General features: G+C 40.2%; 1 protein-coding gene across 2 annotated transcripts; it reads right to left on the reverse strand.

Annotated features, from left to right (window-relative positions):
• Window positions 1–6,207: 6,207 nt before the first annotated feature.
• Window positions 6,208–44,929, reverse strand: prkd1 (protein kinase D1). 2 transcript variants are annotated; one of them, XM_078941128.1, is made up of 21 exons: window positions 44,424–44,929; window positions 32,622–32,760; window positions 26,819–26,950; window positions 26,576–26,745; window positions 26,464–26,487; window positions 26,147–26,354; window positions 23,671–23,748; window positions 23,336–23,534; window positions 23,153–23,276; window positions 22,994–23,071; window positions 21,839–22,006; window positions 20,663–20,774; window positions 19,949–20,001; window positions 16,112–16,184; window positions 15,820–15,926; window positions 14,540–14,701; window positions 12,808–12,906; window positions 11,523–11,683; window positions 11,303–11,409; window positions 9,433–9,518; window positions 6,208–8,040 (listed from the first exon to the last, which is right to left on the reverse strand). In XM_078941128.1, the coding sequence occupies exons 1-21, from the start codon at window positions 44,634–44,636 to the stop codon at window positions 7,837–7,839; spliced, it is 2,697 nt and encodes an 898-aa protein (XP_078797254.1). In that variant the 5' UTR covers window positions 44,637–44,929; the 3' UTR covers window positions 6,208–7,836. The 2 variants fall into 2 exon arrangements, with proteins under 2 accessions (XP_078797254.1, XP_011488440.3); XM_011490138.4 differs by having other exon boundaries at window positions 26,147–26,357.
• Between the last annotated feature and the right edge of the window lie 27,160 nt (window positions 44,930–72,089).

The raw sequence follows: 72,089 nt of genomic DNA on the forward strand, positions 1-72,089 counted from the left end.
AAACAAAATTAGCTTTTCTTTTTGCATAAATATAAATATTATTTATGCATAGTTAAATGGTACAGCAGGCAAATTTTGTCTTTATGTGAAATTGATCTAACTGTTTCATTTTTCAGAAGGAAAATAAATGCGAAAAATCCCCTTAATAATTGAAAACACGCACACACAAAACAATACCAAATAAAAACATAAACACTTTCAATCAAGTGATTGAATTGGCCCTGGAGTTAGAACCTAGATGTTCTGCTTCAGGAGCTTCTCCTGGTCGTTTGCGTCTGAGCGCGTCGCGCGCGTCAACGGCACCGGAAACGGACCGAAGTTTCAAACAACGAGGGCGAGCGGCCTGCAACCCTAAAGCTCCGAGAGGAGGAGGCGAAAGCAAACGTTTCTGCTGAACGGATATCTTTAGGGATCGGTAAATGCCAGGAGGCAGATCGATAGGATTTCACCAAAAAAATTGCGCTTAAAATCATGAATCTGTGGTTTGTTTTTGTTTTTTCCTGTGATTTTTTTGAGAACATCTTTTGCAGCACTAAATGAAGAAGGCGCGAGCAGAAACATATGTTTTCCGTGTATGTTTATTTTTTAAAGTTTCTCTGTAAGCAGAGATGTTGGTTAAAACGCGCTCTGCGTGAATATTGGCATTTTGAGCGCAGCAGGTCAGAGCGCAGATTCCAGATCACGTCAGGGACGCGCGCGTGCACTAGCGTGCAGGGTTTCACGTGTGGGGCTCCTGCAGCTGTTTTAGACTTGACAACTTATTTACACACGTGACAGTTTTCTGTGATCGTGTGTCCGCGCGCGTTTGTGTGGAAACTCGTAAATCGGGCCAGGTTCCTCTGAGGAGGAAAATTGATCAATGTAAGAATCCGCGGGTTTTTCTCGGAGTTTCACGGCGACCGTGGAGGATTTGAGGCAGTGAGCTCGCGTGCAATCAGCCACGGACTCGGTGAAATAATTGTGTTTTGTCTCGGAGCCGCCTCCGTCTCTCCCAGCGCGTCTCCCTCCGTCTCGGTGTTTTTTAATTGGCATATAGGGAGGCTTGTTTGTTTTTGTTGTCTGCTGTTTCTTAAATGTGTTTGTTCGTGCTCATGTGGCCCCCGGTGTCCCAACAAGCACTGCGGTAGGTGTTGGGAGGCAACAAACACACAACAACAACACAACCCAGAGTATGTACACACGGAGACACACGTGATGGCGCGCATGACAAAGAAACGCGCAGCGCACAAGCTTTTTGGAAAGCACAAAAACAGCCAAAGAAAAGCTGCACATACTTGCAGAATAAAAAAATAAATAAAAGCGCGCGCGCTCATCAGCCGTCAGGGAAGCGTGCGCGCTCTCCGGTTGCCTCGCATGTGGCTCCATCTAGTGTTGTAAGGAGGAAATAAATCCATCTTTTTAACAACTCTGGGAAAGTATTACTGTTTTTTCACGTTCTTTGCATTGCATACATTAAAGAAAATGCATATTATTTTTGTTAAAATTATTTAATTGAGCTGATATTTGCATATTTTGATCTGATCTGCAGGGATGGGATTATAGCCTATAAATTTACTTTTTCCCGCTCCTTTTCAAGAAGTCCAACTCTACTTAACTCAAATTAATTATTATATTTAATGTAGATAATATGATCTAATTGTTGTATGCATAATCGCCAAAGTCTCTATTCATTACATCATTATTTTCTTCTTACATTTACGTCAATTTATATGTTTTGTTTTTTTATTTCTTTTAAATTAATGCATTTGACTATTTCTGGAATAATGTTTGATAAATCTGAGGGAATTTTTGTTGTAGATTCTACAATTAATAGTTGAAATAAACCAATCAAATGAATTATATATATATTACAACATCAACGGGACTGTTAGAGCCTTTATAGGAAACTCGATGAAGCAGTGGAAAACCACCCCTGAAGCAAATGGGAAGCCAGTCGCACAAGTGTCCATCAAATGTGGGATATACCAAGGTGATGCTCTGTCCCCACTGCTGTTCTGCATAGGTCTGAACCCCCTCAGCCAAATAATCAACAAGACTGGCTATGAATACCGACTCAGAAATGGGGCCAACATCAGTCACCTCCTCTACATGGATGACATCAAGCTGTATGCTAAGAGCGAGCGTGACATTGACTCCCTGATCCACACCACCAGGATCTACAGTACTGACATTGGGATGTCATTCGGGCTCGAGAAATGCAGCCGGATGGTGACAAAGAGAGGCAAGGTAGTCCACACAGGAGGGGTCTCACTCCTAGAAAGAACAATGGCAGACATTGAGGACAGCTACAAGTACCTTGGATTTCCACAGGCAAATGGCAACCTGGAGCAGGCAACAAGGAAAGCTGCAACAGCTAAATTCCTCCAACGAGTAAGGCAAGTCCTGAGAAGCCAGCTCAATGGCAGAAATAAGACCCGGGCAATAAACAGCTACGCACTGCCAGTTATCAGATACCCTGCAGGAATTATAAGGTGGCAAAAGGAAGAGATACAGACCACGGATGTTAAAACACGAAAGATCCTCACCATGCATGGAGGGTTCCATCCCAAATCCAGCACCCTGAGACTGTATACTAGCCGCAAGGAAGGAGGCCGAGGACTAGTGAGCGTAGAAGCCACAATCCAGGATGAAACATCCAAGATGCATGAGTACATCAAGCTCAAGGCCCCAACTGACAGTGTGCTCAGTGAATGTCTCAGGCAATGGAGGGCAGAGGATACAGTGCTGGAGGACAGATCCTCATGGGAGGACAAACCCCTGCATGGGATGTACCACCGGACCATAACTGAAGTGGCTGATATCAAGAAGTCCTACCAATGGCTAGAAAGGGCTGGCCTACAGGACAGCACTGAAGCGCTCATCCTGGCAGCTCAGGAACAAGCCCTGAGCACCAGAGCAATAGAGGCTCAGATCTACCACACCAGACAAGACCCAAGGTGTAGATCTACCACACCAGACAAGACCCAAGGTGTAGATCTAGCACACCAGACAAGACTCAAGGTGTAGGCTGTGCAAAGAGGCGCCTGAAACAATCCAGCACACAACTGCAGGGTGTAAGATGCTGGCAGGGAAAGCATACATGGAGCGCCACAATCAAGTGGCTGGAATAATATACAGGAACATGTGTGCAGAATATGAACTGGAAACCCCAAGGTCAAAATGGGAAACACCTCCGAAGGTGGTAGAGAATGAGAGGGCAAAGATCCTGTGGGACTTCCAGATCCAGACTGATAGGATGGTAATGGCGAACCAACCAGACATTGTAGTGGTGGATAAAGAACAGAGGAAAGCCGTTGTGGTGGATATGGCAGTGCCAAGCGATGGGAACATCAGGAAGAAGGAACATGAGACACTGGAGAAATACCAGGGACTCAGAGAAGAACTGGAGAAAGCCTGGAAAGTGAAGGTGACAGTGGTGACTGTGGTAATTGGAGCACTCGGGGCAGTAACCCCCAAGCTGGAGGAGTGGCTACAACAGATAACTGGAAAGACCTCAGACCTCTCAATCCAGAAAAGCGCCATGCTAGGAACAGCTAAGATACTGCAGGGCCCTCAAACTCCCAGGCCTCTGGTAGAGGACCCGAGCCAAATAATGCTGAGTTGAATTCCTCAGGTATAGGAACGATCATTTCAAATTTCCTATTTTCAAAATATTCAAAGTATTTAATACAATACTGTCCTTGTTCTAATCCTCACATTTGCAAAAAGATTCCCAAAAATCAACAAATAACGACTTCTTACCAAAAAAAACTGACTTTAATATTAAATCTTAATGAAGCTTTGTATTAAATAAATTTAAAATAGTTAAAAATATTTGAACAGATTTTCAGAGCTGGGTTATAAAGTGTCTCTTTGCTCCATAGTTTTAAAAATCAACAGTTAAATGTTTTTTCCTCAACTATATTTCTGTGGAAACCCTGACGAGCAGCGGCATTTCTTTCCCAGATTTGGTCTGTAAGTGACGTTTTTCCATTAATAATATCCTTTTAGTTTCAATCAACAGCTCAGGTGTGGCTCCATGTTTTGTGTCAAAGCAGTGCAGGTCATCCTCCTCTGTCAGGCTGATAAATGAGATGTTATTAATGTGTCAGAGGATATCATCGTGTGCGATGCTGTAAACAAGGAACAGGGAAAAACCGGACCTATCAGACAGAAAGTAAAACATGTTCATGTGGGAACACATATGACAAAAATAAACTTGCTGTTGTGTCAGAAAATCACAGCGTTTTTATGTAATGATTTTGCTCGATGCTGCTTTCAGAGGGACCTTTTCTTCTCAGAAACTGTTTTCTTTTTATCTGTTGTTAGAATTCATGGTCTGAAATCAGAAATGAGAAACACGAAACTAACATAAAAGCTTCTAAATGTTAATTTGCCTGCAGCTTGTTCGATTTAAACTCTTTCTGTTTTTTGTTTTTTTTATTTACCCATCATAACTATTTCCTCTCCTGTGCATAACTAGTTCCTGTCTTATTTTGAAAGGCTTGTCCTTGTTCCCTGGTTTCCTGTTCACACCGGTTTCAGCTCTGATCTCTGCAGGTGTTTTTCATTGATCATCATCCTCCACAGGATAAATGCCGCTGTGTTGGCTGGCCGCTCTGTGTTGTTTCATTGGTGTCTGGTCTGAGTGATGGATGTTTGAAATGTCAGTGTTTTATTTACTTATTGTTCCTTCAGAAAAAAAAACACAAAAGTTCTGAAGGCAACAAAATGCTTATGATAGTTTATCAGTGTAATCTCAGCAGCTTTGGGGAAGAAACTGTTTCTTTACTGTGACAAACTGAATTCTCTGTTTCCAACTAAAAAAAAACAATCAATTGACTATGAAACCAATTAACTATGAAAATGTGCAAAACCGATTTGTGATAATAATTTGGCCAAATGGAAACACGACAATCTTTGAAAAAAACTCTCAATTATAGAATAAAAGTTTTTGTGCTTGGAGGAGGTGCTTTTTGAGGTGTATTGAAATTAACATATTTAGCAAAACTGCTTTTTTATAATGACAGGAGTCACATGACCAACAACCGGATGGCAATGCGCTTCTTGGTAGGAACTGGTGGCCTTGGTCGCTGCACAGCGGGCGCCACCAGAGGTCCCACAGCGTCCCACAGCTCAGCAAACCTAAGCATATCATGTGGCATTGTTGGATCCACAGCTCCTCTGTAAAATCACCCACCACCATTTCCCTAAATGGACTTATCCGTAGCCACTGCCACATGTAAGGAGCTCGCCGCTCCATGGCCTGAAGAAGACGCCGGCGTCTCCTTTGATAGATGACGATGAGTGCTAATGCCGTGGCCAAAATGTGATTGTATCTGCTGTCAAAGTATTGTTCACATCCATCACCACGTTCTTGAATGACTTACCACACGAGTGGGTTTGGGTTTATTCACATAATTATGATTTAATGTAGACTGTGTAATTGTGAAATTGTTTTTTTGTACATTTCTGGAATTTTGATAAAGTTTTGTGCATATGTGTGATGGAAACATCCAAATCAGCACGTTCATCCTGTCTGCCTTGACCGTCACGCAGGATGTTCTCCGCCTTCGCCCAACACGGGCTAGGATAGGCTCCAGCATTCCTTTAACCTTAAAAAGGGGTTAAGAAGTTTTAGAATATCTGTAATTTTTCTAGTGAGAACAAAACTTAACCAGAAACTTCTGGGGGGAAAAATAGATACAATTCTGTGATCATTTCTGCTTAATCATTTTTATTCTTGCAGTCCCAGAATCTCTGTTTTCTGTGTTCTACAAAGTGAAGTTCTCAGTGCATCTCAGTCACATCGATAGCTGACACTTTTCTGCAGAATTCTGATAAATCAAATAATTTCAGCAGATTTGTAAATATTTTAGCATCTTTACTTCTTTTATTCAATTGACCAAATTTCTTTCTTCAAGATTCAGGATTTTAAAACATTTTATTTTAGCAGAGGCTGAAAGATGCAGCAGCTTAGCCCCACATTGGCTGTTTTATGACACTTGTGATGACATATAAACCTTCAATGTCTGCTCTTTAAAAGGCTGTCGGAAAAGTTTATTTAAGAGGAGCACCGTTAAGCCAAACTTTACCAACTTTTTTTTTTTTTTTACTTTTTTGGTGATTTTTTCTCCATTTTGAGGTTTTATAAGTTATTTAAATGTTGCAAAAGTTTTTCTGAGTCTCTGTGAAACTAAAAGTTTAAATATTTGTTTTTGGTCCCACAAATAGTTGAATAACTCGCATAGAAAATAAACACCAAAATATGAAAAACAAATTCCAGGATTTTACTGAAAATTATGCAGCTCAATGTTTCATTGTGATCTTAAATGAAAACAGAGAATAAACAAAAAACAAAACCTTTGGCAGATATAGCACAGCAGTATTATTCCTTCAATGTCATTCAGAAAGTTCTTCAGTTCTGTTCCCCAAAAATGAAGGAAACTTGAATTTCATCCTTTTCCAGTTTACATGGGTTTAAATCTAGAACAACTGTTCTTGACTCTTCGTGCATCTTCTTTTCTTATGTTTTTGAATGAAACTGACTGAAAGTTTAAAGAGGGGCAGAATGAGGAAAAATGAACCTGCATGTTTGATAGTATATGCATTGATCTCTATGGAGGCTTGTAATAAATGAAAAAGAAAACAGGTTATAGATGTAAAAAAACAAACTGAAAACAGTTTACACATTGCAAATTTAAAAGAAATACAAAGAAAAATACATTTAAGGAAACACTAAGAGTAAAAAAAAAGAGGTGACATCACATTTGACCCATAACAGCGTCTGTTGTTGGCGCCGCTGTCGTCCCTCCTCTGAAGTGGCGAACAGAAGTGATAAAGCTCTCCTAAAGTTTGGAACATCAGTTAAAATCATAAATCATGTGTTTTTGGTGGACTCTCTCTATTTTGCTATCAAACCAGTCATTATTGTATTGAGATCAGCTTTATTTTTTCGTGATAGTATAGCTGAGCCCTGGAGCCGACGGCACAGTGAGATGAGGTTTGTCACAGGAGAAAAGGCTGTTTCTGCTGGAATACCTTTACCTGCCTCCCACAGATCCAGTTTACCGCAGCTCATCAGAAAACCTGCGACCCGTCATCATTTTAACCAACAAGCCTTTTAGATCCACCAGCAAAGATCAAATCTGGACCCACCAGATCCGGCTAGGAAACTTGAAGGATCAGGATTGGGCAGCTCTATTTTGGAGTAAATTCAGTCTAATACATGAAGTGTATGTATTATCTTTTTATAAAATATCTTTATAAATATTGAAATTTCATTAATTTCAATCATTTTTACCATTTTTTATGATCATAAAGGGCGGAGTCAGAGCATACCCCATTAGATACATTCTTTCAAACTTCTTTAGGTCTCCTAAGAAAAGGGTAAGTCATGCAAAAGACAAAAACTCACCTCCTACGCGGGGGGGAAAAAGTCCCCTCGGAGGAGCAAAGACTCTGATCTCATCTGCATCTTGGATCAGCCTCTGTTCTACCACCAAGGCTTTTTTCAGATTGTATCAACTCTTCCATTTGAAGCAGAAACTTTCTTCCAAGCCGGATGTTTTTTGCTGCAGCTTCTCCAGACCGAGCAGGAAGTCTCTTTGATGAAGCTTTGTTTAAAAAGAACCGGTGGTGATGGGTGGCCCTGCAGAAGTCCAACAGGCTCAGAACCTTTCTGTCAAAAATCCCAACAGGATTCTTTCTTTCTGGCTTCACATTCATGTAGTTTTTTTAGACATTAAAATAAAAAAATCAGCTTTCGATCATATAAGTGAAAGTTTGGAATTGACATCTTCTGGTTTGTTAGCGTTGTGCTTTTTCTGTCTCAGATCTCCTGATTGAGCTCCATCCTCAGAGTTCACTGACCCTCTCACTGAGAGTCTCCAGCTCCTCCTTCTCCTGGTAATGCTCCACCCCCCGACAGTCGGTCCCGGGGTAGTCGAGGCCGCTGAGCTGGGCGTGGTGAAGCCAGCGGAGGTCGTCGCTCTCGTGCGTTATGTAGCGCTCATTCACCCGAGACTCCAGGTTCCTCAGGTCCAACCACATCTGATAGTCCTGCAAGAGAAAATAAACAGGATCCTGAAGAACTGAGGTCACGTGAGCCCAAATGCAGCAAGCAGGGAGCTAACAGACTGCAGTCAGTTTGGTTCCTGTTGTCTGATGTTTCATTTGCTCATCACCACCACAAACACACTCACTAACCACTTCTAATCAACCAATCACATAGCAGCAAGTGAATGCATTTAAGCATGTAGATATTGTCAAGATGATGTGCTGCATTTTAAATCGAGCATCAAAATGGGGTAGAAAGGTGATTGAAGTGACTTTGAACGTGGCATGGTTGTAGGTGCCAGACGGATTGGTCTGAGGATTCCAGATCTACTGATCTACTGGGATTTTCACCCACAACCATGTCTAGGGTTTACAGAAAATGGTCAGAAAAAGAGAAAATATCCAGTGAGAGGCTGTTCTGTGGGCAGAAATGCCTTAATGATGCCAGCGGTCAAAGGAGAATGGCCAGACTAGTTCCAGCTGATAGAAAGGCAACAGTAACTATAAGAACCACTGGTTCCATCCGAGGTCTGCAGAAGAGCATCTCTGAATGCACAACACATCCAATTTTGAGGGAAATGGAGTACAGCAGTAGAAGACCACACCGGGCACCACTCCTGTCAGCTAAGAACAGGAAACTGAGGCAACAATTCACACAGACTCACAAAAACTGGACCATAGAAGATTGGGAAAAACTTTTTCTCTGATGAGTCTCCATTTCTGCTGCCACATTCGAAAGGTAGGGTCAGAATTTGGCGTCAACAACATGAAAGCATGGATCCAGCCATGTATCAATGGTTCAGGCCGGTGGTGGTAGTGTTATGGTGTGGGGAATATTTTCTTGGCACACTTTGGTTCACGTAGTACCACTTGAGTATGATTCCAACGCCACAGCCTACTTGAGTATTGCTGCTGACCATCCCTTTCTGACCATAGTGTACCGTCTTCTGATAGCTACTTCCAGCATGATAATGTGCCATGTCATAAAGCTGGAATCATCTCAGACTGGTTTCTTAATCATGACAATGAGTTCTCTGGAGTCAAATGGCCTCCACAGTCACCAGATCTCCACCCAACAGATCACCTTTGGGATGTGGTGGAACGGGAGATAGGCATCATGGATGTGCAGCCAACAAATCTGCAACAACTGTGTGATGCTGTCATGTCAGTATGGACCAAATCTCTAGGGAATGTATCCAGTACCTTGTTGAATTGATGCCACCAATGATTAAGGCAGTTCTTAAAAAGAGGGTCCAACCTGATACTAGCAAGGTGGACCTACTAAAGAGGACGGGGCGTAAATACTTATAGGACAGTAGAGTTGAAGCCTTGTTGGAGATTTGCATGTCAACAAACTTAATAAAAACAATCAAAGCTCCAAGATGAAAGTCTGACCTGTAACCAGGGGTGACTGAGGGTCTTGTCGACGCTGTACCTCTTCCTCATCTTCACTTGCAGAAGGTTGTTGATCAGATCAATTGCTGCATGAAAAATAAAAAAAACAAACTATGAAAATTATATGAAACCTGTTAATTTCTTACAGCTATTGCCTTCATCTCATTTGCATTTGGGTGCTCCCTTGAAGGGGCGCCACAGCGAATCATTCGCCTCCATCACCTTGCTTCGTCGTCGTGTATGTAAACCCCTAGTCACAACTGTCCTTACCGATGGATACGGTGCTGGAGCAAACCTGTTCGGGTTACGCAGGTGTCCCTTATGAAATATCAAATTCTTAAACGGATCAGTGAGCCCATAGAGAGAAGGCGACAGGTCGTTGCAAACACTAACACAACATGTAAGGCTAAATAAGGGTGAAGTAGGTGACACGCCAGCGTTAGACATTAGACAATCAGATTGTAGTTTATGTGGACATCCTACAGGCATCCTACGATCACTTGCATATCATGTGCACACCCTATGTGTTACTGACAGCTAGAATGTAGCATAAGAACACGACAGCACCACCTGTACATCAATCCCCTATCCTAACAAATACTTGTCGATACATACACTTGACTGTGGTACGTTCCATTTTCATGACGTTCTTTGAGGTGGCCGTACGAGCCTCAAGGAAACTGAAGACACACCTGCGCTTCCTTCAAGACGCAGATGCTCCTCTCTACTAACGTCCATGGACCTAGACAACCCAAAAACCGGCACTGCCCATACAGCTTAAATAAAGTAGGTACCATAACTCATCTGGGCGCCAATTCCTCAAGGGTCCCTCTGAATGCAAACGATCTCTTCCAGATTGAGGAGTAAACTACTGACTGATGCTTCTCCATCCTTTGTTGTGTTCATTTGACTTCAAAAGTATTTGACCTGAATACAGGACAAATCTCTGTACCACCAGTCAGGTTCCTTGCTTTCCAGCCTTCTCTGATTTGACCCAATGGCAAAGTTGGAACATATCAGAGGATCAAACATCTGGCTATCCTCATGGTACTTTGATCCGAACCTGGAGCTTCTTCTTCTTGCAAAGAATGTTGTTCAACCTCTCAAAGCTAGCATGGACTGCCTTCAGCAGTGGATCACAAAGAGGTACAGATCTGCCAGTTTATGAGTGATGAAGATGTTTTTTCAGGTTTTTGTGACTGGTTGTGGTTTTTGTAAACGTTCTGTCCTAATTCTCACATTTATAATCTCTTTTTATGCAGAGTACACATAAATCCAACAAAGTTGAGCATATTTGCTCAGTTGAAATATATTTTCTTCAGATAAAAAAAAAAGTTCTTCAACATGACATTACATAAAAGTCCTTTTTTCAAAACTTCAAGCTCTGCTTTTTATCTCCACTGACAAATTGGAATCATGTTGGCTTGTGGGCAGAGGACGCTCCTTTAAAAGCCGGATATTTGCAAATGGAGATCTCTCCACACGCTGAGGGTTTATTCTCTGGCATTTAGCTTCCCCGTGGCAAAGCGAGTCCTCGCATTTATTTTTTAAACAGCAGCTCAACTCACTTCAAGCAAATGAGGAGGTGGATGGAAAAGCGCTTTGGGGACGAGGCTGAGGACTGACTGAGTGAGTCAGGCTTATTATTAGTCAACGGGATGATTTTAGTCAACACACCTTGCAGACACATTTAGAGACATCAACATGAGTCACTCTGCTGCAGAGAATTGCTCTAAAGAAGCAAGGAGGGAATTCAATGGCATTTCCGGGGAACAAAAACAACCTAAAAAATGCTTAAAAAGGAACAAAAATCACAGGATTTCTTGTAGAGAAGGACTTCTCAAACCCGATTTGACACATCATTACATACCGTCCTGTGAGACTTTCTTCCAGGGATGAGGAGGATACATAAAAGCAGCATTCTGGATCTGATCATTGATGTCTTCATCCTCGTTGAAGGGGAACGTCCCACTCAGACTAACAACCAGAAATACAAACCACTTTAAAACAACCCTTATGATCAGGAAACATATCATCATGAGTGAGTTACGGAGAAACTTTTGCTGGCCCAAAGTTGTGGAATCTCTAACCTCACGTAGATGATGACTCCAACCGACCACATGTCCAGAGAACGGTTATAACCTTTGTTCCTCAGGACCTCTGGAGCCAGATACGCCGGCGTTCCGACCACAGAGCGTCTGAACGACTTCTCACCGATGATTCGAGCAAACCCGAAATCACAAAGCTTCACCTGCAGCAGAACCACAGAGAGACCACACCTCAGATGCCTTCCATCTCCAACTCTCCTAGTTTTTGGGATGAATTAATAAGTGCACTACAACTGTAAAGCAGTTTTAGACTTTCTTGCCTTGTTGCTAATGTTTTTGTCCATTTCTTGTTACTCCATTTCTCTCCCTTTCTCTAAAAGTCTTGCATTTTGCTGGGCACAGTGAAAAAATAAGAATACTGTTCTTAATCTGTCTTCCCTGGATAAATAAAGGCTCAAAAATAAAATAAAATAAAATGTTTAAACTTGGAAAACCCCAAAGCAATTTTCTTATACATTTAGACTTTTTGTTTGTTCATTTTGGGCAACAGCAATTAACTATAGCCCAAAAAACTTTTTAAAATAGAAAAACAAAATAAAGAAAGAAATTGAATAAAAATTTGAAAAAATTATAACAGCAGCCAACGCATTTAAAATTTGAAATAATATATATAGAGCAATAAAGAAATAAAATAATTATTAACAAAAAAAAATCAGCAGCCAAAAAATAGAAAAAATTAATATTAAAAATAGAAATTAATAGTATTCACAAAAAATAGCCACACCCAAAATATTTAAAAAAATCATAAAATAAAAAAAGAATATTAATAGATAAGTAATAAATATTTACAAAAAAGCAAAGCATCCATAAAACTAGAATTAACAAGATAGAAATAAAAATTCATAAATGAAAAAATAAATAAATAGCTGAGATATCGGCTAAACATGACCCAATGGCTTGTCCAGAGTTGAAATGTGGGGTTTTACACTGAAATGCAGTTTTTTACCTCCTTTACCTATCATGATCTTCAGCTTGTTCCTTCACCTGGCACACAGGTATTTAACCGATTAATTTCTCACTGAAGAACCTGTTATTACGTACATGTTTTCTAATCTGTCATTTCCATCTTAAGCCAAACTTCTGCTTAAAATGTTGCCTTTTACTTTCAAGGCAATAGTATTGAGTTCTAGTTTTATTTAATTTGTTTTGGTATTTTTCAGTTGAGCAACTTCCGACACAAATGGTCTTAAATGACGATAAATGATCCCCACCCAACACAACATCACACTCAGTTTGGCATTGACAGAAACACACAAAGACTTCACACCTGTGGGAAAGAGTCAGCTGAAGCCAGGAGGACGTTTTCAGGTTTCAGGTCACAGTGAACGATGTTCTTGAAGTGGAGATGACGCAGAGCCACCAGAATCTGACAGTGAAACAGAAAAATACACAAGCTGTGTCGATGTGCAAAAACACAACATCTCAACAAGTGTTTTGGTCAGGTTTCTAGTTTAAAGATCACGTTGGTATTGAATTGAGACTAAACTTACTTATTAGTAACTTTTTAAAAAGATGTAACGACTTCTTTTAGGACAATAAATCTTCAATATTTTAAGTCATTCCATTTTTAAAAATACTTTATTTAAAACGACAAGTTTTACGTTATTTTTAAGCAGAAGTTTTATTTCTGATGGTGACTGTCAGTCTTGATTTATGGAAACTGGAAAAGTATTTTTGACCCATAATTTACCAATAATTTTTAAAACCAATTTATCTTCAAATGTATAACTTTAATTATGTTTTTATCTTAAAACAATTGTGGTTTAAAAATAAGGCTAGTTAAATTGTTATAGCACTTAAAACAGAATATATCTGCAATTTGGGGGGGGGGGGGGGATTGTAAAAATATTCATATTTTAAAAAGACTCAAGCATTTTAAGGAATCCTTATTTAAGTTATAATATTTTCAATTGACAGAGCAATACATCCAAATGTTCATCATTGATATCAAGGTTTAGTTTGGCCCTAAAAGGCCAGAACATCACAGCTTATCCAAAGAAATCTTGGAAATTTTACATGCTCTATTCGCAGTTTTGTTTCCCTTGTAACAAATTCATATTTTTTAACTTGTATTGAGAAGGACACTTTCTCCAGAGTGCTAAAGGTGACACAACCACACAGGTGTGACCCAATTTTACAGATGACTTGTTTTTACTTTCAGTCACAAATGAAGATTTAGCCAGTAAGAAGGAATAGTAGTGAATATTTGTCGTTAACAAGAGACAAAAAGCAACAATGCTGGATAGAAGCAGAGAAGCAAGCTAGAAAGCTGCTACTGCATTAAAGACAGGGTTGATTGATTGATTGATTGATTGATTGATTGATTGATTGATTGATTGATTGATTGATTGATGCCGGCAGTGGCTCAGGCGGTTGAGCAGTTTGACAATGATCAAAGCAATGAATGAATAATGAGCACACTGGAAGCTCTTTGAGCGTCTGGAAAAGCGCAGATAAATATAATCCATGATTGATTGATTGATTGATTGATTGATTGATTGATTGATTGATTGATTGATTGATTGATTGATTGATTGATTGATTGATTGATTGATTGATTGATTGATTGATTGATTGATTGATTGATTGATTGATTTACTTGTCCTTTTCAGCAGCTGAGCAAACAGAAGGCCTCTTGTGTTGGCTAAATTTTACTACAATAGGAGTTATTGAATCTTCTGACACACGAGATGTATATTTAAATAAACCCCTTTTGTATTTGAGGCCAAACTTTATTTATATTAATTATGTTTGCATACATTTCCAGCTTGCGCGGATAGAAAAAAGACGAGAAAAAGGGGAGAGAGTGGGGTGGTAGAGGTGTTAGAGGTCGGTTTTATTTAAATCAATGAAGCAGGAATCATAAATGTTCTATTTAAATATATAAAGGCTAATCGTCTGCTTGCCTTTCAATATTGTTCTGTAACTGTTTAAAATCCAATGTCATGAAAGATTCCAAATGTCTCTCAAATGAACTCAGATTTGAGGCGGAGCTTCACCTGTGTCACCAGGAACTTGGCGATCCTCTCAGGCAGCCGACCTTTCTCACTGGACAGGATCATCTCCAGCATGTCTCCATGCAGCTTCTCCATCACCACAAACACGCGCTCAGGCGTCTCAAACATGCAGTCCAGGTTTACGACACCAGGGTGGTGCAGGCTCTGTGAGATTTTTCAGACAAAGGACGCTTCTGAAATAAAGCCATAAATCTCTCAGAGCTACAGAAAACTCTATAATCACTTTATTGATTTTCTGAAGTTGAGGAACCAGAAGTTCCATGAATGTGTGTGTTTCTGCATTCCTGACACACTGAGGACAAGTTTCAAACTGTGAACCATTTCAGAAAACAAAGATCATTCGAGAGCCAACATAAATTTAAATTCATTTTTAGACTTTTACCATAAATTCAGTTTGTTTCAGTACTATCTGTTAGTATTTTTGCATATTTCTATTAAGAGAAAAGCTTCAAAAAGATTTTAAAAAATGAAAATAAACTAAATGGAAAGTTCTTCAGTTTACTATGAAGCTAAATAAACAAAACAATAAATGCCCCACATTTACATATAATTGAAATGTGAAAATGTTTCCATTTTTTGGAACCATTTTTACCATTAGTCTCAATCATTAACTGTATAAGAGAACTGGACTGAGTAACCGCTCCCCCCTGGTGTTCCAAACAGGAAGTACCTGCTTTTTCCAAAAAAAATCCTACAGATTTCTATGAGCGGTACATGCGTGAAAGTCCGTTAGACATACGTAGAACGGTTGTGGAAAGCCACAAATTTGTGTATGCATCACACAATAATCACGCAGAGATTTACGTAATTATTTCATCATAGTAGTAGGTTTAAAGGTTGTTATCTGGACTTGGTTTTTAAAGTTAAAGACGTTTCACCTCTTATCCAAAAGGCTTTTTGGTTTAAACCTACTACTATGATGGGAACTGGATGAATGAGAGTCTTCATAGACGTAATTAGTTCATATAAACTACGTCAAATACGCATGAACTACGTAATTCTCAACCCACCAAACCTTTCAACAGCTCAAACTAAATTCATGTAAAGATCCATCAGTCGAAACCATCAACGGACATCTGAGCACATCGACGAATGACAAACTTAGGAAACACTTACCAATTACGTATATCATGCATGTGTCACGACAGACTGAAATTTCATACGTGGAAAATGTGCAAAACGTTTGGACGTAGCACGGCCTTTAAAGCATAATATGTCTTTAGCAGGTTTTAACAACAATCACAACACTTGTGTCCAGTTACCTGCAGAATCGCAACCTCATTTCGCAGCTGACTCTCCTGTTTAGTTGGAAATCTCAGTTTATCGATTATCTTGATGGCCACGTCTCTCCCAGACTTTCTGTGTTTCCCTGCCAAAATAAAATACCGCAAAAAAACTTTTACACACTTGCCATAATGAATTTTCACGGCTTCAATGTAAATCCGACTGGGTTTTAACAGGTAATTGAAAGACAATTTGTGTTGTTACTCTTATTTTCACATCCTTTCTGTACCATGTGAAGAGCTGAAATTGCATATCTCTTTAGTGTCTCACCTCCATACACAATTCCAAACTGTCCTGATCCCAGAACCTCATCAGGGAAGATCTGGTACACAGAATTGATGTCCTGAAAGACAAAGTAGCCGTTCTGAGCTCAACAAGACGGAATTCTCAGCTTTGTCTAATAGAAATAAAAGGTTTCTGTTCAGAAAAGCTTTTGTTAATCTGAGATGAATAGTGATATTAACTTTTATCTTCACTTTAAGGCAAAGTCCTATCATGTTTGGGTTTCGACTTGATTTGGGATTTTATTCCAGAAAGTGATACATGGATAAAAATCTACTCATTTTTCTTATTTTTGTTTCCAAAGGTGAAGTAAAAAGGGAGGACAATCTTGAATCTGTGGAAACATCACAGCGTCCTGATCTTCAGATGAGCTGCTTTAGTGAGCGGCAGTGAAATTCAGTTTCTTCAAAGATCAAAACTTTGTTTTCTTTTTAAACGTTTGAAAATGAGGATGAGCCTCTTTGGATGCAACACCCCGATTTCAAGAGAGCCTTCTGCATCAGACAAAAGTAGATAAGAAAATATTTTAAAAATGGGGAGAAAAGCAAATAAACTATCTACAAAAACTCATTCAAGTGCACAAACACGCCAGCTCTCCATATTCACCACTACCTCAAATGACATTGCACAAAATAAATATGATTCCAAATTTCCATTGAAAAAATAATTAAGGCAGAGAATTAAATTAAAAGTCATTATTTGGGAAGAAAATAATAATAATTAAAGTTCTCATTCATTCAGGCGATGTTGTCACCGCTTATCAAAGTGGCTTCATCAGCCTGATGAGTGGATGATTGGTGAAGTGTTTCTATGAAAACAAGTGCCTTAAGACAACGTCACCAGGATCTATACGAACCTTCACCAACATTAATGCAGCCAGTTTTGAAGAGCAGCAAAGTTTCCTTTATCACTCTTGGGTCAAACTGACCCTCTGTTGCCTCTATAACAGGCTCAAATCGAGTCCTCAGGGACCCACACATCTGCTAGATGGCTTCTGGATAGCTGCTCATCAAAACAATTCCTCTTTCAAAATGTAGAATTTCCGTTGTTTAATTCCATCTAATACCTTGTTTTTCATTATTAAAGAACAAATATGCACACACGTAAACAGTCTTCATGATAGGAGTTTTATCATCTAATTATCTGTGCATCAACCTGAAATCCATTCACAGAGACTCATTGAAGTCCCATTTTGGAAGTTTGGAAAGCTCAGTCTGAGCATCCATCACTGCCATAAACCCAATTAAAGATTCTTTAACTGAGGACTAATTAACCTGAAGGTGAAACAGAAATTTCGGACACAAAGCAAAATAAATCCTGCATCGAAACATCAACCAGTTAGGAGAAATCCATTGTTATGGTCAGAAGGGACAAATAATGAACAGAAGTTCAGCTTCAGATCTTTGGGGTCAAATCAGCATCAGAGTAAATGAAAAACCAGAATGTAAAATTCAAAACAAAAATGAAAACAGTTTAAAACTGTAAAAGTACACATTCTGAAATTGAAGGACCTACGGAAATTTTTAAAAAGTAAAACTGTTTCGGTATTGATCTTTGGGGGTGGAGCTTTGGGTACCCGCACATGATTGACATCTGGTGACATCATTTCCACTTCAAAAGAGCATCCACCCTTCCCAGTTTGGTATGTTCCAATAACACCCCCCCCCCCCCCCCCCCCGAATTAGGCTCAGCAGCAAAAGCAAAATTTATGAATTGAAACTGTAATTTGAGGACTTAAGGGAGAGAAATAAAATAAAAATGTAAAAAAAAGGAAAACAGCTGCTGTTACTAATCATTACTTTTCATCTGGGAACAGTTTCAGGTTTATAGTATGTGATAAATCAAGTTTCAGAAACTTTATTTTTCAAAGTTTAAATACATCCTTTGAGCTGACAATATGTACTTTCGCTGTCCCTTTTTATAAATTTAAATTCTGGTTTTTCATCCACTTAAAGCTAAACCCGATTTGACCCCATATCGAACTCTCCCTCTTCTGATGGAGGAAGACGGTTGATCTGGAGAAGGAGGCAGTCAGCTTCTGAGACAGGATTACTGTTGACATACAAGCATGAATGTGGTGAAGCCGAGGGAGGGTGTTGATGCCTCAGTATCTGTGATCTGTGCACACATGAGCTGACAGAAGGCCGACCTGCTGCGTTTTACCGCTTTCTGCTCAAACCACAAACCCCCAGTGAATTCTGAGGGACATCATAGCCACACAAAAAAGCAGAAGCAGGACCTTCAACGGAACCACAAAGGAGACAGAGAGCTGGAAACGTCACCAATACATCATAAATGCAGTTTTTTTTTAAATAAAAAACAAAGCAAATTAGATCCAGTTTTAAAACAAATGAACGTTGAATGAGTAGAAAACTGTTCTGAAAGAATCGATTCATGCACTTTTGAGCTCCTACACAGCACCTTGGCTCAACAAAAACCTGCAGCACCACGGATCCGCCGCTGCTCTGTCAGAAAAACTGAGAAATATTTGTTACTTTGTGTGTAATCAGGTCTCAATTTTCCCCACTGCTCACAGACAACCTAATATCACACCTCCAGGGACAGAAACACAATAATAAAACCCTCCTCCCTCTCCTCTGAGCTCACCACCTAATAACCACCGTCTCTATGGAAACCGATTTGCTGAGTGAGTAATCACTGTAATCTCAATTTGAAGACCTTGACTACTGGCTCACCTTGGAGACAGGAAGATGGACGTCTGCTTAGAAACACCACTTCAGCTTCTTTGCAGACATTTTAATGCAAATAAGGTTAGAGCTGAAAGTCTGTAAGTGTTTAGTTTTATTTTTATTATTTAGCCCATTTAAACAGTTTCTTGGTTTGTTTCCATAAATCAATTTCATGATATTTTTTCTGAATTTATGATACAGAGACTATCTATAGTTCTTATCATTCGCTGTTAAAAGACCCACTCTAATGGAAAATGTTTTACTTTTTTTTTGGCATTTTTCTCACAATGGAAGACAAATATGAGGAAAATTTAGCCTTACATAAAATGGTGTTTCAAAAAAATAAGTTGTGACTGTACAGCTGGAATATCACTCACTGTTTTTGTCGCCTTGCAAATGTTAGGTTGTGCATGTGAGGGGCTGCAGACTAGCAGGGGGGGTTGGGGTGTAAACATGTGGATGATGTGAAAAGGGGCGGTTCTAGCCACAACTCAGAGGCAAATTCCTTATGAACTGCTGCCGCTGTGCAGAAACTGTGTCCTAGAGAACAACAGGATTGTTGGTTTCGCCTAAAAACGGCATCATCCTAATGAAAAGACCACTGGGAACACTTTGACAAAAGATCAAAGGATGATCGGAGTGGGGACTAACCAGTTTCCACTTCAAACGTGTTGCTCGGTCTCATGAATGAAGTGCAGAGTGACTTTGTTCTCAGAAATCAAATCAAATCAACCTTTATTTCCAAAATGCAATCACATTTAAAAACAAAATGACACGACAAACAATGCCGACAACCCCCCCCACACACACACACACACACTCACCCCCACACACCCACATACACACACCATGATAAAAAGAGTGATGAAGTGATGGAATGTAGAGACCTGGCTTTGTCCTGAAGTGGGGAAACAATATTTTGGGGACATGTCCACATCAGTGACCCCCCCACCCCCAAGTACACTACCACAGGACCCCCCAGATCCGATCAAAAGAGTTAGACCCGTGAGATCCCATTGCAGTGACCCCGTTCATTGAGAAGGGTCATCACTGATGTGGAGGATCCCTCTGAGGAAAACACTGGAGTCACGACTAAGTTACTGCTGAAATGTTTGTGTTTCGTTTGTTTTCTCACCACGTTCTCCTGGATCTGACAGTTGGAGACGGAAATACTGATTGAAACTTCCTCTGTTGGAGACAAACGGACACGGTCAGACTCAGGATGAAGCGCTGGAAACACTAAAGTACAGGGTTTCTAAACGGAACCCTGTCACTGACAAAAGCAAAGTTTTGATCAACTCTTCTAGCAAAACAGAATATTTAAAAAGCAAAGCTGCAAATTCATAAGCTAAATTCTAACCCCCAGAAGATTTTGTTAAAGGAAACTGTTATTATTTAGGACATTTAAGGCTCTTTGACACAAAAACTAATAAGAGCAAAAAACAAAAAAATGTCTCTTAGTGATGTTAAGAAATACAAACAAGAATGACTCTCTGTGTTTCCATAAAATATTTTGTACAAGGTTAATTGCTCTGTTAATGAAAAGAATTTATTTAAACCAAATATTAACACCTACTGTTAACTCTGCAGCATATTTCAAATCAAAACTTTCAATGAAATGTTCTAATTGGTAAACCTTTAAATGCATCATTTTTCGTTTTTTTTAAAGATACTTTACGTCAAGCAAGACAAAATATGTTCTATTATTTAGACAATGACAAAAACATGACAATAAAAAGAAACTTTTTAGATTATCAAATCCGAAAAAGACTGATTAATTCCAGCAGAATTTTGACTGAATCCTTATCAGAGCTTGACGTGATGCTCATTCTGTATCCGTGGCTCTTACTGTGTCCACTGCGGTGCGAACTGTTGCAAACTCCCATGGAGACCGCCGGCATCAGAGCGTGCTGGATGGCCATCTCCCACATGCGAGCCACGTCCTGGCCCACGCCGCTGACCTGAAACCAGTTTTCATGTCATCTCCTTTTATTTCCAAACACAAAATGAAATAGTTAAATAAACACGATAAACAGAAATCGATCAAGTGTTAAAATAAGGAGTGGGTCGAAGAAAAATCTTTATAATTACCGACCTCAACGTATGATATTTTGTACATACATTAGTATATGCTGAACAAATATTGTTCAAATAGATACAAAAGAATGAAAAAAAAACCATCGAGGTATTAAAACACTTTCAGTAAGTCACGACTGTCCGCATATTTGTAAATTACCTTTATAGGAATTTAACCTCATCTTCTCATCTTAACAGTGGGTCTTTGATCACAAACTTTCTTATTTAATTGATCTTTCAAGTACCAAAAACTATACACTTTGTTTTGTCTCAATTTACTGATAATCTTGTTTTTATCACACCATATTTTCAGTTTCGACAGTTCGGTTGTGACCACATCTAACAAGATCTTTATGTTCTTTCCTGTACAGAACACAAAATGAATACATTTAATGTGTCTGACACTTTGCAAATATCATTAATATATAAAATAAATTATTTTGGGTCCAATATTGATCCTTCCGGGATCCTTTATTTGGCAATTATTCTTACAATTTGAACAGGACGTCTTTAACAAGTTTAGCACTTGACCAGATGCTGGAGATGCTGAGTTTTTTTTTGTTTTTTGTTTTTTTGTAACACACAAAAGTAAACAAAGTACTCCTTGTCTGAGAAGTTCTGGAATACATTCTTGAACAAGAAAAATATACAACAGCAAAAGGGCTGAATTTCAAGTTTGTCTTTTTTTTTCAAAATCATTCAATTCAAACTGTTAAATGTTAAATACTGTTAAATACCAGGAACTGCCTTTCCTCTCCATACACAAACCACCACAAAAGACCCAACCTGCAGGTGAACAGGTGCACTAAATTAAAATTCCCCCCCTGATCATGTGACATAGTGACAACAATGGCGGCTACAATGTCCATGTAGAAAATCTCTGCTGGTTCCTTTTCTGTGAAGGGTTCCTCTCAGACCTGAGTATCTGAGATGTTGAGATGTCTCTTACCAGGAAGGAATTGTCGGACGCAGATGATTCAGATCTGTGCAGACTTTCTCCAACGTAGTAAACCAGCGAGGCCGTGGTTATTTCAAAGCAGTGAGGGTTGGCTCCATCCGGAAGCAGTGAGAAAGTCTCAGCCGGACCCAAGGATAAGATCTCCGACAATGGCATCTCCTGTACGCACCAGGAAAGGAACAGGAAATGGACATGTACCATGAGGGTAGACACAGAAAATCACCTTTTCCTCAGTGTTTTTTCCATAAATGTTGACTTTTGAAGTAACGTCTGAGATGCTGCTCTTAAGCAACACCCAATTTCACACTTACTGGGTCTAGTTTTCATATACATCCAATAGTATAGCTACACAAAGGTCAAACATCTTGAGAAATTGAGCGTTGGTCCTGATCTAAAACTAGTAAGAAGCTGATTCCTGGCTGGCTCAGTCATGTCAAAGTGTCCTTATAGATGAGACACTGAACCCTTACTCTCCTCAGGTGGGTTCAGAAAAATTGGCAGAGCTGCCCCCTCATTGAGATTGTACATTTTGCGCATATTGCACAGTTGAAAATTGGTCAGACGTAAAAATATGTGGAAAAGTTGAGAAACATCTTGGTCTTTATGTAAAATTTTCACAGATTTTTTACAAATGAACCACATTAAAACCACAGACAAAGTACGAAAAAACTACGCAAAGAACACGTTAAGTCAATGTAAAGGCCAAATCTGGCCCAAAATTTGTGCGTCCATTACGTAATTTGAACGTGATGTGTATGCAATTTAAAAGTTACACATCGGTGGTACATGAGTGAAAAGTCCGTTAGACATACAAAGAACAGTTGTGAAGAGACACAACTTTGGGTATGCATCTTGCAAAAATTGGTGGCGTTTAAACTACGTAAAATATGCGTAAAACTACATAATTCTCAATTGACCAAGGATTTTGAACAGCTCAGAATTCACGTAACCAAAACCCTCAATGGACATCTGCGCCCATCAACGAATGATGAATGCAAAAAACACTTAGGAATGACGTATATCATGCATGTATCATGAAAGACAGAAATTTCATAGATGTAACAATGCGTAAAATGTCCGTAGCAGCTGTGCTGCACGGCCTTTAGTTTTATTTAACATGAAGCTGGAATAGGTTGATCTTCTTACCCTGTAGTATTTGGATCCTGTCTCATTTTGGAACAATGTGATGCATTTGCTGTCCAACCGCCAATAATGTCGCTTCCTCTAAAACACAGAAACAAAGGAACATTAAAAACAGAACCACCGTCAGACGGAGAACCTGTCCAAAACAAACAAATGAGGTACCAGAGTGTCCTTGCTGGTGTAGTGGACCATCCAGCCCTCCTTCATGACGTTGCTGCTCTTCCTCTTTGTGTGTTTGACAGACTGCACCACCCGCATCAGTGGGATGTTGTTACTGGTGGAGGGACTGCAGGAACACAAGTTCAGCACAGAATTTGATCTTCCAGAGTTTCTGCATTCGAGTACCTGATGGACCGGTTGCAGTCGTCCATGTCGGGGTCGCGTAGATCTCCAAGGTCGCCGGCTCCTGTGTCGAGCAGCAGACTCCCCTCAGAAGTCAAAGCGTCGTCCATGTCCAGCAGGTCACCACTTCTGTCAACGTTATGGTCATCAAGGCAACCGTCCGCCATTAAAGCATCCGAGTCTGCACCAGGGCTCAGGAGCTCTTCAGCAATGAGGAGCACAGACCAGATGTTTGCACCACGAAAACCCTCCACATGTTGCAGCACATCTGTCTGCTGTTTGGAGGTTTTCTGTGTTAATAAGTTCTGGCTTCAGCTTCAGTTTTAGATTTTTCTTACCCCCATTTCTGGAAACTTCTCCCAGGCAGTTGTTAGGGACCTTCAGAGCACAGCGTTTGTGACAATTAAATTTGCAGTCTGAAAATACAAAAAAACTAAAGGTTACACAGATAATTTAACCCTGTTATTAGAAAAGTTGGTTTAGCCCATTGACTGTATACGAGAACTGGACTGAGTGACTCCTCCCCCCTGCCATTCCCAACAGGGAATACCAGCTGGTTCCAAGAAGCTAAAATCCCATAAACGTCTATAGAGAAATAAACGGCTGTTACTCAGTCTTTTTATTAGTCAGAATAACCATTCTTGCTCTAAAACCTTTTCTTTTAAATGTTCTGAATAATTTACATTTTTTTCGTTGAATTTTTTCTGTAGTTCGTCATTCAAGTTATAAACTGACCAATCAGATGCTACAATAAAAGTAGGTGGACCCCACTGGCCCCCACGTCCATCATTTAAAACGCTTCACAGATTTTGTGTAGTCAACCTTTAAGCGGTAGGGGCGTGGCCTTCCAACAAGCTCACTCCTGATTGGCCAGAGCAGTTGATCTAGAAACATTGACTTTCTTGGACCAATCACCGCTTACTGACGTTGTCTGGTTCCAACAAGGTGCCGTCTGTATCGTGAAAAAATGGCGAATAAATGGACTGAATTTGATTGGAACTTGAAGTGAACCATTTTTAATGTGTGACATCACCCTCGCTCGGTTCAGTTCTCTGATACAATTGATGGTTTAGCCGCACAAACGTTGGAGTGGCGAATAAAATATGTAGTAATATGAACAACTCTGACGTGTTAAAAAGTACATGTATCATGTTGTGAACATTTTCCATCGTGCCGTTTAATCCGATTGATTGGTTCAAATCCATCCGGATTCAGTGGACCTGGAGGTGCACTACAGGGTCTCCTTACCCACCTGAGGACGGTCTAGGGATGTCGTTCAGGTGGACATTAGCTTGTCAAACATTATTCTATGGAGTTCTGGCCCTCTTCGCCAGCCTATTCAGTCTTTCTATCTGTCTAGATCCAGTTGGAAATAAAGCTAAAATGTGGAAGGCCACATTCCAGCACTGCAGGTCTCTTCTTTGGAACAACCTGTCTGACGATGTGAGGAATTCATCCACCAACCAGATGGAAAACCTGAAAACACGTAGCTTTTATGAAGCTTTTGCATTTCCTCGTGTTTTAATTTGATTTTATTGACTGTTTTATTTTTATTTTTTTAAAGCACTTTGAGGTGCTTAATAGCAGGAAAACTGCTCTATAAATGATAAATGAATATTAATTAAATCAGAGGTTTTTTCCTCGTCCATCCATCCATCCATCTTCCTCCGCTTATCTGGGACCGGGTCGCGGTGGCAGCAGTCTAAGAAGAGATGCCCAGACTTCCCTCGCCCCAGTCACTTCTTCCAGCTCCTCTGGGGGGACACATGGCGTTCCCAGGCCAGCCGACAGGCATAGTCTCTCTAGCGTGTCCTGGATCTTTCCCGGGCCCTCCGCCCAGTGGGACATGCCCAGAACACCTCTCCAGGGAGGCGTCCAGGAGGCATCCGGACTAGATGCCCGAACCACCTCAACTGGCTCCTTTCGATGTGGAGGAGAAGCGGTTCTACTCCGAGCTCTCCACAGGTGACCGAGCTTCTCACCCTATCTCTAAGGGAGCGCCCAGCCACCCTACGGAGGAAGCTCATTTCAGCCGCTTGTATTCGGGACCTCGTTCTTTCGGTCATGACCCAGAGCTGAGTGTTGGAACGAAGATCGACCGGTAAATTGAGGGCTTTGCTTTTCGGCTCTCTCTTCACCACAACGGATTGATACAGCGGCCGCATAACTACGGATGCCGCTCCGATCTGCCTGTCAATCTCACGCTCCGGTCTTCCCTCACTCGTGAACAAGACCCCCAGATATTTAAACTCCTCCACCTGGGGCAGGGAGACTCCACCCACCGAGAGATGACAAACTACCTTTCTCCGGTCGAGAACCATGGCCTCAGATTCAGCGGACCCTCATCCAAGCCGCTTCACACTCGGCCGCAAACCGCCTCAATGCACGCTGTAAGTCCTGGCCTGGTGAAGCCAACAGGACAACATCATCTGCAAAGAGCAGAGAGGAAATCCTGTGGCCCCCAAGCCAGACCCCCTCCAGCCGCTGGCTGCGCCTAGAAATACTGTCTATAAAAACTATGAACAGAACTGGTGATAGAGGCCAGCCCTGCCGGAGTTGGGACTTGGTTCCTCGCGTCTTAAAAAATCTTTAGAGTAGCTTAAGACATTTTAGGTACAAGGAAGTTTTTTAATGTTTAATTTCTTTTATAAGCTCCTTCCTGGAAGGGTTTCCTTACAAAATGTTCATCAAGAGAAACTCATCATTTTTCTTATCAGACGCAACATGAGGTTGATCGCATGTCAGAAGACCCACCAAACATTTGCTCAAAGAAAGGACAGACTGATCTGTGAGTGTGCGCCTGCTCGTGCACACCTTTGCACTGTAGTCCCTGTCTGAAGAGGCCTTTCAGCAGCTTCTTGCACAGCTGGCAGATGGTCGGCCGGGTGTAGGAGTGGATCAGGAAGGTGTGGGGAACTTTGACCTTTGACAGTAAGATCTTGTCCAGCTCAATGGGACGGCCAATGTAGGACTGGGAGCTGGAGCGCCGCTCCCTGCCAGGGAAATAATCCAGCTGGCTCTTCTGCTGCAGGACAAAAGGCGCCCAACAATGAAGCTTCACGCACAACTTGTCTGACATTTAAGGTGTGCAGGGTCCATATGGTCAAACAAGTGAAGGGATGTGGACTTACATCCATGCTGGGACTCACTGGTGACTAAATAATGAAAAGAACAGAGTATTACCAAACGCAGGAAATCCTTTAATGTCTAAAAGGTGCATTTGATCTCCACAGGTGTACTGACCAGTAAAGCATCATCGGTGTAGTGAGGAGGCGAAGGCTCAGCTGAGAGGGGGCGACACATGTTGACCATTCCGCCTGTCAGGGAAACATTTGAGAGGCGCCGCCTCCTGACCCCGCTACAGTTGTTGGGAATCTTAAAGGCACAGCGTTTGTGGTAATTTAAACCACAACCTGGAGAGTAGAGAAGCAGTCCTTAAGCCTTCTAGGTCCTTTAACCTTTTTGTCAAAAAAAAAAACCCCTTACCTTCACACTTGAGCCCCTGCCTCACGAGCCCCCACAGCATTTCCCCACAGTGGTCACAGAAGGTCGGCGCTCGGTACGAGTGGACAAACAGGCTGTGTGGACGGATCTGGAAGTCCTCCACCGTCACAGAAGCTGTACGGGGTTAAAGCATGTCAAAGTGGTAGAAATGGCCCCAACAGAATGAAAAACCTCTCCTCAAAAGAATGAATTTATGTCAGACTTGAAAGATCATATTCAAACTCAACATGAACACAGTATTTCCTGGCTAACAGCATTAAATAAAGCTATTAATCAGTCAGAGATTAGACTGAAGCAACGCTCAATGAAATTGCAACGCCCTCTAGCCCCTCAACAGGCTGTTGGTAAAGTCCAGCAACATAGTAGACTCAACCACTATTGTTTGATTGGAACTGAAAGAAAAAGACTCCTCTGTCTGAGCCCAGGGGTGCCCACAGTTCTTCTGCACGCAAGCTGCAACATATTCACATTTATGCACCTGAATACACATTCTTCTTATGAAAAGCAGATTTTTAAATGAATCAGACAATTATTTTGAATGTAATTGATATCCATGGTCTAAAAAGAACATGGAGCCTCAACTGAGTCTCAAAAGACAAAAATGACCTTCAGACACTTGAGCTATAAGGGGAGCTGTTTGATCAGAGCTCAACCAACTGTGAAGCATGGTGGAGGTGGGCTGATGATGTGGACCTTACAGTACCTCTTCAGTGACGTGTTTGTTTGTTTTTTTAAAGTGAGTGACAGCTAAAGCGTGACTCAAACTGTCCATGAATGTAAATCTAAGATAGAATGCTGAAGAAAGGTCTGAATGATCCAGACAAAGTCCAGACTCTAATTTGACTGAGATATTGTTGTGGACCTTCAGAAAACGGTGCATGTCGCTCTTCAGGCAATCTTTAATAGAGTTCATGAAGAAGATCAAGGAGGTTTTGAAGTTTTTAGGAAGCTTGGGTCCTTTGCTCTTTGCAGCAGATGTTCTCGTCACACTGGAAGTGGATGCAGATTTACCGGAAGTCATCTAATGGCCCGCGTAAGTCACAGACAGAGGAGCATCCTCGAAGTTCTTCAAATCTGGAGCAACAATCCATCCTGAAGAGACTAAGTTCTCTGTTTGTCCACAATGGTATTTTTTCAAGTTTAACCTGAATTATTCGACCTATTATTAGACCTATTTCTAATCTTCCATTCATGTCCAAAATTGTTTAAAAAGTTGTTGCTAACCAACTTACAACTGCTCTCGATAGTCATGGCATTTTAGATCAGTTTCAGTCAGGTTTACGCAGAGCTCACTCCACTGAAACAGCACTTCTCAGAGTCTCTAATGACATCCTGATGCAGAGTGATGCAGGAAAATGCTCTGTGTTACTACTACTGGACTTGACCGCAGCCTTCGACTCCGTTGACCATTACGTTCTCTTGGACAGGCTAAAAAATTGGGTTGGGGTATCCGGTTCTGCTGTAAACTGGTTCTCCTCTTATCTGACTGGTAGATCTTTTTCTGTTGCATTTTCCAAGTTTAAGTCCTCAACTGCATACCTCACTTCTGGTGTCCCACAAGGCTCAGTTTTGGACCTTTATTGTTTATTGTATATCTGCTGCCTTAGGAGCATATGCTAAGTTATTTTAACGATATTTCTTATCATTTTGATGCTGATGATATTCAGCTCTATGTGTCTTTTAAACCCCAGGATGTTTTTAAAATACAGATTTTACGCGGGTGTCTGGATTCAGTCAAGAGTGGGATGAATGATAATTTTCTCTAACTAAATGAAGCCAAAACCGAGGTCCTAGTCTGCGCCCCTATATAGTCCAGTGGCTGTCGATTCCTTTATCAAGCCCTCTTTCTGGAACCTCGGGGTGACTCTAGACCCGGTTTTATGCCTTGATTCTCATGTCGGGTCACTTGTTCGTTCTTGTTTTTATAATCTTAAAAACATAGCAAAACTGAGTCCAATTGTGTCACGTTCTGAGTTGGAGATGCTAATCCCCGCTTTTATTTCATCTTTTCTTGATTATCGCAACTCCATCTTCACATGCTTGAGCAAAAATCTTTAGAACGGCTCCAGGTTGTCCAGAATGCTGCTGCAAGGCTTTTAACTAAATCATCCAAGTTTTCACACGTCACCCTGTCATTAATCCAGCTGCACGGGCTCCCCATCCGCTACAGAGTGCATTTTAAAATCCTAGTTTTAACATACAAAGCTCTTAATAGCCAAGCACCGGTCTACTTAAAAGACCTTTTGCAGCCGTACACTCCCAGCAGGTCCCTAAGATCATGTGACCAGGGTCTGCTGGTTGTAAAGAGAACCCAGTTAAAGACTAAAGGTGACAGAGCCTTTGCAGCAGTGGCTCCATCCCTCTGGAAATCCCTTCCTCTCAGCCTCAGATCTGCAGACTCAGTGTTTTCTTTGAAAAAGCAGCTAAAAAGCTATGTTTTTAAAATTGCTATTTCTTGATTCTTTTTATAATCTGTGTTTTACTGTGAAGCACTTTGTGATTTTTATCTTGAGAGGTGCCATACAAAAAAAGTTTATTATTCTTATTATTTCTTCAGATTAAGTCCTCTGTAGCTCAGCTGTCAGTGACCTTTGTGTTTGAAATGTTTCTTCTGTCCAGCTGAGACTTCAGAAAACACAGAAGCTCAGATGGGGGCAATGTGTCCTCAGCTGAAGTGGTGATTTCAGCATGTTGGTGTAAAAAGTCCATCTTGATCTAACTGAACCTTTTTGCAGGTCAGCTATTTGAAGGTAACACAACCCACACAGTTCAACATTGGCACTTTTTTTTTAAAGTGTGCTCCACTTTTCTCTTCTTCTGAAATCACTCTCCCCCAGAGAGTTTGGGTGACAGGTGCTGTTTTATTTTGTCCACTTCATTTCCTAAAGAAGGGTTTATGATGGAGGTTCTCAGTTCTGGAGGTCTTCCTGTTCCACTTTGACATCAAAGTAAAAAGGTAAAAGGACGCCGTTTATGAAGCACTCTTCAAATCTATGTGATCACTTAAAGCACTTTTACTCAACAAGCTGCTTTCACAAAAACTTGACAGTTTATTAGGTTCAGTTTAGTCTGTTTAATTTAATTTAATTTTTATTTTTTTGGTCTGCTAAAGAACCTTTAACCTTCCGAGGAGCTGACCATCATATCAGTCACGTGGACAAACTTAACAAAATCCAGCTTCATGATGTCAACATTTCATTTGAGTTTTTCTGGAGAGTCCAGTCTCTGTTGCCAGACTTTTTTTGTTTTTTAAAAGTTTTTTTTTAGAGAAAATTGGTTCAGCATAAACAGTTAGATTATCCATCCATCCATCCATCTTCAGAACCTGCTGAAGCCCTTTTGGGGTCATGAGGCTGCTGGAATCCGGCTACACCTTTGGACATTTTAGACACACTAATTTACCTGTGACACATGTTGTTGGACTGTGGGAGGAAGCCAAAGTGCCCCGAGAATACCCACACATGTACGAGGAGAACATGCAAAGTCTGGATTATCTGTTCTCTTTGGTTCTTACGCACTTTTAAAATTGTGTTTTTGGTGTTTTTAGCATGTTCTTGTAGCTTTTTTTTTATGATGGAGGACAAGTATAAAGAAAATTAAGATTAAAACTGCATTTCTGAGTATTTCTTTATTCAAATTATTGTGAATCGGAAGCTGTTCAAAATTTGTTACTACAATCGGCAGCCACAAGCTGGTTTGTGCACTTGCAGACAAATTGATCCATGTCCGACTTTGTTTTCCTCATCTGAGCTGAAATCTTGTTTAAAACTGATCCAATATTGCTCACCATTTTTGTTGCACCAGTATTATTAGGCTGGGGGTGTGAGGGGCTATGAACTAGGGGGGTAACATGTAAACAGAGAGTTCTCAGCAACAACCTGAGGTCCTAGAAAACAACGTTTTTGGATTTTTAGCTAAAAACGGCATAATCAAAATTAAAAAACACTGGAAACGCTTTGAAAATGGCTCAGAAGATTATCGAGTGGGGCTTTAAAGATTTAAAAACTCTTTTTATTGTTTGAAGCAGTCGGTGGCGCAGCTGCATGGTTGAACTCAGGAGGTGCATCAGGAGCCCTGAAGCTCCTCATGAAGTTTTCCCAGTCCGGGTCCTGCAGGCGTCCTCTGTCTGCACACCTGCATCAGCTCCTCGTGCTCCTCTGACACACTTATGCTAATACTGACTCATTTCTCCAACTTACATGATAAAAAAAAGTAAAGGGAGGAAGATAAACACAACAACAGAGACAGAGAGTAATGAATGGGTTATTAGAGGGTCTTTGGTAAATTTTGTAGGACGAGAGGCCGTGAGCGGACACAGATGGTTTGAGTATGTTTTTATTGGACAGCAGGCTTGGCAGGAAATAATAGGTACTCTGGAACCCACTTTTTATTCCCTTTCCCACTCTATTCGGTCCTTTTTTTCCCCTTTGCTTGTATTTCTGCACATCTCCTGCCTGATTTATTTACACACAGACTCTTCAGCTCTCTCCAGCAGAATGCGGCTCTGATTAAACCTTCTGCAGCAATTACTCAGATTTATTGAAATTATTGTTTATGGCTTTTCTTTGTGGGTCAGTGAACGTTTGGAAGTCAGAACAAGCTTACAAACTGTTATTACATGCTTCAGAAAATGAGGTGTGTCACTGATTGTGTCTATTTTTTTATTTTTTTTTAGATATCAGTCACTGGATTGTTGGATCTTGTGACCAAAGCCTGGTTTGGTCACAAACTCTTGAGTCTTTTAATGCCCTAATTCAGATTGGAAGCCATTCTGTTGATATGGTGTCTCAGTAACACTTACAGGACCCTTTACTCATCTCAATTTTGTTTGTTTTTTCATAAATGTAGCTGCTCATCTACAATTTAATTAAGTCTTGTCCACCATTGTCATAGGGAATTGAAAGAAATATGCATATCACCAAAATTCATGTCCTTCAGTACGTTGCATCATTCGATTTACTCTCATGCTTTGTTTGGTGTAAGAGACAATGCCCTACGTGGTGTCCATTATCAGAAATTAATGGATTCATGGTCACTAAATCTAAAACCAAGTACTTTAATCTTGTGTGATGTGTTGTCATGGTAGCAACTACCGAACCTGCACCGACCTCGCTCTGCTGCACCTGTTGTAGGAGGACAAACCAGTGGTTGCTATGCTAAACGTCATTGCATCATTGACCCTTAACACGACACATCTTCCAGGAAGCATTTCCTTTAACCCTTGTGCTATCCTAGGCACTTTAACATTGGGAGTTGGGTCATCTAGACCCACTAGACAGTGCTCTGAACCTTTTTTCTTCAATGATTTGTGATCTTCACTGGTGTCCATGGATTACATGAAATCGTTCCACCTTTATCCACCTTTGTCATGGTAGGGAGAACACGTCAGTGTAAGGGTGGGGTCATAAGATAGCACAAGGCTTAAAGAAAAATCAGATGGAAAACTATAAAGCAGGATCAGTGGTAACTTCTTTTCAACATAAAACACAAATGAGGAATTCTAACAACAGGTTCAGTGTTTTAATGCAGCGAAACTGGAACTGGAAGTGGAACTTTCTGGTTTGTAAAAGGAGACTTTGGTAAACAGGTTACAAATCCAAATGCCCCTGTCTTCGTCCATCTACAACGTTCTGAAATATTATAAATATCACAAATAAAAGTGACAGTAAATGTGATTGAAAGGCCATAAATGAGGTCTAGAAATCCTTTTGTATGTTGGTACTCATGGTTGTTTGTTTTACGCTCTCTGGACCACTTTGGCCTTTCTGCGTCAGCTGCACTTTACCTGACAGCACAGCTTCCACCAGGTCTCCCTCCTGGATCTGAGAGGCGGAGCGCAGCAGCTGCAGCATGTTGTCCGCCGTCTGGTCATGACGGAACAGCAGGATCTTCTCATGCATCCCGTAAAAACCACACTCTGGTATCTGTGAGAAGAGAAGAGAAGGAGTCTCAGCAAACATGCCAAGCTTCTCAGAAATCTCCAACAAATTCGATGATTTGAAGTGACTTTGTTCTCAATTTCTCAAAGTTCTTCACGTTCCTTCGGTGCTACATTAGCATTTCTTCACATCCATTTCACTCTAAATGCTTCTACCTCTGACACAAGAGACACTGCATACCTTTGAGAATTCAAGCACATGTATAGAAATAGAATGAAATAGCTGCTTTTATCACGTCAGGCCGGTTGCCAGAGCAACGGGGGAGGACAATGGGAGAAGAAAATTAACACGAAAGGGAAAAAAACACACACATGGGTCAAAAGAAGCAGAAAATGAAGAGTTTAGAACACGAGGTTGAGGCCCTTCATTTGTTCAGACGCTCGCTGTCCTCTCAATTGAGCTCCTCAACAATACACTTCAGAGCAGCATCCTTATGAGTGCTGTCGCCATAGCAGTGCTGCTGCCTCTGTTGTCATGGAGACGGAAAACCAAGGCCAGTTCTTCTCCAGCTTCCTAGCGTCTGAAATGAAAATCAGCTCCCGGACTGTCTGAGGCGAGTTCTGACCATCCCGGCTGCCGCTCCACACCTTCATGTCTCTGTGAGCTTCGTCATTCGAACGCATCGTCCCCTGTGACAGATAACTCCGAGAGAGAAGGAGGAAGCTGGAGTCATGACTTCAGTGTGTCATGTCTGTCTCTTAGTGAATTCCTTTAGTGAAAAGAAAGAAACAAGAACAAGTAAAACTTTAAAGTGAGTGATTAAAATGGATTGGAACTTCTGGCTCACAAATATTTCTGTTTCTTTTATTTACTCTTGTGTTGAGGCAATAAAACAAACCTGATTTAAAGTAAGATTATACATTAGCCTGTGCAATACCCGTACATTGCAATGACTGGTTTCCCTTTAATGTTTATGCTAAAACAATCTCATGGCAACTTGAATTATTTGATCAATTAAATACAGCTCTCTAAACTTTTGACCAATCAGATTAAGCCCTTTTTTGTTACTATAGATGACATTAGCCATCTATAGATGAGCGTTAATGGAGGATAAATTAAGTTCTGCTGAGTTTATTTAAATAAAACTCTGGCAGTGAAATGAAAATGATGCATTAGGTGATTTTTGTTTTTATTTTTTTTTCTTGTTCATGTGATGCGAGTCATATCGTCATTACTCTATTGATCACTAATGTCGCACATCAGCGGTTTTCCTCATATCGCGGAGCCCTAATCTAAAGAGCTGCTGCCTCAGAGCTTCTAACAGGATTGCTGTCATGGGCGGCTCAGCATGCAAGCCCTCCACCTCCTCAGAGGAATTAAGAGGAAATCTTTATGTCTGGAATCTACCTAACGTTCATTCAGCTCCCCTTACTCCCCTCACCCCTACTGCTCCCCTTCCCTTATTTGTTAAAGGTTCCTCTGATAAAGCACTTTTATCCTCCGTTCAAGCAAGTCCACCTTTTCTTGAGGTTACTGAGGTGTATGACCTCGGAAAGTGAGATCCCAATAGCCAATAGCCTTCCAACATGAGGCCCCACCCCCTGAATCTCTGCTGGAGGAAGAAGCTGAAGATCAGACAGATGGGTTCTTCTGAAGAACCTCATCGCTCTAAGAGCTGAATAGCACAACAACTCTTCAGAGTCTTCTTTCCTTCACTGGATCCATCTTTTCTCTGGATTCATCTTTTCCCTGGATTCATTTTTCACTGGATCCTTCTTTTCACTGGATCCATCTTTTCTCCTGGATGGATTGTTTCACCCGATCCATTTTTCGCTGGATCCTTATTTTCACTGGATCCATCTGTTCACTGCAATCATCTTTTCACTGGATTCATCTTTTCACTGGATTCATCTTTTCACTGGAATCATCTTTTCACTGGATTCATCTTTTCACTGGATCCATCTTTTCACTGGATTCATCTTTCTCACTGGATCCTTCCTTTCACTGGATCCTTCTTTGGGTCCATCCTTTCACTGCACAACAGTTACCAGAACGTTTTCCTGAGACGGTTCTGCTTCAGTCGGTTAGTGGATTCTCCGCATCGCTCTCGTGCTTGATGATGCAGCAAACGCGTGGCGTGGCGTCCTGCAAGCATTCGCTGCCTCATTGTCCCACTGACATTCATTCTCCACCTGACGAGTGGAAACAAACCTCAGAGCCCCATTCAGCGCTGACGTTTCCTGTCAAACAAACATGGATTTCCTCTACTGTACGTGTCTTTACTGACTTCCATCACGTGTTACTGAGCAAACATGGTGGGATGTTGACATGGGAGCTCCTTAAACGAGCATGAAAGTTACTGCAAAAAATAGATCAAATGAACATGTTTCAGTTTCTGTAACTGAAATTTAAAGGAAAGAATTTAGTACTAAATGCTCTGATGCTCTGAAATCCGTCCAGCTGGAGCTGCCGGAAGCGTCACAAAGGATTTACACGCACACTATCTCCTCTCCGTTTCAGGTTCGCTCAGGAAATTTGCGAAGAAGAAGCTTCACGCATGAAATGGGTCCAAGCTGGAGCTTCAACATGTGACAACGGCCGTGATGCTCTGATTCTTCTTCAGACCACATAGTGAAGATGAGGGGGCCGTCGCCATGACGACAGTACATGCGGCATGATATAATTTATTAAGCTGTTAGCGTCTGTGTTTGCGTGTGTGTGTGTGTGTGCGTGTACAGCGGCTCCATAAAACCGTGGAAACTTTGAGAAGACCCAACATCAAAGTGTCCATTATGTAAATTATTAAAAGCTTGGCTTTCAGGCTGGGAAGGATTGGGACCATATCTGATGCAGAGAATATGAGCAGTGTTTCTGCAGAATTCAGTCACCTCAGAGTACAGCAGCACTGCCAGGAAATTGACAATAATTTCGATGAAGGTCATCTACAAAACTCGTACAAAGGAGAAGTATGTTTTTTCATAAAGTCAGGAAGGAAAAAAGACCCTCAAGGATGTCCATTTTATATAGTTTGGAAACAATCACTCAACGGCAGGAAATGTGGAAAAACACTCAATATTACTTCTAAAAGTCCTTATATTTTTCAAAAACTATGTTTTCCTTTATTCCATTTTTGCATGGAGCTAGAACACATTATATGGGACAGTGGGATGGGGCGCAGGAATGAAAGACTCTAAAATACGTTTTTCCCACAGTTTTATTATTATTATTGTTTTTATTTCATTAAAAAATTTGGCATTTGTTATTTTTGCAATGCTTAAAAAAGCATTTACTGAGGATCTTTGACAGTAATGAGATTAATATTGACTCAAAAATTGGGGGATCAAATGTGAGCAGACCTTTTTGGTGGGGGCCAGCTGCCCCCCTTCACCACCTGTAGCTCCGCCAATACGTTTTTGTGAACGTTGCGATTTAACTTGTGTGAAAAATAGAAATAACCAGACTGTGAAGACTGTAAACTTTAAACACAAAAATTAACCGTTTTTACTAATTTTTAAATGCGACATATGTTCTAAAAAACGTTCATCTTTATTAATCTCAAAAAAGAAACTGTTGCTCCACGTCCCTCTGAGAAGATCTGACATCATAGAATGGAGTGAATCGATCCAGTGAACGAAAAATATCTCACAGAAAAACAGATGCAGGATTTGTGTTAGTGATTCAGCAGTTAGAGTCCAGCGAGTTTAGCTCAAAGTCAGAGATGCTGCAACAGGAGCTGCATCTCAGACTCTACAAGCTCCAGTTAGCATGACTCAGCATGAAGGGAAACATCTGTGTCTGCAGCAAACTCCTTCTAACTGTTGATCTCATCAGTGGGACCTTTTTTTGAACAAACTATAGTCAACAATTGGAGCATTCAAGATGATGTTTGACCCAATTGATCCAAACACAAGGAGCCGCAATGATTTAGACATTTGGCTGGACTGAATCCCTATTTATTAAAAAAAGAAAAATAAGAAAAAGTAAAACAAAATCTTTTTTCAACCTTAAGTATGTTTAGAAACAATCCTTCCACCTTAAAACTGATGCTAAACAAACAGATGCTAAGAAAGCTAGAAGACGGACAGACTCTTCAAGAGATGAAAAGAAAGACAATTCAACAGGATGAATGGATTAAAAAAGTGAGAAGATGAAACAAGGAGAGAGAGAAAACCCAGAACAATGAGGCAGACAGGAAGCTCACATCTGTTCGTTTCATTCTAAAAGTGCATTGCATCTCATAATGGCCCTCAAAAGGACACTCCAGAGCCCCAATTATCATGGGTTGCCAGGCAACAAAGAGAAACCGCCACCGGACGATGCAGAGTACAAACAGTTCCATTCTGACTGTTCCAGAGCGCAAAGGTGTGCCTGCTCTGATTTATTCACCGACTGTTGGGACAGGACAAGCTGTGAGTCACAAAAATGTCAGGAATGACAAACTTTTAGCAGGAAAAAATATTTGGTATCAAAACCCGACAGTGAAATCCCCAAATATAAATGAGCTAAAAGTGAGAGGTTAGAAGAATCTAATAGAGGCCACAATGGAAGAAAATAAATAAAAATACAATAAATAAACAAATAAATGAGAATAAAGTCATTAAATTATATTATAAAAAGTCAAAATCTTGCAAAAATCGAAATGTGAAACTATTATTTCATTTATTCATTCATCTTCTAAACTTGTTTTTGTCCCTTTTGGGGTCACGGGGCTGCTGGAGTACAGGGGACACCCTGGACGGGTCACCAATCTATCGCAGGAAATTATTATATAAAAAGTCATAATTTTCAAAAATAAAGTTGTAATTTCATAGTAATATAGTTGTACGTTTACAAAAAAGGAAAGCGGGTTCAGCAAGCTTCTTATGCAGTGTGACGTCCCTTTGATTTGTCTGGAAAAATAATTAAACATGTAATGTTTGATAATCTTTGTTGAAGATTTTAAAAGCAAAATATAACATTTTATTTTTTTTAAACCAAGACTTTTTCCTCCTAAAATTAGGACTTTTCAACCCATAAGATCCCATGGTGACATCAATGTAGCAAAAAACTGTCAGAAATGGATTCTGTGGTCCACTTTATTTGTGGTAAATTATACACATTATTCTATTTTTAAGAACAAATGGGTCTGGGTTCTAATGGGTTCACAACTTTATTTTTGTAAATTGTGGAATTGTTTTACGATTTTCTGCTTAAATCTAATGAAATTTAGACGCTTTTCTCATATTTTACAAATTCATTCTCATAATATTTTTATGTTTTTCACAATTTTCTGATCTCATGAAAATTAGAATTTTTTTCTCATAATTTTATGACTTTATAGTCAATAACTTTGGATTTTTTTCTAAAAATGTTATACCTTTAATCTTGTAACATTTTGAAATTGTTCCACTTTATGGTGTTAATTGTGACTTTCTTTCTTATTCTTCATTTTTTTGTTCACTTAGTTTTTTTTTCTCTCATAATTTTATAACTTTTTCGTAGATTTGTAAAATCTTTCTGATAAAATTACGACTCTGTTCTCGTGAATTTTCCATAATTTTCTCCTAATTGTACGACTTCCTTTTTGTGAAGTTATTGACTTATTTCTCATAATTTAACTATTTGAATTTTGTAAAATTAAAAAATTGTCTTCATAAGTTAATGACTTTGGGGCAGTGGTTAGCGCTCTCCCCTCACAGTGAAAATCCGCTGGTTTGAATCCTGACTTTCAACGGACAGACGGATGGATATTCTAATATATATATTTTAGTTTTTCATCTTTAATGGTGGTCCTAACATTTTCTCGGAGGATATTGAAGCTTAAAATGGTCCTGAAAGCAAACCAATCTCAACGTCTGTGACAAAACTGGATTAAGGAGAAACCTTTTGAGGTTTTATTAATCAATTTATACTGTTTCCACACAAACTCAAGTGTATTTCTGATTAAATCTCTTTTAGATCTCAAAATGCAAAAAGAAAAAACTTTCAGCAGAAAAATTCTCATTCATCAGAGCCTGAAAACAATCCAAAGTTTTGCAAAGGTATGGAAAAAAGTCAGTTACTGCTCTGACCAACAGCTCTGTGAGTGCTGCAGCCAGAACCAAAGCCTTGGCCACAACAAAGAAAAACCTTCACAGGTTTTTGTAAACTCTAAATCTGTTTTTTTTTTTATGTTTGCCTGAAAGATGTTATCTTCAAACAAAAAACAAAAAAAAAACACTGTTTTCTTTTTTTCTAAAGCCAATTTTGACCATTTGTCTTTGGCCATAAGCTGTGGGATGTGAGTGGATAAGATCACAGACACATGCAGCTTCCTTCGCAGGGTGGCCGGGGTTTTTTCTAAGAGTTAGGGTGTGAAGCTCAACCATCTGGGAGGAGCTCACAATAAAGCCGCTATTCCTCTTCATTGAGAGAAGCCGATTGAGGTGGCTCGAGCATCTGGCAGGAATCACACCCAGATGCCTCCTGGTTGTGTGTCAGACCTGTCTAACAGGGAGGAGCCCCTACAGAATCCATCGCTTGGCCCCCTGGGGAATGCCTCCGTATTCGTTTGGAGAAAGTGAAGAAGGTTGCAGGAAGGAGAGGTAGGACATCCTTGCAGAGAAAAGTTCTCCCAGTATAAGAATCCCAGATGTTACATCCCATTCTGGGTATCAGGTTAAAATCCCGGATGAGCCCCCGAATTTGTTACACTACAGTTTAAGGTATTAAAAAAAGGCGTAACATAAAGGAAAGAAAAATAATTTTAAATGACTTAAGGACTCAAAACCTGTCACAAAGACACCAGAAATAAAAGTAATCTCAGAATTAGTTACAAAAAAAAGTTTTCACACAAAAAAGAAAGACGGAAAACCTCCCACTGTGACAAAAATATATATATTTAGAAAGGAAAACAGAAAAATGCATTCCAAAAATTTCAAAAACAGATTTACAGCTTCAGCCGTGAAAGCAAAAAGACTGAAAATGCTGAAAGGACGGTTGACAATCTTTGCAATTTATGAAGTTGCAAAATGGGGAATGGAACATTTTTACCAAACCTGCAAACTTTGCTCCAATTTCTCTAAATTTGGGAGACAGGGTTTTTTTTTTTTTTTTTGGGGGGGGGGGGGGGGGCAAAACATTTTTTTGAGAGTTTAAGGAACTCCAGGGAAACAGCAAATGGAGACATCAAATAAAAAAGGTTTTATTTCCTTTTCCAAAAGTTCAAACATGATTAATGAACTGAATTAGTAGTTAAATACATAACTTGACTGTTTCGTTTGTCACCTAGTAGTGTCTGGAGTGTCTGCCCTGAGACTAGAAGAGTGTGGGTTTGAGTCCATGGTTGGTTCAGCCCAAAAACTCTAAACCAACACAGTCTATTGAGGGGGTTGGTTGGATTAATGGGATTAAACCACCCAAAAAGGTTCTAAAGGAGGGACATGGGTTGAATGGAAAAATAGATTAAGCCACACTCTTTTCTATGGGGCTGTATTGAGTACTATTCTATATTCAGGACCTGTTCCAGGAAAAACAAGTACAAATGACTGTAATGTCAGAGATCGCTGAGTTGCTATCTAAAGATTATAGTAAACACAGATTTCAGTGAAAGCTGATCCGCTGAGGCGACCGCTGAAGGGATTCGCCCAAAGGCGGACAGCAACAAAACTCTGGTGATCGATTACATGGCGTCATGTGATTGTCTTCTAGCATGGCGGAGAAGCCGTACCGAAACCCGTCTGTTAAATGTTCTAACTAAAGTTTTGGGAGTTTTTGGTTTTTCCACTAAAGATGGAAAAAAGTCAGTTTTTAAAACATGTTTGATGGAAACATTGTCGTCGGTTAAGATAAAGGACTGGGAGTGTTTTCTAGTTGTTCCATTTTTATTGAGGTGTTTCTGTGTCTGCATTACTGTCTTCTTGCCATCGATCTTCAGGAACTGTAGTCAGCAGAACTTTGAGGATGGGAAAACGATGGAGAACATTTTCAAGATTTGTTGTCAAATGATCTAAGACAACAGTGATGTTTATGTTTTGTTTACTGCTGAAGTTAACCAGGAAGTTGATTTGAAGTGGTACATATGTTTTATGTTGAATACTAAGAAACGTGGATTGATCCGTGAATCTGTGATTCGTGAATCGAATCGCCACATTTTGACTTTAAGATCAGATTTTATTTTTTGTCTGTCTTGGTTTTTCTGGTTCCTTTGCTAAAATACCCCCCCCCCCCCCCCCTCACGCTTCCTCCAGCATAAATGTTTTTTCAGGTTTGTGCACAGACATGACAGCTCAGTTTAAGGTACTGAAGACATTTTGCACTCCTGGAAAGGGGTTACCATGGCAACCTTTTGAAAACAGAGTGTGTATTATTCAAAAGTATAATATATTAGAACACCGGCGCACCCACAAACACACACACATGCACGAGTCATTCAATCTACATAAAAGCACTCAAGGTTAGAGGCTGTTGCACCCTGAATGCATCTGTCTATTACCAACGTTGCCATGACAACAGTACAGGTGAGATAACTGTAAAAATGTAAAATTATGCTTTTTTTTTCTCCCTGCACTTATAATTTTTCATGGAGGCTGTGATTATAGAAAAAAATGTCACATGAAAGCAAAACAGTCTCTTTCTGCTCTGCAGCTTCAGCTGCAGGATCACAACAGATGTGTGCGAGCAGGAGCTGATGATGATGATGATGATGATGATGGTGGTGATGATGAGCAAGACAATCAGATCGAACACAACAAGCACCTCCACCCACGCCAGCAGACCTCCACGCATTATGAAAACAGCAGCCAGGGGAAAACAGACTATTTCTGAGCCTCTAATGCAGACACCTGCAGAACCCTCTGATGCATGGATGCACCGAAGAGGAACAAGGCTGGACTGAGTCAGCTCCATGTGAACGTCCACCTTCATCTCCAGCCAGCCTTCCCGGAAACAGCCTCTGGCAAACAAACCTCACAGCAGGTTTAACGCTTTGCAGCCAGCTCCAGTCACACACAGGTTGAAAATGAAGATGATAAAATGTTTTTATTATTATTATTATTGTGACCATGAAATGGGAGAAATTAAAATACTGGAACGTTTCAAGAAAGCATGTAAACAGGTGGTCCATCATTGGCATAGAGAAAAACTTAATCCAATCCTTCTGCTGAGTCAGATTCAAGATATCTTAAAATCCCTGTTTGTCTTATTCACTCTGGTGAATTTCAACTGCTTTTATTATTTTTCGCCATTTTTTGTTGCTTAACTCCTTCTCCAATTTTTCAGCTATTTTAACCATTCAACCATTCAAATGTTCAGCTCTTTCAGTTTTTTCCAGCTGTGACTTTTGCTCCTTCAAATCCTTGAACTTTTCAAGATATTCCAAATTTTCCAGGATTTTTGCCTCCATTGAACTACATGGGGAATCCTTGGTGCAGAAGCTCGCTGCTTCGATACCCGGCTCTGGCATTTTTCACAAAAATATATTTTTTGTTATTGTGTTTTTTTCACTTTATATACGATCACCTTTGATCATTTCTTTATTTAATTATTTTTTTGTGCCAATTATTACCCTTCAAGTTTCATTTTCATTCAGCGATATAGAATTTAACTCTGCATTTTCTTCTGGAAATGCAGTTCTAGTTTGCTTTGATGTAGTTCCTTTTCCAGGAACTACATCTGGAAATTAGATAAGCTGGCACAATTTTTTCACATTTCACATGATCACTGTTCTTTTGTACACTGTCCCTTGTTTTAAATAGATAAACTCAAAATTGGAAGAATATAATTTTAAGAAACGATTTTAGAATAATGTAGTTATTAGAATATTTTTTTCTTTGTGTTTTGGGCTTTAAATAAAAGTCCACATTAATTTTGCATCAATACACGACAAAAACTTAATCTAAATGAAGTAAAAATATCCATGTTTTAAGAAAAAAAGTCTTACCAAAAACATATCTTTTTATGAAAGATTTTAAACAACAAAACAATCTTAGTTTAAAAAACTTGACTTAAATAATTTTTTTTATAAAAATCTTGTTGAGATATATTTAAGTTAAATATTTCTTACCCATATTTCTTATCTAATTTTTTTACTGTTTTAAAGAAAATAGTTCAAACGTTTACAATGGTTTTTAACACTGGTTCAGCGTTAAAAACCAGAATTCGTATACTTTTAGTTCTTTGAGGAGCGACAGGCCGGAATCAGAAGTCCAGCAGAACTTCTGATCACAAATGCAGCATCATTTACTTTTTCAGTCAAATGTATGAAAATGATCTCATGATTTTCTTCATAATAGTAGGTGAAAGAAAACCTAAACAACCATGTACTTTATTGGAAACGTCCCACATTGATTCTGTTGTACTGAGGAGTTTAACTTGAACCAGTTGAGCCTGTAAAGTACCGCAGAAAAGGTACTTTATGAGTAAAGTTTAACTTGATTCAAGATTACAAGGCAGTTTGGATCAACGCTCGTTGTCCACAATAACTACAACGTTTTTCAAAGTTGGAACAATTTCCGTCCCCTGAAAAACGTTGAAATATTTCTGAAAGACATTTGGAAAAACTGCTCTGAAAATATTGGATAATTTGATACTTGAGATGAAATGTCAACTAGTTTCTCTATGAGTGGACGCTGCCATGTTGGAACCAGACGATCGTCAGTCTGAGTCATTGTTTCTATGGCAACTGCTCTCACCAATGAAGAGTGAGCTTGTTGGAAGGCCACACCCCTACCACTTGCAACCAGACATGAAATCTGTCAGACGTTTTGAATGTTGGATGTGGGGCCAACAGGCTCCACCTACTTTTATAGAGGCATCTGATTGGTTAGTGTGTAACTTTAAAAAATGTGAAACACTAAACATGAACGAAATGAGGATTATCAAGAAACGTAAGGAAAAAAATAACAGAGCAAGAATGTTTATTCCGACCGACAGAATGACTGAGTAATAGCTGTTTATTTCTCTATAGAAGTATGGTATTTTGGAGGGTACTTCCTGTTTGGAACTTCACTCAGTCCAGTTCTCTTATACCGTCGATGGTTCTAACTCACATCCACCATCCGACCTGATTTCTCAGTGAAATCTCCCTGACGTGTAGCTTATTGAAGCCTCTGTTGTGACGGGAATCCACCAAACACTTAAAACTTTTACAGGCAAACTGCTGCTGAACTCTGATTGGACAGTGGGACTCCTTCAGTGAGGAGATAGTCTTTCCTCATCATCAGTCTGGTCACAAGCAAACATAAGTGTCAGAACTGATCAGAGGTTTCAGGACCAGCAGACTGTTGGGTTCAGTTTGCTGGGATCTTCAGAAAATGCTGAAGTCTTCAGTCACTGAATGGTTGGAGGTAAAGTGAGGACTTCATTCCTCCAACCTTGAAGCTCAGCTGATGTCCTGAGAGGCGGTCTCCATGAAAGTGGTGACTGGATGATCTAGAATCTTCATGTTAGATTTATTTTTAGGAACTGTTTGTGCTAAACCAAGAAAACAAAAGATTTTTTTCTCTTTTTTTTCATGGAGTTGGAGTCAGAGTCTCTTCTGCCTCCATGACCTGTTGCCTCATCTGAGGCTGAACTCTGCTGCTCCATCAGGAAGAAGATTCAGAGGAAAACTTGTGTCTGGAGCCTCTCTGAGCACAAACATCAACCATTCCATCTCCATCTCTATCCATCTTCTGACCAGGTCAGATAAGCTGCCCCTACATCTGCCCCTCCACGTGCACGTGGACAGCACTGCTGAACCTCCTGGTTACCTTCTGGTCCACGATGGAGCACGCCACCTCCCGGACCTGACTCAGGCTCAGCTCCACGGCGTCCAGCAGCACCGGCTCCCGGCTCATGCCGATCTGGATGTGGAACGAGATCACACCTTCTCCACCTCCTCCTCCACCACCGCCACCTCCTCCTCCTGTCCCCCCCAAGAAGGGGAGCGGGCTGGGCGCGCGGATCAGCGGAGGAGCGCTCATGAGTGCGCCTTTTTCCCCGGAGGTTTCCAACTTTCCCGGAAACAACGAGGAGTCGCGGCGCGCGGGGGAAACCCACGAGAGGCGCGAGCGAGGGGGTTCAGAGCGCGAAGAGGTGCGGGGTGGGCTCCCGCACGGCACTCCGCGGCGCGTAAAGAGTTCCCCGGCGGAAAAAAAAACCTGGAGAAAGGCGCGCGGGAGAGGAGAGACGGAAAGGCAATTAACGGGAGAAATGACCGGACCGGGAGGAGAGAGCGCGGATGCGGGTGACAGAGTCAGAGACGTCAACGGGAGCTGCGGAGGAGGGGGGCTGGAGAGAAGGGAGGCAGACCTGCTGAAGTGATGATGATGATTATGATGATGATGATGCTGAAGGACAGAGAGAGACTTGCGCTTAAAATCCATCCACATGTTTATGCTTTCTTTACTTTTACATTAATATCTAAATCTTGAATGTTTTCCCTAGAAACCTGTTGTTGTCATAGAGACGGTGTTTATATCAAAAAGAACAATGATGGAAGAGAATGATCTGGCAGGTCAAAGGTTCTGGAGGAAAAAATCCTCAGACAGATTCTGATGAACCTGGACCTGCAGGTTCTGCTTTCATCGGTCCATTCTGAGCAGAGAGGAGGAATACTCTCTTTTTCTAGGTTTCTATCTGAGGACCTGCTAAAGTCAGATCTGTGGGAGTTTTAGCGGGAGACTGACGAAGACAATGACTCAGAAGCTGTGCTGATGAAGAGCCATAGTTCAGTTCCTGTGGATCCACCAGGTCACATTGAGCAGATCCTTGCTGCAGGGATCCGTGGAAAAACTCATCGCATGAGGAGTTTAGATCATTCTTTACAGAGAAATGACCTCACCTTTCCAGTCATGAAGGCTGATCTCTGCTAAAACCCAAAAAATAAGAGAAAAACAATCAAAAGGTTGTCCTTTTATTTTGAAAGGACAGAGATTATAGTGAAAGTGTCAGTGCACATGTGCACACTTGTGACATTGTGGTCAGAAAAATGATGAAAAACAACAATCCGAAAGAAAAGAAGAAGATTCTTAACTTTCCAGGATGTCTGAGAGGACCTGTTGCTTCTGCTGAACACTGATGTCTAAGTTCAGGGATGGAGGGAAGCCAGTTGCTAGGAGACGCAAAAACACACAAATCCACCTTTTCAGTCGGCTCTCCTTAGAACTGCAGCTCATGTCAGGAGCAAACAACTCCAGCTCCATCAATCTGAAGGTTATGCAGCATGATGTGAAGACAAAAAATGGTTTTAACTTCCTGAATGATCCTCAGCAGCAAGTTTCTGCTCCAAAAAAAAGTTTTTCCATGTTTTTTGAGAAAAAGGTATTTGAATGCCTCTCATTTTAATGTCTGGAAATTATCTAATAGTCTAGAGTGTAACAAGATCTTTATATATCTGACAGCATCCTAGTTGTGAAAAAATGGTTAAACATCTAACGAGAATATTTAAAAAGGTTTTTGAAAAAATATCACTAAAATTGCCTTGCAATTCACTACTTTTTTTTTAATTCAGGTACAAAAATATTTTAGGAAAACGTGGGTTTTATATCAGACATGATGTGCAACATTTGCGCATGAAGGTCTAGAAGTCGATGGCAAAAAGATGCCAAATAAGATTAGATTTTGCAAAAATACATCCTGTTGATGTACAAAGCAATCATAAGAGAACCTAAAGTGGATCCTAGTGGCACACCAGAAGATGAAAGGTTATTTGTCCCAACAAAGCAATAAAAGCTGACCTTAAGAGATGAGGCTCTGGAGTTCATCCATCACAGATGCAATAATAAAAACTACTAAAACTGCTTCAGCATCAGCGAGGCAAGTGCAGCCAAGCACCTAAGCGACAAGCACATCAGCTCCGCCTCTCCTCTCTGCTATCTCAGAGTGTGCACCTCTGCAGCAGCACTGGGGATTCAACCCAATCAAGTGGCCTCAAAAACTATCCAGTGCAACCTTTCTCTACATGGAAACAAAACAGATCCTGGTTTGAGCATCCAGGAAACGCTGGATCTCGTTTTCTGTGCAGGCAGTTCATCAGGATTTGATTTGACCTCAGTGACGATAAGTCCAGGATCACGTGACTTTTTACATCATACAGTAGAAAAGTCCCAAAGCTCCATAGGAGTTTTGGTCATGAAACAGGAAGCAGAAGTGTCACGATCCTGTCCTGCCGCTGTAAACCTCTTGGTTATCCTGGGTTCCCAAACGAGGCTCTCCTACAACCGAGCTCCTCAGGTGTTCTTCTTGTTCTCTGTTTCTCGGACAGATAAAAGTAGATTCTCTGCAGGGTCCAGCCTTCATATTTTCCTCCTACCTTGTTTCGTCGCGTCTCTGTTGCCGACCCTGTTTTGGCACTGGATTATGTTCAAGTCTGCTTCTGCTGGACTTTATTAGAACTGCCAGATCTGTTTGCACCCCAGAGTCAAAACGGAGCTGTTTTTTGAAAACCAAGTTTTGGGATTGAATATGCTTTCATGCCGTCTAAGAGCCTGCCAGCTATTTGTGGTTTGTCCATCCTTCACTCATTACAAAAAACTGAAAATGATTTCTTCAAACTTTCCACTGAGCAAACACCAACTGTAAAAACGGCCTGCACCACGGAAAGCCTTCAGCAGCCGTAGCAACAGCACATTTTCATCTCACAGAGCAGCAACTGATGAAAAAACGTCAAACGAGATTTTTTATTCTGCAGAAAAATTTCTGCTACTACAACTTTTTTCATATGACACTTTTCTTCCACACAACAATGGCTGAATAACTCTTAAGTTCCTCTTGACAACTCCTCAAAATGAAAACTTCTCTGGATGGCGTTCGTCCTCTCAGGTCCCTCAAGCTGACCATTTTGATTCCGTTTCAGATCTTCAAACTAGTGACAGATTGCTACCCCAGAATGCTGGAAAGCCGGCTAAACTAATAACAATTCAATTTTAAGATTCAGAATTTCTTTGTTTTTGATACCTGTCTTGGATATAAAGCTTCACAAACGCCTCCACATCTTTAATCTACGAGCACGGCTCCAACAACTTTGGTGTTTTTTCTTGTTAATTAATGACTTTTTTCTCGTAGATTTACATATTTTAAAGTTGTAAAACGTAATACATTTACAAATTTAAAACACAGAAATTTAGCAGAAAAAGTTGTAAATTTAGCTTATGACTTTTGAAGCCGTAAAAATGCGACTTTATTCTTATAATTTAACAGTTAGACTTTGTCTCGTACATTTACAACTTTAACGTTGTGATTAAAAAACATGTCCTCTTGTTGCAGACGATCCCAAAAAAACGGTGGAGTGCATGGAAAAAAAACAGAAAACGAATGTTCAAGGAACATTTAAGGGGCCTTCATACGTGGTCTGCAGCACCTAAAATATGAAAACAAAAATTCAAGAGCAAAAAATAGTCGTTTGGTCAGATTTTTAAGATCAAAAACAACAGTTACTCTTTTACAAGCACACACTTACAGTCCAGACAAGCGCGCTGACAGATCTGACACCCACCACCCGCCGCCACAGTTTTGCAGCCCCTCCTCCCCCCGCGGGTGTGATTCCCTTCGATGGGGGATGCGAGAAGTGACAAAGCGCTAAAAAGCCTCCGTCTCTTCGCAGTAAATTTGTTGTATGTTGTTGTGCAAATGTTTGAGGCGTGTGCGCGCCAAGGTGCAACAGTAGCCAGAGGGCAGCGGCGGCGGGAAACTCAGATGCGTCAATCGGGGGTCACAGGTCACCCCTCCTGCAGGTTTCCATTTGTTTCAATGGCTTTGTGTTTTAGAACTACAAAAACAGTCTGTCGCCCAAACAGACTGGAGCCCATCGCTCCATCGTGAGCAGAACTCTGAGGGGAAGTAGAGACATGAACATGAAACATGAAAAGACCCCATTTAAAGCCTTAAATTTCTATTTGACTTAAGCAAACTCAGGCATAGTAACTGAAAAAATATAAATACTAGACTCTTGTTTTTTCTTAAATAACTCTCCATCAGGGGAAAAAAGTAGTTATTTAGCAAACTTCTTGAAAAAAAATGTAAATAAACTGGTGAATGAAGTATTAAAGATACTTAATAATCAATCCATTTATTAATTAAACCTAATCCTTAAGATTTTCTTCATTCATTAAGTTTTAAATCAAAACTAAGCGGCAAAACATAATAGCAAAAATCAAATTAAAGAAAATAAAAGGTTAACATTTTTTGACTACGTTTAGTCCAGATCATAAAAATACACATTTAGTGTGTCAGAAGAAGCTCCTATCTTGGCGCGCACAGCTCCTATGAATAAAAAAAAAAAAAAAAGTAACTGCGAGTCAGTGGGACACTGAGAAGTCAGACAGACTGGAGTACAGTGAGATGCAGCACAATGAGAAGCTGAAAGGGTTGAAAGGTCAAAGAAATGAGGAAGAGGAACAGAGATGGAGACGTTTTCTCTGTGGCGACCCCTGATGTGACGTCATTTCCGGGTGAGCTATTCCCAGTGCTAGTTGTGTGACTGCTGTCCTCTTGTTTGGCATTAGCCTTACTACTATTGCTTACTCTAAGGGTTATCTGGGTTAATATTCACATCTAGTACCTTTTATTAGCTAATTCACCACTGTTAAACCGCTTTTTGTTCACTTTTCTCATTTTGCTAAATAAACCACTTCTCTTTACTTAAACACCGCTAGCCTTAGCTTAGAACCTAGTATGGCCACCACCACTCCTTCCGCCTCTCCTCCTCTCTCCTGCCCCATGTGCCATATGTTTAGTGATGATCCTGCCTCCTTTAGTGAAGATAGGGGTAGGTGTGTTAAGTGTAGTCTTGTGTTAGACTTGGAGGCCAGGCTGGAGCAGTTAGAAGCGCGGCTCCGCACAGTGGAAGCTAAGCCGGCTAGCCAGGTCGTTACTCGTAGCGCGGGCCGCGCTACCAGGGCTAACTTAGCTAGCACCCCAGCGCCCTCCCAACAGCCGGGAGACAGTCAGGGGTTTGTACCGGTTGGGAGGAAACATAGTGCTAAACGCAAAAACTTAGAGCACCCGAGACTCCACGTTAGTAATAGGTTCTCCCCCCTCAGCGACACACCCGCTGAACACTCAACTCTGGTTATAGGCTCTTCTGAAGTTAGAAACGTGGAGCTCCCAGCGGCTACAGTCAGGTGTTATCCGGGGGCCAGAGTTGGTGATATCGAGGGGAACCTTAGGATGTTAGCTCAGAGTAAGTCCAGGTTCCGTCGAGTCGTGATTCACGCAGGCGGTAATGATGCCCGACGGAGACAGTCAGAGGTGGTTAAGTTAAACGTAACTTCGGTGTGTAAACTGGCTAAGACGATGTCCGACACTGTAATTTTCTCTGGTCCCCTGCCGAACTTAGTCAGTGATGAAATGTACAGCCGCTTTTCATCATTTAACCGCTGGCTTTCTAGATTGTGCCCAGAAAACGGCGTTGGTTTTGTGGATAACTGGAGCGCGTTTTGGGGGAAGCCCGGTCTCATGCGGAGAGACGGCGTCCATCCCACTCGGGACGGTGCCGCTCTTCTTTCTAGAAACATTTCTGCTAGGCTTAGTCTGTTAACCTGACAATCCAGAGACGAGACCCGGGCGCAGAGCAGCAGTGTAAAACGCTCCTCTGAGCCTCCCTTAGGGTTAGTGCCGGTGCAAAACCCATGCAGGGAAAGTCAAGCAGGTCCGAGCTTTAGCTTATGTGCTGAAAGACAAATGAAAGGAGCGCGTCATAGAAACTTAAAAGTGACAGACAGCAGTTCTCACAAGCAGAATTATGTCATTAAATGCGGTTTATTAAACATTCGATCCATTTCCTCCAAGTCCCTCTTAGTCAACGAGTTAATTACTGATAACAATCTTAGTCTTTTAGCCTTAACAGAAACTTGGCTCCATCAGGATGACTATGTTAGATTGAATGAAGCAACCCCCCCCACTTATGCTAACTATCAGAAATCCAGGATTTCAGGGAAAGGAGGTGGTTTGGCAGTAATATCACAGTCTAGCTTACTTCTCAGCCCTAAAGTTAAAAATGCTTATAATTCATTTGAAAGCATCATATTGTCTTTAAGTCACCCAAACAGGAAAACTCGAAAACCTGTTTTACTCATAATTATTTATCGCCCCCCCGGCCCATATTCAGAATTTTTAACTGAGTTTTCCGACTTCCTATCGACTATTGTCCTAGATTCTGATCAAATTATAATATTAGGGGATTTTAATATTCATGTTGATGACCCCAGTGACTGCCTAGGAAAGGCTTTTGCAGCTTTATTAGATGATGTTGGTTTCACCCAAAGTGTGAATGAACCCACTCACTGTCATAAGCACACCCTGGACCTTGTTCTAACCCATGGTATAGAGATCAGCCAGCTGAGTGTCCTTCCTCTTAACCCCATCATTTCTGATCACTTTCTGATTACCTTCCAGTTTACACTGGAACATCCTTCTGCCCCAGTGAATAAGAAACAACTTAGAAGAACCTTAACTGACCGTTCTGTGTCTGAGTTTAAACACACAGTTCAGCCAGTACTTAGTGATATTCTGAGAAAATACTCTGAGACCAGCTCCCATAGTATCAGTCCTAGTATAAATGACCACTTTGTTAATGATGCCTTACAAGCCCTCAGGAGTACACTCGATGTTGTTGCCCCCTTGAAACCTAAGTTCGTCAGACAAAACCGAGTAGCACCGTGGTTTAACGCTGAAACTCGTTCTCTTAAACGAGAAACCCGTAAGTTGGAAAGGGAATGGCGCCGCTCCGGTTCAGAGCAGTCTCTGGATATCTGGAAACATAGCCTATTAAATTATAAAAAAGCTCTGCGTAGAGCTAGAAGCCAGTACTATTCAACCTTAATATCAGAGAATGGAAACAATCCAAGATTTCTTTTTAGCACTATAGCTAAATTAACTCGCAGTCAGAGCTCAGTAGAACCACATGTTCCTGTTTCTCTCAGCTCTGATGATTTTCTTACATTTTTCGATAGTAAAATCTCAAATATTAGACATAAGTTAAATCAAGTTATTCCTACTATCAGCCCAGAACAGGCTGAAGCGGTAGAAGTGGAGGCATCCATAGAAACCTCTGTAACATTAGACTGCTTCACTGCTGTGGATCAAGCGGAAATAACATCAATTATTACGTCCTCCAAATCCTCAACGTGTCTGTTAGACCCAATTCCCACTAGACTTTTTAAAGAAACTTTTCCCCTAATTAATGATCCCATATTAACAATGATAAATGCCTCTCTGGAAACGGGTTACGTGCCACAGTCTTTTAAATATGCAGTTGTTAAACCTCTTCTGAAAAAGCCCAGTTTGGATCCTAGCATCTTGGCCAACTATAGACCGATATCAAACCTGCCCTTTATTTCTAAAATCCTAGAAAGAGTTGTAGTTAAGCAGCTTTACTGCCACCTACAGGACAACAGCCACTTTGAAGACTTTCAGTCGGGGTTTAGACCTCACCACAGTACGGAAACTGCACTAGTTAGAGTCTCTAATGACTTGTTATTGGCCTCAGAAAAGGGACTACTTTCTATTCTGGTCCTGTTGGACCTCAGTGCTGCCTTTGACACTATCGACCACGGTATTTTACTCCATAGATTAGAGCAGGACATAGGGATCAGAGGATCTGCTCTCCAGTGGTTTAAATCCTATCTGTCTGATAGGTATCAGTTCGTTAATGTAAATGGCCATTCCTCTCAGTGCACTCGAGTCAACTATGGAGTCCCACAGGGCTCAGTCTTGGGACCGATCCTGTTTACGCTTTATATGTTACCCCTAGGAAACATAATCAGGAAACACAGCATTAATTTTCATTGTTATGCCGACGATACGCAGTTGTATTTATCCATGAAGCCTGACCAGAATGACCAGATAGAGAAACTGAACGCCTGCATCAGTGACATCAAGACCTGGATGACAATTAATTACCTCCTCTTGAACCCAGAAAAAACTGAGGTCATTATACTTGGTCCTAAAAACCTCAGAGATGCTCTGTCTGCTCAGATAGTCTCCCTGGATGGTATAAGTATAGCCCCCAATTCCACAGTTAGAAACCTTGGGGTTTTACTTGACCAGGATTTATCATTTAAGGCTCACATATCTCAGGCATGTAGAACTGCCTTTTTTCACCTGCGAAATATTGCTAAGATCAGAAATATACTTTCTAAGAGTGATGCTGAAAAACTCATCCATGCATTTGTTACGTCGAGGCTGGATTACTGTAACTCCTTGTTAGCAGCGTGTCCTAAGAGTTCCTTAAGAAGTCTCCAGCTTGTTCAGAACGCAGCTGCTAGATTGTTAGCTGGAACCAGCAGAAGAGATCACATCACTCCTGTGTTAGTTTCGCTCCATTGGCTCCCAGTTGATTCTAGAATTAAGTTCAAGATCCTCCTGTTAACCTATAAGGCCTTACATGGAATGGCCCCGTCCTATATTAAGGACCTCATAGTCCCTTACCAACCAATCAGAACACTTCGCTCGCAAAATGCAGGACTGCTTGTGGTTCCTAGAATTAGTAAAAGTACGGTTGGAGGTAGAGCGTTTAGCCACCAAGCCCCTGTCTTATGGAATAAACTCCCAGCTCATGTAAGAGAGGCCGACTCAGTTTCTACATTCAAAGCTAGACTGAAAACATTCCTCTTTGGACAGGCTTATTGTCAGACTGGCTAGTATTCAGAGATTATTTAACTTAATGTTAGTTTGTTTAAATTAAACTTAATAATAACTATTTCTTTTAAAAGGCTGCTAGAAGTTGAAGCTGGGGTAACTATGGTGCACTGGGGTTCTGTCCTCTTTCCTTTTTTACTTCTACCCTTCCTCTCCTCTATTCTTGATCATAATTTATCATTTAGTTCTCCATGCCTCTGTTTGGTGCAGTGCGATTCATGTATTGTCCCTCTTTTCCTCTCCCCTCCTGTGGAGTGGGAGTGCTTCCAGACTCCAGTTGGCTCATCCGTGCTCCAGTTCCTGACCGTTTACCTCGCCTTTGCTCCTGCTCCTACACCTGGCTGTGGATCCTGCCTCTGGCTCATCTCTGGCTCGTCTCTGCTCTGTACCTGACCGAGTACCTCGTCTCTGCTCCTGCTCCTACACCTGGCTGTGGATCCTGTCTCCGGCTCGACTCGCGCCTTTGACTGTCCCCACAACCACGGCTGGATGAAGCTCGTCTGCTGGACTTTTATATATGTAGTTGTAGATTTAGATAAGTTAATTCTTCTCTAAGATTTCTGGTAAATCGCCTGTCCGTCCTGGGGGAGGATCCCTCCTTCATGTGGGCACCCCTGAGGTTTCTTCGTTTTTTCCGGAATCCGGTTTTTTTGGGAGTTTTTCCTTACCGCGAAGGGGGGTCTAAGGGCAGGGATGCCAGTATAGCTTAGTCAGTTTGTTAGTTCATTTTAGTATTTTTCTATTGAACTCTTTGTATTCGTGATCCTTTTGATTTCATGTTTTACTTCGAAGCCCATCGAGACGACTGTTGTTGTGATATTGGGCTATACAAATAAAATTGAATTGAATTGAATTGAAAATTGAATGTACTGCAAATGTGTTATCAGGTTCTGTGAGTGTGATGGACGGATAGAAGGAGGACTTTGAAGATCTGATAAATGAGGACAAATTTAAAGAGAACAGAGGAGAAGAGGCGAGTGTTGTGGAGGAGAACATAGCAAAGATCAGTAAGGATGAAGTGAGGAAGAAGAAGAAGAAGATGAGGAGAGGAAAGCAGTTGGTCCTGACAACATACCTGTGGAAGTGTAGAGGAGTTTTAAGAGAGGTGGCAGTGGAGTTTAGGATTGTTTAGCAAGATCTTGGAGACTGAAGGGATGTCCGAAGAATGAAGGAGAAATACTCTGGCGTCCATTTTTAAGAAGAAGGGAGGTTTTTGGAGTTGTAGAGACTACAGAAGAACAAAGCTGGTGCATCAGAAGTGAACATTTAAGAACAACAGTTTGGTTTCGTGCAAAGACAAAGACCCACATAACTGCTGTAAAGAAGCTTCTGGAGGGGGACAGAGAAGGCCAGAAGGAGTGGCAGAGAACGTTGGAGTTGTGCAGGAAATGAACAAGACCTAGAAGATGGAGGTGGAAGTAAACCAAGGATCAGCTTTCAGCTCCTTCTTGTTTCTGTGATGATGGGCAGACTGACAGATGAGGGTAGACCAGAATCTCTGGGATGTTTGCACATGACATTGGGATCTGTAGAAAGAGCAGGGAGCAGGTGGAGGAACATCTACAGAGGTGGAGGTTTGGAAGGCCATCTGCAGCAATGCAGAGTATCTGTTATTGTGCTCAACCAAACAAGCATGTAAAATATAACATGAATGTTGTTTCTGTTGTTAATTGTTTTATTATTTTGTCCAATATAATATTGGGATTTGAAGGGGGTTGGTGGACGGGGGTCAGATCTGGGGTATAGGGAAGGGTTAGGGTCAAACTTAGAAATAAAAACGATTCCAAGGGCCCACCAAGTGCAGCGGCTGCCATGTTAATCTGAATCATTCTAGTCAAGAAGAGAGAACCGACTGTTGTGAAGGAAAAGGTTTGCTTTGCTGCAGGAAACTTAGATGCAATGTCTCTTTTGGCTGATCTTTGATTTGAACAAAAAAATAATTAAAATAAAAAACATTTTGGCTAAAAAGAAAATCCCATTGTGTATTCTTTAGGTTTGAGTTGTATCATCCTGTTCTGAAGATCTATCTACATCCATTTAAAGATCTCTAAAAGTAAACGGTTGAGCTTGTGAGCTGACAGAGTAGTGCAACACGTTCTCTTCCTGTTTCCTGAGTTGCCATGGTAACATCAACACTTTGAGCTGACAGTCACCATCTGACGCGAGCAGAAATGTAACGCCGGATCAAAGCGGCACAAAGGAAGCCGTCCGCTCACCATCAAACATGGTATACCCATCAGCTCCCTGTGACAGGACTGTCTGTGAGGAGGATTTCTGAGAGTCACATGACTTCTAAGCCAGTGTTAAGTCCCGCCCTCACCGAACCCTGCAGCGGGGAGAATGCAGTTTGAAGTTGGCTGAGCTTCATTTATGATAAAGGCTATGCAAAAGGCTCTAAACTCTTGTGAGCATGAAATCATTAATAGACCAGATATTAATTGGCCAAAGCAGCTTTATTTTATTTACTGTTTTTGAAATATATTGTAAAAACAACCTTAACGGGTAAGGGGAACACTGCTGTGCTAACACAACACTTTCCACTGAATTTAAATTTTCACACCATTCATTCCCATTTAGTTTGTCAAAGTTAGCATGTCTCGTCTTTGGACATGCCTGCCTGAACCTGTATCCTCCTTATCTTTCAAAAGAAGATATATGCAAGTGTTTTAGAAACAAGTTGTGTCTTACTTTATTCAGAAATTAAACCATCTTGAATGCTATAAAGTCAGATGATTTTTTACAAATTATCACTAGTAACCAGAATAATTGTGTCATCAGCAAACAGTATGAATTTTAATAATTAAGCTGTTTTAAATAAGTCATTGATATCCATGATAAACCTTCAAACATTGGTGGCTTGACCCTTTTCATTGTTCTGGAATGGCATAATAGTTGTGCGTTTTCTAAAAGGATAATTTTATCACAAAAACAACAATTTCCACCAAGTTTCATGTCATTTCGGTATTTTGTGTTTGTGTTTAAAACATAATTTTTTTGCAGAATGTAATTTTGTTTTCTTTTTTTATTAAATAAAAAAGTCTTACAATCTTAAAAACAACACACAACAACTACAAATCATAATAACAATATAATGAAATAGTGTCATGATTTGTAAGGCATGGCAGACCCAGATGCTTGAACCTGGAATAACTCTCATGCTAAGTAGTAGTCCAAACAGTTTTAATATTTTTTCAGAGGCGAAGTATAGTTCACGGGCAGGAACGTTGATGTCAGTATTCGTGCCGATATTGAATGGCGTTGGAGTGGGATCGGAAGCGGGGCGAGGGGTCTCTGATCCTGAAGAGGTTCTTGGCGGGAGTCTTGATGGACAGATTTGCGTGAGACAGGAGTGAGACAGGAGTGTGGCGTGGCGTGGCGTGGTACTCATGATGATGAAAACCTGAGAGCGAAGCGACAAGGCGAGGTAAGTACGAGGTAAGTACGAGCAACGAACTGGTGATGAATGCTGGGGCTGGATTTCCTTATGAAGGCTGGAGCATGATGAGGTGAGTATCCACAGCTGGCTCCAATCAGCAGAGCAGAGCAGGGAGGGGGAGAGTAGGCTGCCGGAGGCACCATGACAAATAGTAGGGTATAACAGCACAAAAATAGGAAACTGGTGTATACTTATAGTAGCGCCTTACTACCTTCTTAGAAGTCCCATTCACCCATGCACACACACTTTCACACAGAAATGGCAGCTCCACTGCTTTAAGCTACTGACATACAACGCATGTAACACATGCTATAGAACATGTGAAACTCAGGATATTTGGTTTTCACAATGGAAAAGTAGGGAGGGGCTTCTTTTTTCTTTTTCAATTTCCATTGTTTACTAGTGCATGTTTGAAGAGATCTGGTGTGAAACGTTGAAGCGGTGCTAATCTGGTGAATCTTTGCTCCAGGCTTTTTTCTTTCACAGCTCTATTCCGATGTGCAAAACACTTGGTGCCATAGAATTCTGGCCGGAATTATTAGCTTCTCTTCCATGATCAATTTTCAAACAAAAAAACCTTTGTTGTCAAGAAAATCCAAAAAACGTACTATTGCCAATTCTTCCAAATATTACCTAGATCTGTTCATCACCCCCAGACAACCGAAAAAGAAAAGGGTTGCTATGGAGATAAAACCAACAGAAAAGCTGCAATTTTGAATAAAATAAAAAAGCTGTGGGTTTTTTTCAGGAATTTCATGGGTGAAAGAGGAATATGTTGCATGTAGCAGCCAGTGAGGGCAGGTCAAGGGGGGCAGAGGGTAGTGTCTGCAGGCAATAGAATGCTGCTTGTTGCTTTAATCCAATTTTGTAACTGGAACTGAGATATATTTGGATAAATGGCATTGTAGATCATGCCAAAATATATTGTCATACATGCAAATGTAAAAAATCGGGGTCTGTTTTGTCAACAAATCAGTTGAAAATAAACAGTTTTTGTTTTTCTCTTACAGAGGAAGTCAGCTGATGGGCATGTACCATTAAGAACCTTAAAAGTCTATATGTTTGCTTTGGGTGCGATCGGACACAAATAATTTTGTTCGCAATGTTTCAGCTTCTACTTTGCAGCAGAAAAAAAGATTTCTGAGAAGATGCAAACAGATATTTTTCTTGATAAGCTTCAAAGAACTTTTTTTTTTTTATTAGATCCTAAAACAGCACAACCGTTTACCATAAGTACTGGAAAACATGGTTGTGGTTTAATTTTGTAGGATTTCTAGACTTCACGAGAATTTCAACGGGAATCTGGTTGTTTCTGGGGGAAAAAATCACATTTTTTACTCTGGATTCTAATGTGGTGTGTTTTTTTAATTTATTTATCTCTGTGACAATGAAAGCTGAAAAGGTTAACGCTCGATATGCAGGGCAAGTTGGAAAGGTCAAGTTCAAGAGGAGTCCTCCTCACCTGTCGTTCCAAACCCACCTGCACAGAGCATGCTCAGAAGCTCCTGGTAAACCCAAATAACGCTGGAAATGGGAGTCACTTTGTCGATCTGACTACACTAGAAAAGCATCCTCATGACGTCAGAAACGAGCAGAATCTGAGCATCGAAACAGAGATTTCCCTCATGGGTTTACATGCAGCCATTATTCCACTTTCGTTGAGGGGTTTTCATCTGTTGCATGCAGCTCAGACAGGCTGAGCACATCCTCCCGTTACAGCTGACTACACTAGTTGTGTGGTGTGATAGCACCCTCCACCGCTCTCCTTCATCACTGCCTCTTCAGACAGATGCATATTTCTCGTGTCTGTCTTCTGTGCTGCAGAAAACACAACCATTACTTTTTAACGCAATTCTGCAGAGAAAATCTTTTTTAAAGAAAACGTTTGTGAACGATGAAGATGATCACAGGAACCCCAGTGCCTCAGGGGGACAGTAAAAATGATGACAATTTAACAATTTTATTAAAAAAATCAGTTTGACTTATTCATGAAACCATTTTTACTAAACCTTTAGACAAAAAGAAAAGAACAAATGAGAGACATTTCTTCTGAACAACCAGAAAACCTTTGGGAAGACACCTCAAACAAAGATCTCTCAGGAAAAAAGGAACATTTGTGCAACAAATTTTTGTCTTTAGCTCAACAATTTAGAAGTGATTTAAGAAAACTATTTATGAATACATTTGGAAGAGTAAGTACAGTCTGAGAGGATGAAAAATGAAACCAGAACAAATCTCCAAAAGAGGAGTTCAGAAATGGAAAACCTGCTGGGAAGACAGTAAAAATTCTCAATCCTTAAATATTTAAAGCAATAAAGGTTGACCAAAATTAAAAGGGAGTCAAAACAGTGTTGTTTTCAGAGTTTTTTTGTTTTAATTGTGTAAAAAATAATCCTGTTTGTACAAATTTGAGTTTGGATTGAATTGAAAAAAGGGGCTCAGGCTTGATAAATCTTCACTTAAAGCCCAGACTTTGCTTATTTATCGTTGTACTTTTATTTGATGTTTAGTTTTTATAATCAGTTTTCAAAAGAAACACCCACTCCATGAATGACCCACTCCAATGAAAATGATGCTTTTGGTGTTTTTATCATCATGTGTCATGATAATGGAGGACACGTATGAAGAAAATTTAACTCAAAATTGCATTTCTGAGTATTTTCTTTACCAAATCGTTGTGAATAGTAAAAAAAATGCAGTTTTCTTCCATTTTTGGTAACACTTTATATTAAGATTCCTTAACAAGCTTTGTTAACACATTAACAAGCATTATAAATGAATTTATAGGGTGTTAGTAAGACATTTATTAGTACAATAAGTCTAATAAGGTTTATTAAATTACTTAGTTAACACATTTACAAGCATTATTATTAGGATGTTTTCAAGATGTTAATGATGCATTTACTGATATTATAGGTGCCTAACAAATTTGTCAGTGTTAATAAGCTTAATAAGATTTATTAACAACCTTTGTTAACAAATTAAGAAGTATTTTTATTGTTTGGGGTTCTAGTAAGATATTTATTAGCATTATAGACGCCTGACACAAGCCTAAGTGTTCATAAGCTTAATAAGTTTTATTAACTAACTTATCAAATTAATAGGCTTTATTAATGTGTCAGATGCTAGTAAGATATTTATTAGCATTATAGATGTCTTGCAAATACCTGAAAGTGTTAATAAGATTTATTAACATCTAAAGTCAGACCATTGTCTGACTTTAGTTTTCTTAAATCACTTCTAAATTGTTGAGCTAAAGACAAAAATTTGTTGCACAAATGTTCCTTTTTTCCTGAGAGATCTTTGTTTGAGGTGTCTTCCCAAAGGTTTTCTGGTTGTTCAGAAGAAATGTCTCTCATTTGTTCTTTTCTTTTTGTCTAAATAACAGTTTTGTTCAAAAATGATTAACTGAACTTTTTAAAGGATTTTTTTTTTCATTTCTAATTTTTCATTTCTTTACTTTCCAAATTAGACATAAATAACAAGATTTTTTGTAGCACTTTATTTGTCTAAAATGTTTTTTTATTAAAATTCCTTTTTTTTTTTCATTGGCATTACATCAAATGTTAATTTTCATGCTTAACAAAGTGTCTTACAGTAGAACTGCCAACCCCTGGATGGAGAGAACAGTATGGGTTGTGATCTGTAACAATGGTTCAGATTGTGTTATTATTGGTGTCTTAATCTTCTTCTCAGAGCTTCAGTTGTGTTTGCATGAATCTACCTTGATTTCTGTGCAAAAGCATGAGAAAAGGTTGCATTCATGCGTAACAATGTGGAGAAAATATTAGAGCTGCAGCTCAGGAATCTGCATCCTTCATTACAGGTAATTCAGGAACCCTCTCCATTGTCTGTACAGTTGTGTTCATTTATTTTTCTTGCGCACGTTGTGAAGTTTTAGCACAACACAATTTGCAGCTCCAACCCAGGGGCATGCAAATGCAGCCGCTCATTACTGCGAACATCAGGATGACAGCGACACCCGCTCCTCCGTGATAGCTGTTTCCCCCGCGAGCTTTATGTAAATATTGACGAGCGCCTATGGCTGCTGCCATGCGCGAGCTGTCAGCTTTCATGTTTCATTTCCTTAGACATATGTTGATGAGCCGCAGGATGGAAACTGTGCTGCAGGAGGTGACAGGACGTGAAAGTGATTTCATTTTCTGTTTGAGGACAGAACACGGCTCCTGCTCATCACTTCACTCTGAACGTGGAAGTTGAGTCTGATGTGAGACAAGTGGAGCCTCAGATGGAGAGATGGAAATGTTCAGTCTCACAAACATTAAAGAAGCTCACAGCTGAAAGAACTTCCTGAATGCTGGGATGACCAGATGAACCATCATAAAATCTGATGTTTTATAGGATTTAAAGTCCCACTCCCAGCATCTTTTAGTCTACTTTTGAAGCGTTCCCAGTGTTGTTGTTTTTAATTATGATAAAATCTCAAATCCGTGTCTTTTTCTAAGACATAGTGTCTCCAGAGCAGCAGGAGTTCATCAGAAATTCCCCTCTGAGTCCTGGGCGGGACCGTTGGCACAGAGCAGCCTCACTCTTCCTTTCTATTGCTGAGAGCTCTCTGTTTACACTCTCTCCTGCTAGCTTACACTCCCTCACACCGCTAACCTAATGCAACAAAAACAATATCAGAACTATCCAGCCGCAAAGTTTGGATCCAGATTCCAGCTGGAAAACAAAAAAGTTCGTGGATCATTTCAAAAGTTAATCAGTTTTCTTGTCATGATGCTGCAGATGGTTTCCAGTCTGCTTCAGACCAGGGATTCAGAGATTACCTAGACATGAGATAACCTAAAGGCCGTGTCACACAGCCACTACGTACATTTAGCGTGTGTTGTGCAGACAAAAACTGGTCATACGTGAATATATGTGGAGAAAGTGAGAAAAGATGTGGTCAAAACCATACGTTAAAACCACGTAAGGCATACGAATTAAAGAACGTGTAAATCAACGTAGAACATGCCTGATTATTGCGCTGTTTATATGCAATTCGTTAGTGATTCGTGCATCAAGTACTTAATTTGGACATGATAGGTGCGCCGTATACGCGACATAAAAGTTATTGATCAGAGGTTCATGCGGGAAAAGTCCGTTAGACACACATGGAAATCCGTGGAAAGCCACAAATTTGCGTATGCATCTCGCACGAATCACACAGTTTTGTAATATTTGTGTAAGAATTTCGTATAGACTACGTTAAAATTCGCATAAACTGCGTAATTCTCACCTGACCAAAAAATTTGAACATCTCAAAAATAAAATCACGTAAAGCCCCTTCGCCTCAAACCCTCAACAAATGATGAATGCAAGAAACACTTATGAATGACGTGTTTCACGTATGAATCACAAAAAAGACCCAATTTCATGAGTGGGAAATGCGCAAAATGTACGTAATGGCTGTGTCTCGCGGGCTTTAACCCTTGTGCTATCTTTGGCACTTTAACATTGGGAGTTGGGTCATCTAGACCCACTAGACAGTTCACTGAACCTTTTTTCTTCAATGATTTGTGATCTTCTCTGGTGTCCATGCATTACATGAAATCTTTCCACCTTTGTCCACCTTTGTCATGGTAGGGAGAACACCTCACTGTAAGGGTGGTCAGCTAAGATAGCACAAGGGTTAAGGCTGATATGCAGCATTTTCTCCCAGCGCACAGAGATTCCTTCAGAATGATGATATGAACATTGGATAAGGAAGAATTTAAAGTCCAGAGGATCTCTGTGCCTCTTTGGAATATCGGCGATGTCATGTTCCTGCAAGGTTTTCTGTTGTTGAACGTCTCAAGAACTTCTGTTGAAACAGTGGAAGCTTAGTGAAAGTCAATCAAAGCACCACCATCAAGTTCCCAGGACGAGCCTGCAGCATGTGACCTTCGATGGCTGGTTTTAACGTAAATCAACTGCAGGCTGTCAGCTTTTATAACAAAGGTTTGTGCGACCGGCACCGAGACAAGAGGAGGTGACAGTCTTACAGATGATTAAATAAAGGCTGTTTGGTAATTTATTCCAAAGTGTTGCAGTAGAACATATGCTGCGAGAAAAAAAAGAGCTATTTCTTCTTTTGTTTCAGACTCATTAATGTACGATAAAAATAACAAGTGAGGACTAATGTACACGACCAAAACACCTCCACCTCTCAGCCTCAAATTGCATTTGGTTACAAGTTGGATCAAAAAAGAAGAGGTGTGATGTGAAAGACAACTTTGTGTGACTTCTGTTTCTCCAAAAATGTTTTAAACATTTCAAGCTTCTTTCACTTCAGTTCATTCAATTTTATTTAAAAAAAATCTTTTTATGAAGAAGTGATTTGTACGGAGGCCATGTCCTGACATTAAAAATATAAAAAAAATAATTAAAATATATCTTGTTCCCACAGATTAATATCTGGTTCCCACAGATTAATATATTGTTCGCACGAAATAATATTCCGTTCCCACAAGATAATATCGTGTTCCCTTGAAATACTATTTTGTTCCCTCGAAATGATTAACTCGTGCGAACGAAATAATTAATTCGTTTGAACGCAATAATTATTCACGTCATAAGTCATTCATAAACACTGACATGCTCTCCGTCCGGCCACAAAAGCCGCTTTCAGCGGTAACTTCCGTGTCTCCGTGACCCACATTTGTTCAAGAAAGAAAAAAGAAAAACAAGAATGATCAATTTATTATTGTCTCAATGAATATAAGAAGAATATCATAAGATTTATGCTACCTAGGCTTACTGCTTTGCCATACGATTCACCGGACATAGCTACTACTAGCTCCACGTAGTAGCTTTGCGGCCAGACGGAGAGCATATCTGTGTTTATGAATGACTTATGAGGTGAATAATTATTGCGTTCGCACAAATTAATCATTTCAAGGGAACGAAATAGCATTTCAAGGGAACGGAATATTATCTTGTGGAAAGAGATTATTTCGTGCGAACAAGATATTAATTTGTTGTTACGAGATAATAATCTGTGGGAACGAGATATATTTTAATTTCCTAATGTCAGGACACGGGCTCCGTAGATTTGAAATATTACCAGTCTAAAACACTTACAAGAATCATTTATAATTTTAAAAATATCCAGTTTTCCTCAAGTTTCCTGCAGTCTGTTCTGTAATGAGAGTTCAGTCAGTCATTTGCAGTTATTGTTCATCTTTGCAGCCGTCTTCGATGACCAAGCTTTTCATTTTAGCAAAACATGTGAACAGATGGACCGAACGTTCTTGACCATTTTCTTACTAAGTTGTTTTAGTTAAAACAGCAAATGTTTTTTCAGAAACAGTCCACTTCTTGAATGAGTGGTTCCCCAAGGCTCAGTTTTTGGACTTCTCTTTTTTATATGGTTCCCCTGCGTTGACTTTTTTTAAATTAGGAATTTCTTCCTCTTTTTATGCTGATGATAATGTAATTCTTCTATCAGTAAATACAACAAACGTGATCCCCTAACTACTTTTAAATGTAAAAAGTATTAAAATCTAAAATGAATGGTTTTACTTGAGTAACTTGTGCTTTTATTTTTTCAGGTTGTGACTAATGCTGTCTGCTCTGGTGTTTGAGAGTCAGCGCTTCAAAAACATGCACACAAACCTTTCTAGCCCCTTCGCCCTGACGCCATGCCACTTTTAGAGCTGATTTGAACATTTCTGTGTTTGTCTGCTTTGAAAATGTTGAACGTTTTACCCTTTTACATTCAACCCCCTTCATACTTGGTCCACCAGCTGAAGACAAAAGACTGAAGATGCTAAAGATGGAGGTTTGTCTTCTCATTGTCTGATAGACATTGATAGACATTGTTTATCAGAATAAACCCCAAAGTCAAGTTTTAAATGTTGTTTCAAGACCTAATTTTATCTACTGCCCAGATTTTTCCGATTTCTTTAAGTTTGATAACTGTTCAAGTAATTTAAAATGAAAATTATATGGAAATTTGATCTATACTCAACTAACCATACTGTTACATACTATAACTGTTATGAACTATAACTTTACTTTTGGTGTCTGTTGTCTGTTTTATGTGAAAAAAACTTGGATTGGCTGTTAAAAAAAAAAAAGATTTATATTGCTTTTCTAATTCTCGTTAAAAAATCTTAATTAGTTTCAGGATTCCCACAAAATCTAGTGAAGAAAAATGCACTAAAAATAAACAATAGCATTAAAAATGAGCCAGATATTAGTATATATTGTAACCATTACCCGTAGTTCTGTAGCAGGTGACTTGAAATAGCACAAGAACAGCAGATGATTAGCTTTCCTGTAGCTCACTAATGCAAAAGATTAACTTTCCATTGTCCTATTTCGATTTTTTTTTCTATTTCTCTTGCCTTGCAGCAGAGCAAACAGGATGAAACCTCTTGCTTTGAGCAGATTTGAGGGTTTTGCTACGATTTCTTTGTGAAAACTAGGTGCATATTTATAAATTTAAACTAAACTTTGCAGATGTTTTTCTGCACGGTGGAGCTGCTGGTATATTATTTTTTCAGCTCACCCACTGAGCTAAAAGCAGGACAAGCAGTTCCTGGAACGATGGCGAGTCCATTTCGATTTCCACTGATAAACAAACTCACAGTCTGGTGTCTTTGGGCGAACTTTTACGAGCTGCAGAATGTTCTGTTATCATCAGAGAGTTTTAACCTCTTTTATAAAACCGTGAAACTTTATTCAAACTCACAAACTGTTATAGAACGAATGAGATAATGTTTACTTCCAAAGGCTTCTTTATTCTGCCTCAGGGAAAGTTGTTTTGTAGCCTCCCAGAGCTTATTTAGGTTGTTAGTTCAAGTCAATTTACAGGTAACTTTCTCTCGTTAAAGAGAGGAAGTTAATTCTGGGTGAAGTGTATTCCTGTCTGACCATGCCAGGAATTACACTGCTTTGTTTTGTTGATGGCAACAAGTGTTGGTAATCTCAGTCATTATTGTGGTGACATTACTGAGTGTGCGGCGTAATTAGAAAGAAGCTAAATGTTGCACGGAGAGCTTGTTTACATGTGACACATAAACATGGCCTCATCTGCAGAGCTTTAGATGAATCTTTCTTTTGTGCACAAACTTTCTGAGCCACACGAACCGAAGCGATCTCTCTCTCCGTGTTGGAGTCTGAGAATCACACAGTCGCCAAGTTTCTTCTTGTTTTTTCACTTTTTGACTGCAGCTTTTAAAGACAAACAACACAAACTGCAACCTGTATTCCTGTACTAAAAATGGAACTAAAAAAATAAGGATTTGTACTGATATTTACTTCTAAGATCCAGCCAAAAACTTCACATTTTTGTCCAAAAACAAATCCAAACATCACCTCTGTTGAGCATCTGCCGCTCCAGCATACTTCAGGGTGAAGGAAATGTGTGGTTTTAATGAGCCTATATCCTACAAATCACATTTTAAGCTTTTAAGTGTATTATGATGTTTATTCCTCCTCTACACAGGAGCTGTGGATCCAACAATTCCACATGACACGCTCGGCTTTTGATGAGATATGTGACGCTGCGGGACCTCGGATGGCGCCCGCTGTGCAGCGACCAAGACCGCCAATTCCTACCAAGAAGCCCATCGTCGTCCAGTTGTTGGTCACGTGACTCGTTTCATTAGAAAGAAGTGTTTCCATTGCAGTTTTGCTAACTATGTTCATTTCAATACGCCTCAAAAACCACCTCCTTCAAGTGCCAAAACTTCCATTCTATAAATGCGAGTTTTTTCAAGATGTGTGTTTCCATTAGGCCAATTTATTACCTCAATGGAAACGCAGCTACTGTTCCTTTTTTTCTCCTCTCCTCCTCGGGGAGCAGAGGTTTATTTGTCATCCCTAAACTCTGGAACTCCCTCCTCCAAACATCCGCAGTAAAGTTTCACTTCCTCTCTTCAAGTCCAAACACAGAACTCTATTTTTTCACCTTCTTTTACATATTTTATTCCATTTTAGTATTTAAAACCCCTGTGTCTTTATCTTGTGAAGTGACCTGAAAGGCACTTTTAATTCAAATGTTTTTAATGTTTCATTTTTAGTGCAGAATTGCAGACAAGTTTCTACCTCATAAATGGCCTCAACTGCCTCCTCATAACCACCGATGATAATTCACCGTTGCTTCTTGCTGAACTAAACTAAATGACAGTTTTTTAAAACCGGGAAACAAATCTCAACGTGATGAATCGCACGGAAGTTTGAGCTGCGACTCTGCATACACAACAGAAAACGCAAGAGGAGTTTTCAGATTGGCATCCCATGTGGACGCAGCCCGACTTACTGTAATTGTTTTGTCCTCAAGTGTGTTGTTTGTGTGTCTTCTGTGTGAGTCTGCAGCTGCCCTGTGAGGCAGCCTGTTCGCAGCAGCTCCCAGCGGGCGCCACACATACAGCAACTGAAGCCTTGTTAGAGCCTATAATGAGCCATAAAAGTGCTCAGCTGTATCCAGCATTCATGTGAATATCACCTGTGTGTGCACGCACCCACACACACACACACATGCGCACACACATGCACGCAGCGCTCTCCCGCAGGAACAAATAAAGCCATATTGTCCCTGGTCTGATTGCTGTGATAATTAATGTAGCATATGACCAGAAAAACACATTGAGACCAATTATACCAGAGAGAGTGAAGAAGAGAGGAGCAGACGGAAAGGAAGGAGTGGTGGAAAAGAGCAAAGAGAAACAGTGAACTGGAAGGGAAAAAAAATGCAAAACATGCAAGAAACTTCAGAGAAACGGCAATCTGCAAAAGTTTTACCTTGAAATGACTTCTAAACCAAATTATGTTTAGACATTTGCTCAGGAATGTGAACAATATTTATAGTTTAAGCACCTTTTCATTCACTTCTTTATCCATTAGAGGTGATGAATTTTAGGTTAGGAATAAAACCCCATATACCATTATAGGAGCTTTGCAAAGCAAGAAAAACAACACATCAACTTATGGGACAGTGGCAACAATGAAATGGTTTCTACAAAAATCTCCCAAAAAAATAGTTTCTGCTCCTAACTTTTGTTCAAACAACCAAGGAAAGGTTTGAAGAAGAAGTCAACCATCGCAGCTCCTGGAAAGGAACATTCTGTAGAAAAATAGACTTTTCTGCGAGCCTGATTAAGCATCCATGCAGTGAACACCATCCACCTGACTCCTCCCACTACCATGGTGCATCATGGGCCACACAATTACGTCGCTGCATCTCAAAATTGGAGCCCTGACTTCCTGATGTTCTGGTGTTTCCAGGAGAGAAATGAGGGTAAATTTAAACCACCTTCAAAACAAAAGTTTGCTCTTAGACTTGACAACAAATTGTCTTTTAATATTATCTGTTATTACAGTTGTGAAAGCTTATTGTATTCAATAAAAAAAAAAATGTTAACTGTGTTTTCGCTCTATTTTTGTGTGTGCAATTTTAAGGTTTAAGCCCAGCCTGTTGGCATTTTACAGTTTAAGGCATGTTGATTTTGCAGTGTCACTACCTCACCAGTCAGACAATAACTATGGTGAAAAACTGACAAATGTGAAGGACAATAATATACTATTAAACTGGCTTTCCATTCAACTCATGCTGGAAGTACACAATTTTTTCAAATCATTGAATTGGGACTGAATCAGGGATTTAACCAGCTTTCAGTGATGCCAATGTCTAATTGTTTCTATTTCTATACAACCAAACCATAGTATTATCTGCAAAGTATTATCCATGCAGTACCACAGTCTGGTGGGTGTCGCGGTAATTTGGTGGCTCTCGTGGTTTCTTTTTTTTGGGGGGTTGGAATTCTGGCTTAATTAAAAGCAGAGTTACTTTCACTTTGCCACCTGGAAACATGTGGCAACTTGTTATTTTACTTCCATCCTTCCTGGTTTGCCTCCACCACCACCCCCCCATCCTCCTTCGTCTCCCTGGAGAGAGGAGACAGATGGGCTGAGATCATCTGCATCCAAACGCCTATTAGGGCAAACTCTATTTTACTGTGGCTGAATAGTTAAGATATTTATTTATCGACTGACATAAAAGAAAATGCGTCAAAATCTTAACCAGAAGTCTATTAATATGATTAATGTTTTCCTCATCAACAGTTGATAAGTTTACCTCCATACCAGCAGAAGTAAACTGATAATCATTCAATAATTTTCTAAACTGTTGAGTTTATTTCACTTATTTACATCATTGTAAACAGGAGTGTCCAATGAAGGCCACTTCTGGCCTGCATCATGTGAACACTTATAATAACATTGAATGCAAACAAACTATATACTGAACATTTTTATGCAATCAGATACGTTTCATTTCTTTGCATAAAAAAGAAACATCTTCAAATACATTTTTACCCAAATTACTGTGGATTACATATTTGAAAACCAAAAATAACATAAATAAAAAAAAATCTTTGTCAACATTAAATCTGGGTTCATGTTGAATGTTGATTTCCATGTGAAAAGGAAAATAACCACAAAAGTTATCTTCTTCTGAAGCATAAACCACTGTGATTTTGATCACAAAAACAAAGAAATCTGCTCTTCTTACAGTTTTTGACCGGTTAATACTTTGCAACAATCAACCGTCGCATCAGTCTTATCCAGAATCGTCTGGTTCATGATAATGTCAGCTGGTTTTCCCTGCCGCTGCCATAAGTGCGATGAACTTCTGAGCGACGTTTATACTTTTCAAGCGACGCAGTCATCGCCAGTGTATCATTTTAACGTAAAGGACATCTAGATCGTACACTTGCTGTGTCTGTGAATGCGCAGGTAAACGATGAGGCAAGTGTTGCAAAATGACGACATTTTTCCAGTAACTTGTTCTATTTTTATCTATTTGTCCACAAGTTATCCTAAATAATTCAGCTTAAAAGATTCGAATTTGCACGCGATGCACTTAAAAGTTCCAGTCACTGATGATGTCATCAGCAGGTGCCACATTTTCAAGCAATTCGGCCCTGGTCGCATTGACCAGAGCGATTTCAAATCGCTTTAAAGTATAAACCACTTGAAGGTCAAGTGGCCACAGGTTTACTATCACTTGTAGCACAATTTATATCATTATCAACAAATCCAAAGTCCTGAGGGTCCCATGTTATGGATTCACGACAGGAACCTGCATTTGACCCATGGCCGGACTTTGGACATGCCTGTTGTAAACACTGTGCATCATACAGACAAATAGTCAAAGGTAACTGTGAGATTTCAGGTTTTAGTTTCTCTTTCTCAAATTTCTAAGTTCTGTTTCTGCCTCTCGTACTTTCTAAAAAAAAGGTTGATTGTCTAAAAGCGGATGAATCGCGGCCGCAGTAAGTCTTCCACGTGCTCGTTTCTGCATTTTTTGGCATAGATGGCAGCTGTTCATTTGAATGATTTCAGGTGTTTCATGTGTTGGCACATGAACTGGACTGGCATCAGGTCCAAGTGAACCGGATCTGCGTCTGTTCTACTAATCGTCTGAGCAGGAAGAGGCTGCTCTTGAAGATCGGTGTAAATGTCAACACAGTTTAAGTCTTCTTTCTTTTTGTAATTTTTAAAATACAATTTAAAAACTGAAACATATTATTAATCTGCAACACCTCTGTGTCTTCTCAAAGCAGAATGGTGGATCTGCAGACATACGACACTCAGTAAGAACAGATTTCTCTCTTTTATTGTGACAAAAAAGCTCACATCCACACAGCAATATTTAAAAAATTCCACTGAAAAAAAACACACCCCCCACAGTGACGGGTAACTATACATGCACGGAGAAGCAGCGCTGCTCACCTCATCATTTTCCAACCCATTTATCTTGTCATTCAGAAGTTATTTGCTGTCATGTGTGATCTCCGCTCGGCTGCTAAGTAGAGTGTGCACATGTGTTTTTTGACAGCACTGCAGGAGATCTCATTACATTTGTCTTCCCTCAGTGTGCAGGTGAAGCAGCTCAGTCAATCACATCAGCAATTTCTCCCCGTTTAGCATTAAGTCGGATTGTCTTGCGGAGAACCTCGCTGCACGCTCTGTTCCTCTGATCCCATTCAGGTTTGATGTATGAATTTTGAGCAGAAGGGTTAAAAAAAAGAGAGATCGATTGATCTCAAGCGAGCACGTTTAGAGCGACAGCAGGTGGAATAATGGATCTGCTGACTAGAATGATGTGATCCACTTGTAGAGTGAAGAATAAAGCAGCAGAGGGACCCGCCAAGGCTAAAAGTGACGCAGGTTTCCATCCTGTTCTGAGGTTGTTACTGACTGCAGTGCAAAAAAAAAAATTATAGAAATGATCATCCATTTGTTTAATTGATTAATGCAGGCATTTGGAGACCATAGGTCCATTCTGATCATCCTAAGAAGAGTTAGGGGTGTAACGATTAAATCCACTTGATCGAAGAATGGATTGATATTCCTACGATACAAACAGATCAATCTGTCTGAGGCAAGCTGTTCATGGAATCGACCTACACCATTATGAAATCCTTTCAAAATTAGATAAACCAATAATATCTCAGTTGGAAAAAAACAGTTGGATCCCGGCTCGCCTCTACCACTGTTCCTACACCTGGCTGTGGATCCTGCCTCCGGCTCGACTCACATCCCCGGCCATCCCCCCAACTCCATCTGGATGAAGCTCGTCTGCTGGACTTTATATACGTAGTTGTAGAGTTAGATGAGTTAATTCTTCTCCATGAGTTCTGGTAAATCGCCTGTCCATCCTGGGGGAGGATCCCTCCTTCATGTGGACATCTCTGAGGTTTCTTCATTTTTTTCTGGAATCCGTTTTTTTTATGGGTTTTTCCTTACCGCGAAGGGGGGTCTAAGTTTAGTTTAGTCAGTTTGTTAGTTCTATTTAGTATTTTCTTATTGAATTCTATGTATTTATGATCCTTTTGATTTTATGTTTTAATTTTTCAATTACCGATACGAAGCCCATCGAGACGACTGTTGTTGTGAATTTGGATCTATACAAATAAAATTGAATTGAATTGAATTGACGTCACGGTATTTTACTGTAACGTAAAAACATCAAAGAACAAAGAACAACTGTGAATCGTATCAACAACCACAAATTATGTTATGAATCAAATTGCTGTTAAAATGCATTGTCAAACCCGGAACAATAATAGTGTTTTTATTCCGTAAACTGAGCTAGCAGACGCATGTTAGCTTTGAAAGTGCAGGGGACCCAGAGTGGAGCATTGGGGAACACCACAATTAAACAAATGTGCTCTGATCTGTACCTACTCAAAGGCATTAAAAACAATTGAAACCTATTTAATTTATACCAGAAAGCACTTTTTGTAAGTATATTTATCATTATTACACTTGTTTTAATGATAACACTCTATATTAACTGTAAATTCTCTATTCTGATGACCAATGCAGTTTTGAACTATTTGTAATTCCTTGTTTTTGATGAGCA

The sequence above is a fragment of the Oryzias latipes genome, chromosome 22 (assembly GCF_053564925.1).
Source record: "Oryzias latipes strain Hd-rR chromosome 22, Olatipes_Hd-rR_3.1".
NCBI classification, from domain to species: Eukaryota; Metazoa; Chordata; class Actinopteri; order Beloniformes; family Adrianichthyidae; genus Oryzias; species Oryzias latipes.

Coding starts and splice junctions, on each gene's coding strand:
- prkd1 (XM_011490138.4), bottom strand. CDS start 44,636: ATGAGCGCTCCTCCGCTGATCCGCGCGCCCAGCCCGCTCCCCTTCTTG. Junction 32,761..44,423: donor GCTCCATCGTGGACCAGAAG/GTAACCAGGAGG, acceptor CTCTTCTCACAG/ATACCAGAGTGTGGTTTTTA. Junction 23,749..26,146: donor ACAGGGACTACAGTGCAAAG/GTGTGCACGAGC, acceptor TTGTATTTTCAG/ACTGCAAATTTAATTGTCAC.